This window comes from Haliotis rufescens, unplaced genomic scaffold (assembly GCF_023055435.1).
Source record: "Haliotis rufescens isolate VD_foot unplaced genomic scaffold, xgHalRufe1.0.p SCAF_84, whole genome shotgun sequence".
Classification (NCBI taxonomy): domain Eukaryota; kingdom Metazoa; phylum Mollusca; class Gastropoda; order Lepetellida; family Haliotidae; genus Haliotis; species Haliotis rufescens.
In genome coordinates this window covers 1,252,911-1,324,999 of record NW_025964377.1, presented here as the reverse complement: position 1 = coordinate 1,324,999, position 72,089 = coordinate 1,252,911, and the positions used below count along the sequence as shown (strand labels likewise).

At 39.3% G+C, this 72,089-nt stretch overlaps 1 protein-coding gene across 1 annotated transcript; it reads right to left on the bottom strand.

Annotated features, from left to right (window-relative positions):
* Positions 1-45,015: 45,015 nt before the first annotated feature.
* LOC124128415 (perlucin-like) lies at positions 45,016-62,381 on the bottom strand. The gene is made up of 4 exons (XM_048390152.1): positions 62,296-62,381; positions 46,545-46,630; positions 45,728-45,821; positions 45,016-45,303 (listed from the first exon to the last, which is right to left on the bottom strand). Exons 1-4 carry the CDS (start codon positions 62,357-62,359, stop codon positions 45,077-45,079), a joined length of 471 nt encoding a protein of 156 aa, XP_048246109.1. The 5' UTR covers positions 62,360-62,381; the 3' UTR covers positions 45,016-45,076.
* Positions 62,382-72,089: the final 9,708 nt, after the last annotated feature.

The following is a 72,089-nucleotide window of genomic DNA, read 5'->3' as shown; positions in this document are numbered from 1 at the left end:
ACAGATTGTATGTTAGAAGTATTCCACCATACACCGTAGAGTCAGTTGTAGTGATGTGTATATTACCAAGTTTACAATGACAGTTATATCCCTTGCGTTTTGCTTTGGTGAACACAATTATTGCACTTTTTGATGGATTATATGTTAGGCGCCACCTTGAGGCATATGTATGTACAATATCAAGGGATGTTTGTAAGCCTCTCGGTGATGCGCTAATAAGTGTAGTATCGTCGGCAAGCAAGACTGCAGGAATATCCATACCATATGCACGGATGCCACATTGTGCTTGTCTAAGGGCTGTAATGATGTCATTTATAAAAACAAGAAAAAACCAAGCAGAGATTACTCTGCCTTGGCCAACACCTTGCTGAACCATATATGTGTCTGATTGTTCACCTTGGAAGGAAATATAAGCATAACTATTTGTATAACAATGATGTAGTAATTTCCATGTATTACCTCTAATGCCCAGTTTATGTAGTTTGTAAAATAATCCATCGTGCCATATCCTATCGAATGCTTTTTCATTATCTAAGAAAGCTGCATAGACTGCAGAGTCCCTTTGTATGTAATACTGAATGCCTTCGATCAAAGTAAATACTGACATAATAGCTCCATGTTCTTTTCTAAAACCAAACTGTAGCATATCAGGAAAGTCTGGGTTAAGTCTACATAGTTTGTCTTCTATACGTTTGAGCAGTATTTTTTCAAAGAGTTTACAGAGACATGATGTGAGAGTAATACCTCTATAATTTCGAGGGTCAGATTTTTCATTCTTCCCCTTATATATTGGTATGACCATACCAAGTCTATAATCATAGGGTACATATTGTAGTTGCATCATATGATTAAAAAGTATACGTAAGGAATAAATAAGATGTTCTCCTGCATAGATAATATGTTCATTTGTAATCTTATCCGGACCTGGGGATTTATTCCTGCTGAGGGATTTGACGGCCTCTCTTATCTCTTGACATGTAAATTCTTTTTCCAATTCCTCATCAGGCCTCTCTCGTACTTGTTTAAATATCTGTACCTTACTAGTTATATCTTCTTTAAATACATCATCAAATCCTTCGGAATGGTAGGGTTTGGCTAAATCTGAAAAATATTTACCCCATAATCTGCAAATAGCTGAGGGTGTAGAACCACATTCATCCTTATAGTTAAGTATAGGTATCTCGGCCACCCTCCCTCGTTGTTTTCTAACAGTTTTATAAAAAGAATTTATATCAAGTTCAGCTGACCTCTCAATTTCCCTTAGGGTATTTTTTTTGTTGGACCTTTTCGATTTTCGATAGAGGCGCCTGAAGTGTCTCTTTTCAGTTTTATAAGAGATGCGCGAATCTGAGTTTTCGTCCCTGGGTTTACCGTTATTTAGCCATGCACGTCGAGCAACCCTCATACGGTAATGTGCATCATTTAGTCCGTCAGGTTTCCAGAATGGTTTAAGATAAGGTTTATATTCACATTTAGGGATACATTTGGAACTTGCAAGTAAAAGGCATTTACTTATATGGTCGCTATATGTGTCAACATTTTCAGGCTGACAAGACAGATTACAGTCGTGAAAGGAGTTAAGATATGTACCAAATTCACACTGGTACATGAGTATATCATCTTGACTTGCTTTGTTCCATTTTGGAACAGGGGGGTTAATATTGAGATTATTTCGACCAAAGGCTCTCAATGACATAGATAATAAACATGGGAGATGATCTGACACCGTATAAGGGCATGTATCTATAACATGGAGATCGGTAACATGGTCTTTTATCCACGAGGGTACCAGGATATAGTCAATCATACTCTTTAAGGTGTTATCCTTGGATCTACATGTATAACGTGGGGAATGGGTTGCGAACTCACTAATGGTGTGTAGGAGGTGTCTATCAGATATAGCAGTGCTAACTAGCTTATCCCGGGCAGAGAGATTGTGCTTACAAATATCTGCATTAAGATCACCAAGGATAAAAGTAACACCCTGTTCACAGAGATCATCATACATATCTATGAGTTCGTTAAGGGCGTCACAATACACAGAATGTAGTACATTAGTTGAAGGTAGGCGACATGCTATTACATGCTGTGTCAAATATCCACAATTCACCCAATAGAATAATATTAAATGGTGAATGTATATAATGCTAAATGTGCAGACGACATGGAAATGAACATTCCAGAAAATAATATTATGCTGTTTGGAATAAATATAAGCAAACATGTCGGAGGTATAAATTTCAAGTTCGACAACATAAAGAAGATACATCATGCAAATCTCTCGGTAACCCAACAAAATTTTAGAAAGAGATTCGAAATATTAACTCAAAGACATATACCATTTGCAGAATTAATCCCACCGAATGGTTAACTCATTTCAAAGATGTCTTCCAAACTGCTGATATGTTGAAGAACTTAACCAGTTCTGATACAGACACAGATATATGTTATCATGAGCATTATACTGATATTGCAATGTATTCTCTGAAGAATGGAAAGTCCTCTGGACTAGATAATCTTCTTGTTGAAATGCTTAAATGTTCTAAGGAAATAATACTGCCGAAATATTTTAATAAGATATTGGCAACGACGTGACTGGCAGAGGGTTGTCTTCACTGACGAAAGTCGATTCTGTATGTTTAGGGCTGATGCTTGACCGGTGATTTGGTTCCTTGACAATAAGACAGAATTGTGTTTATTTCCAGGTCATCCTGATCGTCGTTTACTACTATTAGGTGTATGGTTTGAGGCAAGTTCAAAAGCATTTATTACACAACAGACGGGGTCGTCAGTTTCGCTTTGAACAACCACCCCACCCTGTCGATAGGAGTTATATAATCGGTGCGTAAATAACTGTGTCAAGTCCACTGTGATAGTTATGAAAAGACATTCGTTATATATCGTATATCTTTTGTTACTAACTATCCTCCTATTTGCTAAAAGAAAACGGATTTTACCACCAATAAGTCAGCTGACTTGAAGATCCACTGACTGCTACATTCCTTATAAAGGCTAAACGGTCCTGTTTGTGTGTACCATACGTACCATTCGAAGACTAATAAAGTCAAGGTTAAGCCAGCACAGGCTATGGAACTGAAAGACAATATGTTAAGAGCCAATCTTTTGTATGTAAGAGGATGGCTATGCCCTGAAATGTTAGAACGTTAGATCGAGAGGGCGAAACATTAAAGTAGATACACGAGAGTTGGGACACTGGCTGTGTAACACCAAGACATGCGGGGTAAAATTAGATAAATTAGATTCTAAATAATCTGAACACATGTATATCAACAATACGTAAATGTAACAAGTCCGTGGAAAATCTTTGGTGTACGGGTTTTTTTCCACTTTGACATAAGATATGTCATAACAGAGTACGAAAAGGTTTGGGATTGATTCATCTTGACAAGTACTAAAATAAACTGTTGTACTGAACACAATTTTTTTATAATAAAATACATTGACTATTAATTTCTTCTCTCATTTTCCAATGTAGTTCACTTCAAATTTCGGCTGTTCTTCTGGACTGTTAAGAAAGAGTTAATGAAGTTATGAGCCTGTTGAATGTTACCCTGTGAGAACTGTCACATCCATCACGGATTTGATTCTTTTTACAGGTTCAGCTATTTCCGATTTCCTCAACCAGTTATGAGAAACTGCTATGAAAATATTTCCCTTAATCCCATCTTTCACGCACGCGAAATGTAACACATATACTTAGTGAGATCTATATGTAATTCATACAATAGATTATCTCCTTTCATTAAGATATTGATTGGTGTAGGGAGTAGTCCCTTTGAATATTTATGATTTAAAACCCAATTTTATGTACAATTTAACAGATTAGAATAATATGAATATTAAAATTCATGGCCACTTGCCAAGTTCACTTAAATGTCACCAGTTGGAAGTTGTCACAGATAAATACGGATTCTAACCAAGTCTTATCTTCGTTTACATAGTATACATGAACTGGTTGAGTGACTTGTTTTATTCAGAATTATCCACAGAGATGGAAAGAGCTAATAAGCCAGGAGGTCCTATATACATGGTATTAATTATTCACAACTAATTTCCTCCAATAATATAATATTACCTTTGGGATCACCTAGCACCAATACTCAGCAGGATCATTTGGGCAATTGTGAAAATCACAACCCCCTAATGAGAACCTCTCCACATGGTCACACCCAGTGATTGTTTACATAGCAAATCCTATCTGCAGTCAGACAACATGGCCGTCTATGTTCATTTCTAATATCCTCCAACAAATAGTGGGTAATGTCAGAATAACTGCCCTCTGAAAAGATACCCAGAGTCTCCCACCAAACTTCCTCTTATTAACTTTTACAAGAACGAAAACATCTTTCATCCTAACTTCGACTACTGCTGCCATATTTGGGACAATTACAAACGAACAATCATTGTAACTCGAAATGTTACATCTGGACACATGTAGAACTGTTTGTTAGGCAGTCCGTGGAACCAGTCATGGTACAATTTATAACGAAACAACTTTTAATATTAAAAGAACGAAGACACGGATTCAAAATGATCTACAATTTACAAATTAAGGTGTATATCTCAACGATCGCACTGCAAGTCACGTCTCTTGACAATAGCGTTACAACCTTAGAAATAGATCTAACATACAAACAATCAAATGTAGAACCCAGACCTATGCCAAATCATTTATTCCAGATACGATCAACCTGTGGAATACTCTGCCTAAAAGAATTTAAATCCTTAATTAGTCTTTCTGATAAAATTATTGATAACTTCGACTTAAAATATAATCATGTCATTCCAACAAAGTATCCACTGTCGCCTCACGTTCGGCGGCAATGACGTTAACGATGATAAGTTTTTTTCGACATGTATCAGACATACTAGACTGCAGTTGTGGATATCATTTTCAAGAAGCAAATCACTTTTACTATACCTGTCAAACATACAATCTTAGAAAAACTATGTATTTGGGTATGATTTAGAAACAATATTACATGGCAATAGTTCAGTCAGCAGTTCAACAAACATTGAAATTCTTCAGTCAGTTCATGACATCATTGTCAAAAGCAAAATATTTGAGTAGCTATTATTTATGCATATAACCTGTATTTTAGGCATTTAGTAATGAAAAACTGCATTGTTTTATGTCACAGACGCCACTGACTATTTTGTCTTCATGTATTTGATGTGTGCATTTTGTATATTTATGTTTAGCAATATCTTATATATTACCTGCATCTCCTGTTGTTAAGTTATTACGGAGAGGTATTTACATTAGCAAGTTTTGCTTGTTTAACGATCCAGAATTATTTTGAAACAGAAATATGTTTAAACCACGTATACTTAACCTATCCTGCCAAGTAGATCTATTTTTTTTATAAAAGAAGATGTATGACTGAAGTATGGACACCACACTAATTGCTGCTTACTTAAGTACGCTATATTACAATTACTTACTTAAATCAGGAACTTAACTACACTATATTACACAAAAACGGGTCAGACTGAAATCAAAACACTACAGACAACCCCTGTGTAACACTTTGTGACCCGATAATTTTCATTTGCTCAGATATCTAATTGTCATTGTCCACCTCATGTGAACATGTCTTATTTGTCAAAACACATAAGGGGCATTTGTCTGCCCTGAAAAGTGTATATTCAATTCTCTAATAAAAGCAAATATAACCTTAGAAATAGATCTAACATCCAAACAATCAAATGCAGAACACAGACCTATGCTAAATAATTTCTTCTGGATATGATCAACCTGCGGAAACCTCTATCCGATTAAGTAACTAATGCTCGCTCATTAAAAGAAATCAAATCCTTAATTAATCGTTCTGATGCAATTATTAATAATTTTGACTTACAATACAGTCATAGATCATGCCAAATTGTCCACTGTCGCCTTAGGCTCGGCTGCAGTGACTTAAACGCTGATAAGTTTAGACGACATGTATCAGACATACCAGACTGCACTTGTGGATATCACCTTGAAGATGCAATTCACTTTTTCTATACTTGTCAAAAATACGATAATATCAGAAACACTGTGTATTTCTACACACATGGGTATGATCTAAAAATGATATTACATGGCAGTTGTTAAGCAGTTCTACAAACATGACTATTCTTAAATCAGTTCACGACATCATTGTCAAAAGCAAAAGGTTTGAGTAGCTTAAGTTTATGCATGTAGTAAAGGAAAACTGCATTACCTTATTTCACAGACACCACTTGCTTCAGTGTATTGGCTTCGTGTATTTCATTTGTGCATTTTGTATGTTTATGTTCAGCACTCTCTTATATATAACCCGCTGTTGTTAAGTTGTTACCTGGAGAGGTATTTACATAAGCAAGTTTTGCTTGTTAACCGATCCAGATTTCTTTTGAAATAAAAATGTTTAAACCAACACAGCTAACAAATACCCTAAAACACATGAGTGTAAACTATTCAAAAAGGGGCTCTAATCTCTGGCTTCTTCTCGGCTGTCGGACTCAAACTCAAACTCATTTATTCTTAGAAAAACATGACATTCATTTATGTACAATTTTCATTATGTACAAAAAGACAATATTTAACAAAAATAATAAAAATAGGATACGTGGATACTAATACAATTTACCAATTGCATTGTACACATTGTTAAGGAATGTAGATCTCTTACACTGTTAGTGGTCATAATTTTCTTAAATGTTTGGAAACTTAAAATATTGCTTATGTATATCGCCGTTGGTTAAAAGCTTCACATCGGAATAAATAATGCAATTCATCTCACACAGCGATAGGATCACAGAGTTGACACTGGCTGTCTTCCCTGGGAATGTTCAGCCATCGACCAGTTTCAACGGGTAATATCTGGTTAGAGTTTCTGGTTTTTATTATTGGGAGAAATTTTGATTTTGAGAGCAGTAGATATTTCTCAAATGAAGGTTGATTCTTCAGGTAATACGACTATTGGATTTCCGCTTGGGCTCACTAGCTGCCGTGAGTCAATTTGCTCGCTAACGCAACCGAGCGTGACAAGGGACTGGGCTGCCAGTCTGCAAGGACAGCTAAATAAACTTACGCATTTTTGAAAAATGATTGGTTAACCGTGATCTATGAAGATTTCTACAAAAGGGCGCGTGGTAATTAATTTCTTCAGGCACAAAATATACCTACATTTCCAAAACCGTATTTCATTTTTGTTGATCAATGTGACCATACGTCCTTCTACTATAAATAAAAATGCGTTTACGAATGGCGAGCACAGGTCGCGAACAAGTTCAGATTTCTGCTATATCATCCGGGTACTCACTGGGAAAATACAGTAATGTAAAGGGAACAACCACTCCCGCGGCATTGCTTTAGATCAGTGATTCTTTGTACATTGAAATACTATATATTGTGAATTCCAAAATGATGTATCAAGGATCAAGTAGAAGATTCATTGACAGTAGCGCTGGGAGTTTATTCAATAGCCCCCATGAAAATAACACTGCTGTATGTTATTATTTATTTTAGATGACGCAGTCGAAGCTCACTGTTTACTTCTCCTGGCGGCCATTATCGAACGGCCAGCTCAAACACAACCCCGCGCTTTACGTCTACAGATCTCTTCCTGTAGAACGGTAATTAGTATTTCCATCAAGTGTATCCTCAATGATATAACCCACTCTCATTAATTATATGCTGCTCTTTTCCAGTCTCACGGCTATGGAGCTGAGACAAAGAGTCCCAGTCATCATAAAGTAATTATGGTCTAATAAAAACAATGCGCCGCCAAACCTCATACATATAATCACTGAAAGCCGTACTACAGACGGTTAATGTCAAATCACAATAAAAGCATTTCAATGGCAATAACATGTTCCAGGACCATGTATTCTCTTAACACCATCGCATTTAGAAGCAACGGTCGTATAAAACAAGACAGATCTATTTAATCACAACAGTACTCATGTTATTCCCACAAAATCACATCTAAAAAGGAGACATTAGCAAATACATGTGTATTATCATTTTTCGTCAGGATAACAAAATTTTCTCTCCTTGTTACCACCTCCAAGTGGGTCCTCCTTTGATCGAAAGTTTGCCCCCCCTCTAATGAGAGTGTCACGCGTTGCACACGAGTGGCGAACGGGGTGCACACCCGTGTTCAACGCGTTGCACACGGGTATCACACGCGTGGCGGACGGGTTCCACACGAGTGACCAACCCGGTGCACACGGGTTGCGTAACGCGTTGCCCATGCGTGTAAGGGGAATGAACTTCTAGGCAGTAGTGTATTCAATTAGCCATTTCCCTAATACGTGGTCGAAAGCTATAATTGTACCTCTCCACAAAAAGGGTGATCCTAATAATCCAGATAACTATAAAGGAATATTCCTGAATAGAACACTTAGTAAAGTCTTTACATATATTTTAAACAAGAGACTTACGCTTTGGGCAAATGTGAGACAAAATTCCGGAAACGCAAGCTGGTTTTCGAAAACATTATTCTACTTCTGACCACAAGTTTACCCTTGATTCCATTGTTCATAAGGCGTAAGAAGAAGCTTTATGAAGCATTCGTTGACTTTAAGAAAGCGTTTGATTCTGTTAATCGACATAAATTATGGCTTTGTTTGAAAAATACAGGCATGAATGGTAAAATGCTACATATGTTAAAAAGTATGTACACAAATGTGAGAGCATGTGTACGGTTTGATGGTCAGTTAAGGGTCTTTTTCGATTGTCCTCTTGGTTTGAAACAAGGTTGCTTATTAGGTCCTATGCTGTTCTCATTTTTCATTAACAAGCGAACATACCATATTGTCAGACATACGATATTGTCAAACACGGTGTTCAGCTGTACCCAGATATTTGAGAGTTATTCATGCTATTGTTTGCTGATGATGTTATACTTGTATCAGATACTGTGGTAGGGCTTGAAAACCAGCTGAATATCTTAGAAACGTTAACAGACGAATGGAAACTTACAGTAACCCTAGATAAAACAAATGTACTTGTGTTTAGGAGAGATGGTCAAGTCCGAAAACGTGTTTTACAAAAACACCCCAGTTAGTCTTGAATATAATGATATATAATATAGATGAATATAAATACCTGGGTATTTTATTTACTAAGGAAGGATACTGTGAAGCTGAGGTATTAAAGATCAACCAATCTTCAAAGCCAATATACTGTCCAGGAGTTGATCCTGTCCCTACCAAATTCGTTTTGGATTACATGCATATCTTGCTTCCCATAATAACTAGGATTGTGAACCTCAGTCTGGAGTCTGGAGTCTGGAGAGGTACCCGAACGACATAGAAGGGCCCTAGTTCGCCCACTCTTGAAGAAGAAGACTTTGGACCCTAAACTTCTCTTGAACTATAGACCTGTGAGTAATTTGTCGTTCATGTCCAAAATCCTGGAAAAAGCTGTGAAAGTCAGGCTTACAGATTATATGGAACTGTATGGCTTATATGATAAGTTCCAATCGGCTTACAGGCCAGCACACTCAACAGAAACTTGTCTTCTGAGAGTCATGGCAGCTGCTGATAAGGGCAAGGTAGGACTTCTTGTCCTTGACTTATCAGCGGCATTTGACACAATAGACCATAGCAGGCTACTACGTCGTATTGAGTGTAATCTTGGTATAACAGATGTTGCACTTGCTTGGTTTACATCATACTTGTGTAAAAGAAAGCAGGCTGTTTCGATTGATGGCTTGTCATCTGAAGATTCAGTGCAGGGTTCTGTATTGGGACCTCTGTTGTTTGTGATTTATATTTGTCAGTTAGGCAAAGTTACAGACACTTTTGACACTAGTCGTCATGGTTATGCTGATGATAATCAGCTCATGAAAGTCTTTACACATGGTGACTCAGCACAGGTGATAGCAGAATTGCGAATGTGCACATCTGCGATCCAGACATGGATGACACAGAATCGTCTGAAGCTCAACCCTGATAAGACCGAGGTCATACTCACTGGGAGTAGCCGATCTGTTGCATCAATATCCGAATCATTCTTGACTGTTAATGGAGTTGATATCCCCTTTTCTTTGACTGTTAAAGACCTCGGAGGCATCATTGACCAATACCATCAAGTAAACAATATCTGCAAAAGTTGCTACTTCCACATTCGAAATATCAGTCAGATAAGACCCATGTTGACATACGATGCGGCACATCAGCTCGTGAGATCACTTATCCTATCCAGGTTGGACTATGCTAACAGTCTGCTTATTAATATCAAACAGGATCTGTGTAGCAAATTGCAACGTGTGCAGAATGCTGCTGCCAGATTGATATGTAGACGAAATAATCGTGCACATGTCACTCCTTTATTAAAATCATTACACTGGCTTCCAATAAGATCTAGGATTGAACACATAGTCGTGTGCATTGCATACCAGTGCTACTATAGTACAGCACCTTCCTATCTGAGTGAACGTCTTACCCTACACCAGCCAGCACGAGATCTCAGATCAGCACATAAACTCCAGTTTAGTGTCCCTATGGTCTCACGCAAAGCATTCGGCAACAGAACTTTTGCTCACACTGCATCTGTGCTCTGGAATTCCCTTCCAGTGGAAACTAGGCAATCTCCAACTCTGGACACTTTCAAGACAAAACTAAAGACTTATCTCTTTAGATGTGTCTATGACCCTGTGTGAGGCGTTATGAGCGACTACGTAGACGGACATGGCGCTGAAGAAATGGACTTTATTATTATTATTAAGACTTTGAATTTAGGAAAAACTGTCCACAATTCAGCTGTAAGGGCCAAGAAAGCAATGGTCATGGTTACCACTGTATCTAAATTAGAACCTGTTCCACTTAGACTTTATTTTAAGCTATTTGATGCCCAAATACAGTCTATCCTTTTATACGGCTCAGAACTTTGGGTTTTAAAAATTATGGACCATAGCGAAAATACATTTATATGCATGTAAAAAGTTTTTGAAGACAGGAATAAACACTCCAAACTGTATGGTTTATGGCGAATGTGGAAGATATCCGATGTACATTAATGCATATATTCGTTGTTTAAAATACTTGTTTAAAATTTTAGAAATGCACGAAGACCGCCTGCCTAGAAAAGCATACAAAATGCTACTTAATCTGGACAATCATGGGTACACAACATGGGCATCAAATATTCATTATATGCTATTATATCACGGTTTCGGTTATGTGTGGTTGTATCAAGGTGTCGGTAATAAACATGATTTTTTAAAGATTATTTCATAGAAAGTGACTAGATATGTTACAGCATGATTGGAGATCGACACGTGAAAACACTTCAAGATATGTCATATATAGATCTTTTGAATCGTTGATTGAACTTGAATTGTATTTAAATGTTATTACATGCAAATCTCTGCGCATAACATATTCAAGATTTCGTCTCGGATTGTCTGAAATAATGGTTAACACTTGATGACATCGTTCTATCATGCAGCTGGAATATTGCTGAATCCAGACAATCCAGTGACTGACATCATGAACATCGATCGACGCAATTGGAAAACGATGACATGCATCAACCAAGTCAGCGAGTCTGACCACCCGATCCCGTTAGTCGCCTCTTAGGACCATTTTCGAGACAAGTGACACTTGGTTTTGAATAGAAGTGAACCTGTGTATACATACCTGAACTGTACATGTGTTAAGGTATTCGCCACAAGGGAGCTTGTTCAGTTCCTTAGTGCATTAACATGTCTGCATTGCGCTTGAATATAGCCAAACTATGTGTATGCTTATGATCAAATAGTTAATAGATTATCAGTTGGAAGTGGGAGTAGGTTTGAAGCAGTGTGAGAGATATGACGAGTGTTTGAGCGAGTTGTGTGGGCAGAGTAGGAGTTGCGAAAACATGAGAGTGGAATATTCAGGAAATTGTTTGAAATTTATTTTATTGTTATGTCTATAAATCTTTAAAAGCCCCCTTTGGCTTCTGTTGACATTTGATGTGTAACAATGTCTGCTATTGTAAGGCCGATATGTGAGAGATGTCTCACTTCAGGAAAACAACCTTCAGTGCGAAACCCTTTGACAAAAGCTTGAAAAGAAGCGAAGATAGACGTACCATGTACTCAGCAATACTCAAACTATATGACGGCGGTTTGTAAATAATCGAGTCTGGACAAGACAATCCAGCGATTAATATCATGAGCATCGATCCGCGCAATTGGGATCGATGACATGCATCAACCAAGTCAGCGAGCCTGACCACCCGATCCCGTTAGACGCCTCTTACGACAAGCATAACATTACTCCGGAATTCGGTGATATGGCCTATGAAAGCTAAATCCTTCAATGTATCACATAATTTATTATTACCGTATTTGACGTAATAAGCGCCCTGGGCGCTCTCAAAATCAGAAATATAAAACATTAGTTTGGTGAAAAAAAACCAGTTGAAAGATTGTAAATTTCGTGGTTTACGTTTATAGCCTGAAATGTTTATATACGACAGATACACCTTTTGCCAGAATTTAATTGCCCATAATTAAGGGTGCATATAACACACGAGTGCGTATTATACGCGCATGAATAAATCTTGTGTGCATTTATCAATCGGAAGGGCTGCTAATTAGGATCGTTTAATAGCCAATATATTAGCAAATATTGCTGTGGGCGCTTATTAGAGCGGGGTGCTAATTACGGCGAATACGGTAAATAAATAACTTGCAGACTATCTTTGGGTTCTTTTTACAGACGTAGTTTCTTTCGATGTGGGTTTGGTTTGGACCAGCACAGTCAGACTTGTTTTCACGTGGAGTTCAGAGCTTTTAGATACAGCATTATGTTGTATATGGTAGGTTAGGATTATTATGATAAATATACAGGATCCCTCATGAACGACACTAAAAATAGCCGTCCAGTCAGAAAACCCTGAACGTGTAAAACTCTGTCCATTATGCAGTCGGAGAAGTCAATTCCGAAATCTATTTATGTTGTCCTTTCCGCAACATGACCTATTCTTGTCGTAAAAGGCGACTAACGGGATCGGGTGGTCATGCCTGCTGACTGGGTTGATGCATGTCATCGATCCCAATTGCGTGGATTGATGCTCATGATGTCAATCACTGGACTGTCTGGTCCAGACTCGATTATATACATACCGCCGTCATATAGCTGTAATATTGCTGAGTGCGGCGTAAAACAACCAACCAACCAACCAACCAACGCAATATGAAATACTGACGCGGAAGTTTGTTGTGCATATGGTTTTGAAGTTTCTTTCCAGCTTTTCGCCCCGATTATGTTTCTAGGTTTGTCAGCACCATACCTGTGTTCGTGGTTTTCACCGAAGTGGTAAACGTCTGAGGCCTGCATCACTTCGGGCTTTCCTCCCACATTAAGCTGACACGCCGCGATATAACTGGAATACTGTTAAAAGCGGCGTTAAACCCAACTCACTCACTCACTCACTCTTTCCAGCTTACTTGTATACATTACTTTTTTCAAAGGAGATACATTTTTTGCATGATTTTACCTCATGATTTATCCATTATAATTGTGATTAAACATATTTAATGACGCAGGACACACAAATAGAATTGATATTTCACAGTGATTATATTTACAAAAATGAGATCTTTCTACTCAAAACTACTGTTAATTCATTTAAGGAATATACAATTTCAAGTACTTTACTTTAATGCTCTATTTTAGCGATGTTTTTGCTTTATCGTTGTATTGACTGAACACTAATGATCTACTTGCTCTTTCAGTGATGTGATAGAGTCTTGAACAGAACTGATAATACTCACGACGACTACTTTCATTGTGAGCAAATAACACCTTAATATAGTTCAATGGCACATTGAGGTTTTTATTGATATGAATTATGAAGAATATGAAGAAAATCTACACATACAATAAAGATGCTTGACTGCTCAACAAACTTGAATACAGAGTGACAAAGGCAAAACCCCTTTCCATTGATCGGGGACAGTCGAGAAGAGTGTTTCTTCTTAACGTTGTTTAGCAGTATGGTTCGTAAAAGCCCGTGATAACATTCCTGAATTGTACATCCAATACACAGACGTGTATTTTCGAGAAGGTTAAGGAAGCAAAACATTTTACATTGTACTAGTAGCAGTGTTGGTATAAAAAAATCCAAGCTGTTAAGAATGATATACCACGTGTTTTGGACTTGTCTTACCTTGCCGTGGGCCGTCATGTACATGGCAGATGCGCTCAAGGATATGACTGTATTCAGGAAATGTGCACAAGAAGAGCTATGTGACGCCCCCCTTGCTGAACTGGCGCCATACGGTAGTTCACTGTGCTTCGCTAAATGTTTGCAGCTTGCTAGTTGTAGTCATGTAGGATTCAATTCCAAGACGCTGGTTTGCAGGATCTGCATGGCATCAAGTAATGTGCCAGCTGGTAAACCAAAGACGTCAGAGAGTGATGAAGACTGGATGTGTCGGAAGAAAGTAACATTAGTAAGTCCAAACATTTGTCACTTTTAAACTTAGACAAACTGGATGTTTTAGATATTATTATCTGAACCCCAAACTGGAGGGCTTCTGTCCGACCTGGTTGTAGCCGTGCCCCAAAACTGTGATCGCTGATTAGAACCCCCCGATTATGTTTCCGGGGTTTGTCAGCATCACAGCCATGCTCGTGGGTCTATGTCCTTGGATTGAGTGTTACTTCGGTTTTAGTAAAAGCAATGTTACGATGGTAGACCCCGGAAATAAGCTTTCAACAAGGCCTTCAGGGTTTCCAGGGTTTGTCAGCATCACAGCCATGCTCGTGGGTCTATGTCTTTGGATTGAGTGTTACTTCGGTTTTAGTAAAAGCAATGTTACGATGGTAGACCCCAGAAATAAGCTTTAGACAAGGCCTCCAGGGTTTTCCAGGGTTTGTCAGCACCACAGCCATGCTCGTAGGTCTATGTCTTTGGATTGAGTGTTACTTCGGTTTTAGTAAAAGCAATGTTACGATGGTAGACCCCGGAAATAAGCTTTAGACAAGGCCTTCAGGGTTTCCAGGGTTTCCAGGGTTTGTCAGATCCACAGCCATGCTCATGGGTTTATGTCCTTGGATTGAGTTTAAACACGCTCTTCCTACTGGTGGCAACCTCAAGTCATACAACACCCGTGTAGATCCGGGTTAGAATAGGTCTTCAGCAACCCATGCTTGCCGTGAAAGGCGACTATGCTTGTCGTAAGAGGCGACTAACGGGATCGGGTGGTCAGGAACGCTGACTTGGTTGATGCATGTCATCAATCACAATTTCGTGGATCGATATTAATCGCTGGATTGTCTGGTCCAGACTCGATTATTTACAGACAGACAGTTTGTCTTTAGAACCCAAATGAAGCTGTTTCGTCGAATAGTCAAGAAAGTTGGGTTTATTTTAGCGTTGAAGTTTTGTATTAACGTCACAAATGTAGGAGGCGCCCCCTGCTTGAGCTTCTTTCAGCACTGCCCCCACATGTATCTGACACTGGATTTAATATCTATGTTGCTACAAGCGGAGTATGGTTGTTACATCCAATACAATGGTCAATGCAAGTAAATAACAAGTCAGGGTTATCCATTGAAACATATTATTCTTTCTTTGACAGGCTCCTTTTTCCGAGTGTCAGCCAGGAAGCACATGTGTAAAGTCTCGAAGTGGTGAATCAAAGTGTGTCCCTTATGGTGAGTGCATAATATGATTTTATCTGCACATAACGGTCGTCTACATATGTTTCGTGCTATTGTTTTACAAAAGGTATACTTTAACATACATGAATATTTCCTGACAGGGTACACCATCAGAAGATACACACAATTAAATATGTTATGGATAATTCGATGGCTTGACTTAAAATGAGATTATTGACTTGGTGTGTTTCCGCGTCAGAAAAATACTACTCAAAAGAAGTTAAAGAACACCCAATTCTTTCATATTACTATAGTTAATCTCACATGCCAAGACAGATTAACTATAGTAATATGAAAGAATCGGGTGTTCTTTAACTTCTATTGAGTAGTATATAATATTTTAGGAATAATCAATGTATTATACGAGCTTTTGGCGAGCATAATTTCATGTTATGTTTTCCTAACAAACGGTATTTACTGTGCTGATACAAACGAGGGTAACATTCCCATTATTCTGTTCTGTCATTCTTGAAATAATCGATGTTTATGATAGTTTATTACTCAATGCAGTTACTTTAGAAACCGCTATCAATAAACGGTTTGTGTGAACCGCCTCTTTATCATATTCCGCCATATTATTTGCAGCCATTTCCGGGATTCCTGGTTAAATCATAGTGGCTATGTGGGTTGAAAGAGACATTGGGATCGTTGTTCCCAACATCAATCACTGGATTGCCTGATCGTTACTCGATTATTTCTAGGCCGTTGTCATGGAGCGGAACATTGCAGAATGTAGTGATGAACATGAAACCTGCCTCGGTGTTCCTTACCTGTAAGCTGTCTGTATCAAATAGTGAGTGAGTGAGTGAGTTTGGGTTTAACACCGCTTTTAACATTATTCAAGTTATATCACAGCGTGTCAGCTTAATGTGGGGGTAAAGCCCGAAGTGATGCAGGTCTCAGACGTTTACCATTTCGGTGAAACCCACGAGCATGGGTATGGTGCTAACAAACCTAGAAACATCATCGGGGCGTAAGCGGGATTCGAACCCACAATCATAGGTTTCTGGCGTGCCAAAGGGACGGAACTCTGCACAGCGAATCGCGGCGGCTTAGACGACTGTGCCTACCGTGCCCCCCTCTGTAATAAAAAAATTACCTAACACTGATGATTAATGTTAAAATGATAAAACTATACTATGTACTCCGCAATATTGTTTTAAATCGGTACTCGAATTTTCTTTGCAGACCTACAAGAACACTTACAGGGGAAAGGTAGAATGTCGACGCAACAAGGAAATGCTAAATTATTGAAGATGACAAAACAAGGTAATTTGTTTCACTTTTTCGAGAGCAGATGGTTTTCGAGAGCATAAAACAAGAGTGAAAATACTCTGGTGACTAAGGACATTTAGGTGTTGAATGCTGCAAACTCCAAAGATAAGTAAGTCCTTAAAGTAATTAGGATGCACCTGTCCCTCTTAGTAAGAATTTGGAAGCAATGCTAGGTACAAAGTTAACGTCCAAAAAGACTCTGACACTGCCAACACGGAACTGTCATTTTTTTGTCTGTACATTCGCATTGGAGAGAAAAAGAATGAAAATTAATGAAAATTGATTAATTGGTGGACACTAAGAAATTATCCAAAATATGTTCGATGTTTTGAAGAATAAAATTTTTCTCAACCTTTTATAAATGTTAATGATTAATCACATGGCCTTGCTCCCCCGATGCACATAATACCCTCAGCTTCATTTAGGATACTATTGATCTTTAACTGTAGTAGTTGTATTTCTGGCTGTGGGACATGCCTTACTCTTATATCTCTGTGATCCGCCCTGCGATGTGCTGCTAGATTTGCTACAAGGGCGTTGTGGGATATGTCACAAGTCAGTTGAATTTATAAACGCGCCAAGAAGTCTCTAGAAACCTTGTTACCAAGTTCATTGATATTAATGAAAGATAATTTATTCTTCAGTAACAAGGTATGGATGTGTACCCAAATTATGTTCCAATTTCAATTCCTTCGGGTAATGCATGACACACATTTGGCAAACTGTATGGACTCGGATCATTATTATAAGTTAGAACATTTCAGACTCTTACCTCGGCATGTATGTGAACACCTTATCCCTTCCCCACACTTCTAAAATGTATGAAAGCAAAACCTGTAGCTGTGTGTTTTAACCTAATATCTTCTGAAGGAAATGTATGCTTTTTTTTCATTTCGATTTTATAAGAAGGACCTAAATGATAAATGTCTTTGAGGTTTACCACTTCCTTGAATCCCACGAATGCAGGTATGGTGCTGATAAACCTAGAAATAGAATCATAAGGAATCTGTGATTCGAACCAACGGTCACAGGTTTCTAGCATACTAAACAGAAACAGTTAAGCACAGAAAATTACAGTAACTTATGCGACTTTGCAAATTTTCCGTTTTCCTTGAGAAACATGTAGCGTTAATAATTTGGTTCCCTCTGCGGGGGACCCGAGAAGATCCGGGGTAGAATAGGTCTTCAGCAACCAATGCTTGCCGTAAAAGGCGACTATGCTTGTCGGGAGAGGCACCTGACGGGATCGGGTGGTCAGGCTCGCTGACTTGGTTGATGCATGTCATCGATCCCAATTGCGTAGATCGATGCTCATGATATTAATCACTGGATTGTCTGGTCCAGACTCAGGTTATTTTCAGACCGCCGTCATATAGCTGGAACATTGCTGAGTGCGGCGTAAAACAACCAACCAACCAAACCTCTGCAGGGCGTTCGTAATGTAAAAAAACAGAGAACCAACAGAACGGTAGGATGATGTTGATGCGAAACATACAATATTGGTCCGGATCGCGCAAACGTAGTCTCACAAAGAAAAATGACGTCCGATGATATGTCATTCTGTATTCTGCTTTCCCTGGGATACACTAAACTGACCGTACGATTCCTACTATATCATAAGCATGCGTTTGTGAATCAAATAGTGATAATAACAGGTGTTCGCAATAAGGTGAGTCTATCCTGCCCAACCGGTGAACCCGTCACAAACACATGCAAAGACAAGTCGATTGTTCACCTGAAAAAAAACCACGGCAACATATGGTACAGTCAAATTAGGGAATTGCATTGGACATCATTTTGTCACTCATGCGTCAAATTTTTAAATGACTTCCACATGTCAACCCAAAAAACTGTTTGAAATCTTACTGAGGCCTTGAATCTTGCAACCTTTATTGTAATTGTTCATATATTAGCGACTCATTGAAAAAGTTGAATTCACAAAATTAAATGTTAAAAGTAGTACTTCTATAGCTGAACTTAAAAAAAAAAATGTTTCAAAATGTTATTATATCTCAATATTATTTCAGTTATGGAAAGCGTGAAATTAATATTATTCACAGTAGACGTAGATATAGATGTAGCAATCTGAATAATTATTTATTCAGGTTAATTTGTCGGTATTATGAACAAAGGGGCTCAGCACCAAATTAGAAACCGTTCTAAGTGGTAACAATAATATTTTCGACGAATAAAATAATTCAAATATGTGTGCATGTATGTACATGTGTGTAATACTTGTGCCTAATCTATTTGATTTATTCGCAATAAAATTTGTTTAAATCAAATCAAACTATAACTGGCAGCAAGAGCCGAACCTATAACGTTCACTTAATATCAGCGTGAGAATGACCGTAGGTATATTCTTCAAAAAATGGGTCTGTTTATACTTATTACGGACCAGTTTTTAAATTTAAGCATTACAGACGATCCTTGCACCTCCCTGTTAAGCGGTATATAGTGTAAGTATCAGTTTTATTCACTGAAAAACCACCAACGGTGGTACAAGAGTATATATATATATATATATATATATATATATATATATATATATATATATAATAAAATAATAAAGTCCACGTTAGTCCATCATCTTCTTTATATCAGTTTCATACATAGTACTTTCGCTGTCTCATGACAGCTCTTCAGTGTAACTGACATATACATATAATGACGTCATACTTATGATGACGTCATAAATTACAACTGTGACGTCACAATGTATTTACACACTCCAGCGACGACACCAAGTAATTTAACAGTTGTAGGGAGACATTTGAATTAAATATACAGTATTTGTAAAGTAACAGTGCAACATTTACGATTGAAATGACAAATCTATTAATACATTCTAGAGTTCAACTTTGGTTTCATCAATTGGCTAAACATTTGTTCTTTTTCCAGTCTCAGCTGCTTGTTACTTGTATACAATTTATAAACGGAAAAATAGTAAATTTCCCGTTTCCGCAATCATCAATGTGTTTGCTGACACCTAAGCATCGAACATCAGGGTCTCTAATCTGCTGTTTGTGTACAGTGACTCTATCTTTTAATTCCATGCCGGTTTCACCGATGTAGTTTTCGCCGCATCCCGAACATCTCATAACATACACCACATCTTTGCTGCGGCAGTTCATGTCGGCTTTCACATTGAAACCCTTGCCATTTGCAAAAAGGAAAGTAGTACCTTCACTTATGATGTTACACGTGCCGCATCTTGGTGTGTTACATCTACTTACACATGGTACACTCTCTGTACAAGAGGTGAGGTGAGGTGAAATTGAGTTTAACGTCGCGTCCAAGATTATTGCACTTATATAGCGACGTGCATGCACGTGTATGTGTGTGTGTGGCTGCTTGTACTAGTCCGGACTGATGCCGATTTATAGTGCTAGCTCACTGAGATACCATGCCGCAGTTTAACATGAATACCCCACTCAGACACAGTATACTGACTCCGAGCCGACCAGTCCTTGTTTTAGCCCCTTAATGCCGAGCGCCAGACAGGGTAACAACAAGTACAATCTTTTAACGTCTTTTTGTATGACGCGGCCCGGGATCGAACCCTGGACCTTCCGCTCTCCGGGCGGACGCTCTACCACAAGACCACGGAGGCGGTCCTCTGTACAAGAATATTTGGATGGACAAAGAATCTGCTTGAGATTTTTTGGTTGCCTGGTACTTTTTATAATTTTAAATTTATTCAGACCTTGTTTCATTTTATCGCTTTGCTTTGCCACCTTTGATGTGAAGAGTTTATTTACCAACATACCCCATGATCTGGGATTGGAAGCAGTTCAGTTTTGGCTGAGAAAACATCCTGAGGCTATCGACACTGAATTTTCGGAAAGTTTCATTATGGAATCTTTAAGATTAGTCTTAGAAAATAATACCTTCTGTTTCAACGGAAACTTCTATCATCAAAGAAAGGGAACGGCCATGGGAACGAAAGTCGCCCCAACATACGCTACACTTGTGATGGGTTACATAGAGGATATTCTTTACAGGAAGGTACACGATTCCATGTCAGAATCCATTGCCAAACATGTGCGCGAAACTTGGAAGCGATTCTTTGACGACTGCTTTTTAGTTTGGCTCTCAACCCATGAAAATTTAGACATTTTTCTGGATATTATTAATAAGCTCCATCCTTCCATCAGTTTTACTATGGAGTCTAGCGAGAGCAAAATTCCATTTCTGGACGTCCTTGTAGTTAAGGAAGACACTAAATTGAAAACTGACATCTACTACAAACCAACGGACACCCATCAATACCTACAATTCGGTTCATGTAACCCCAGGCATACACGAACTAACATTCCTTATTCACTTGCGCGGAGAGTATGTACCATCGTGTCGGAAACGGATACAAGAGATTTAAGATTGAAAGAATTAATGGGGTATCTCAGGAAGCTAGGATATCCGCTTCGCGTCATAAATGACGCAATAGAAAAGTCTTTAAAAATTCCAAGACATACTCTCTTGAAACCTAATGAAAAATCTGTGGGCGATCAAATTATACCGTTTGTGTCCACCTTCAATCCTAATAATTGTGATATCATGCCAGTCATAAGGGACAACCTCCCAATTTTACAGCAAAGCGATAAAATGAAACAAGGACTGAATAAATTTAAAATTATAAAAAGTACCAGGCAACCAAAAAATCTTAAGCAGATTCTTTGTCCATCCAAATATTCTTGTACAGAGAGTGTACCATGTGTAAGTAGATGTAACACACCAAGATGCGGCACTTGTAACATCATAAGTGAAGGTACTACTTTCCTTTTTGCAAATGGCAAGGGTTTCAATGTGAAAGCCGACATGAACTGCCGCAGCAAAGATGTGGTGTATGTTATGAGATGTTCGGGATGCGGCGAAAACTACATCGGTGAAACCGGCATGGAATTAAAAGATAGAGTCACTGTACACAAACAGCAGATTAGAGACCCTAATGTTCGATGCTTAGGTGTCAGCAAACACACTGATGATTGCGGAAACGGGAAATTTACTATTTTTCCGTTTTATAAATTGTATACAAGTAACAAGCAGCTGAGACTGGAAAAAGAACAAGTGTTTATCCAATTGATGAAACCAAAGTTGAACTCTAGAATGTATTAATAGATTTGTCATTTCAATCGTAAATGTTGCACTGTTACTTTACAAATACTGTATATTTAATTCAAATGTCTCCCTAGAATTGTTAAATTACTTGGTGTCGTCGCTGGAGTGTGTAAATACATTGTGACGTCACAGTTGTAATTTATGACGTCATCATAAGTATGACGTCATTATATGTATATGTCAGTTACACTGAAGAGCTGTCATGAGACAGCGAAAGTACTATGTATGAAACTGATATAAAGAAGATGATGGACTAACGTGGACTTTATTATTTTATTATATATTACATGTACACCGAGTGAACATTTACCTCATTTTTGTATATATATATATATATATATATATATATACACACAACGTATAATATTCAATTCAGATCAAGATGGTAACATGCCTTAATAATTTATTTAGACACTTTAACTTAATAATGTGTTCAAATGTACAATTATTCTGGACAGCTGTTTCAAAAAGGATATAGTTTAGGTGATAACGTCTTGCGCAGTTTACACATAGTTGGCCAGGTATAACAATTCTTTGGAATATAAAGAAGTCGTTGTTGGAGAAGGGCTTTACACCCAAAAAGATTGTGAAACTCGTCTCCAACAGCCGATGAATTTCACAGTGTACAGACACGGTCTTCTCTCAGTAACCCCCGCCATCGGCCGTTTTCAAATGGGCAATTGATGATTCGATGTAAGTAATTGTGAAATTGGCAAGTAGATAGTGTTGGGAAGTAAAAGAAAAGTTCAGAATTTTGGTAATTCCTCAGATTTCAAATTTCAATTGCATGCTCTCATTTTCAAAACTCCATATATCGGAAGAGTAAATAAGGATTGGCACTACCATCACGGCAAACGCCTTCAATAAACAATCTTATGGTAGGTTATCATTTCGTGCTCTTTTTATTAGGCAGTACATTCCTTTTGTCGCGTTTGCTGTCAGTGATTTCATAAAAAACACAAATTTTCTATTTCTGTGAAGATTTATACATAAATATGTATAATTATCAACAATTTCCAGTGTCTTTCCTTCAAACTAAATATTGATTTGTTTGATTTGGCTGGGCCCCCCTCCAAAGATTTTTATTTTTGTTTTTCAGATATTTACATTTAGCTTCCATTTTAAGCAATATCGATTAAGGAATCTCATGATTTGTGCAATCCAATCCAGATGGGGCATCCCTCAAAAGGGACTGTGTCGACTGCTTAGAGTAATACTTAAACTTGAAGCCACACTGTGGTGTCATTCCCTGATATACAATCAAATAAAATCCATTCGCACCCTTGTTTTGTTACATACGGTTCAAGATCATTTAAAAATATTGAAAACAGGAGTGGCAATAGATTTTCGCCCTGTCTGACACCCGATTGACAAGAGAAATACTCCTATTCTGCATTATTTGATTGTACCATTGATTTAAAATTACAGGTACACATTTTCAACTTAAGTCTGAAATTGGTCCTGAATACCAATCTTTTGCATTTTAGACCACAGTCCTACTCTCCAGACAGTATCTAATGCTTTTGTAAAATCTTTGCACACACAAGTTTTTTTGGGGGTAGTTTCCCGACTGTGCTGGAGTTAGGATATTATCAGCATCTAGAAATTTGTTAATCGTTCGTTTAGGATACAGGTTAAAAGTTTTCCGAAACAGCTTTATATCGTAATAGGTCGATACGAGTTTTGGTCAAATTGATCGCCCTAACGGGATCGGGTGGTCAGGCTTGCTGACCTGGATGATGCACGTAATCGATCCCAATTGTGTGAATTGATGCTCGTGTTGTCAATCACTGGATTGTTCGGTCCAGACTCCATCATTTACAGACCGCCGTCATATAGCTGGATTATTGCTGAGTGTGGCGTTAAACAACAAACAAACAAACAAACAAAACATTTCAGAGGATAAGATTGAAATTCGGAAGATAGTGGGGCAAGTACCCCAATGACATCTATAATATGATCATTCTCGATAACATCTTGCCTGGAACCCTCATTTCTTATAAGGTTCTTTGCAGCTTTTATAATTGCTTCAGTTGTTACGTCATCGTTTAAGATTTTACAATCATATAGTAATGTTGCAGTTGCACATTCTTCTAATTCTGAATCATCGAATTTGTTTTCATTTATTTTTTTATACAAAAATAAAGAAGGAATTAATATCAGGAGCTTTCGGATTTGTTTCTTTCTTACAATTAGTTAGGATCTTCCAAAATTCTTTTGGTGAGTGGTAAATGTTTTGACGAAAAGTCCTATTTAAACTGTAATATACGTAATTTCTTTTCCATACATCTCTTGTAAGCCTTTGTTTCTTGGTGATATGCCAATTTATTAAATTCTGTTTTTGAATTTTTAAGAAGCCGTTTTGCTTTATTAAATATCTTACGGGATCGTCTATTCCGAATCAAGGTTTATCTTTTTCAAGTCTGTATTTAACACTTGAGTCTCTGTTGCTCGTGCAGCGTTAACAAGCACTCGACGAGTCGCGTATGACTTGTCATAACACAAAACGGGGCTGTTGCCATCAAGGGCGGCGATACCTGCCCCGATTGGCAGAAAGGCTAATCTAATGCTCAAGTATCTTGTAATCCGACACACATACACTGCTCATTCCACGTGTCTATTTGTACATGTAATAGTTCCGTTAAATGTATGTGGGGACATGGGGTTTATGGGTAAATGTACTGGTAATTTATCATTTTGTCTACAAGGGTCTGTGACAATTCATTTTTGGTAAATGTGCTTTACACATTCGCGTTATGCTGTTAGTTGTTCGGTTGTATTTTTAAGGAAACCCCTAAATTCATAAAAAGTGTCTACTGCGCTTTACATGAGACGTTTTACATTTACATGTTACCAAAGTGAGTGAGTGAGTTGGGGTTAACGCCACTTTTAACAGTATTCCAGTTATATCACGGCGTGTTAGCTTCATGTGGGAGGAAAGCCCGAAGTCATGCAGGTCTCAGACGTTTACCATTTCGGTGAAACACACGAGCATGGGTATGGTGCTGACAAACTTAGAAACATAATCGGGGCGAACCGGGATTCGTGCCAAAGGGACGCAACTCTGCACCGCGAATCGCGGCGCCTTAGACGACTTGGACACCCGCGCCCCCCTTTATACAAGACTCAATAAGAAGAGGGATGACTTCTACTTCCCAATAGTCAATTTTCCCTTAAGATAGAGCAATATTCCAGCACCTTCAGCCTTTGGCGTCTACATCTCACAATTTTTGATGTACTAACAAACATGCTCTGTCCACGAAGGAAAAAAGTCATACAACTCTGACACAAAATTTGTAATGTTTTAATTTGATTGCTCGAAAATTTGTTTTGAAGTTGACTTAGCATATTTGATAAATGCTGCTGAGCTTATCATGAATTCGGGGACTTTGTCTAAGTAAATATAAAATGTCCATGCCAGGGACCCCTCTCATTTATCTGCCTAAACAGAAACCAATAGGTGTAAACGGCCAAATAGTTGTTCAAATGATGTGAATGGATAAATGAAAGTCAATGAGGAAACAAGAACTTGGCGAAGAGAGCAGCATTGCTTCTTACCACAAATGTTGTTATCTTCGAAACAGACACATTCGATCTAATCAATCTGATTCTAGATTTAACACTGTTGATATAGTCGGCAATATAGGCTCGATTATTAGCTAACGTTCATTTCATGATACTCCAGACGACGGTTTTTTATGTGCCTGGTTAAAAGGCATAGAAGCTTAAACGTCAGGACGTCAGCTAAATTCGAGTCTTTAAAAGTAAAATAATACAAGAAATATATTTCAAACATGATAGAAGCAAGTAGTTGGTGTGACTTAGCTAAATACATCTAGATTTGCTTTACTATGTCATAGTGTTGAATACAGGTTTTCTTTTATCGTTTTGTTTCAGGATCTGAATGACAGAGTGTTCAGGTCGGGTCAGCTGATATTGCTTTATGTCAACACAGGGTTATTAACATAAAGGGTATTTTTGATGAGTGTTACCAATAACCGTGTATAAGTGATATTTCTTTACTGAAGAGGTCATGACTATTTTGAATATATTCATGTGCTTGACTTCAGTGTGTACACTCGAACAAGTGGCATTTGTGACTGCCACATTGTCTACTTTCTCCCAGTGTTTAAGCGTAACTATATCAGTACATCTGCAATACACCGTGCGGAATACAATGCAGTATACTGTTACACTACCATATGACCATACAGCATGCATGTGCAGTTAGCTTTAACCTCCTTTGACACACAGAAGCGCAGAAGAAGTTTGATAACATCCTTTTTGCGCAATACATCTTAATATCAAATGTCGACGGTTATTCGGAGTTCAACCGTCGCTTAGAAAGCATCCAATGCACATATACGTTCGAAAGCAACGGCGCCGTGTTTGCAGTATGAGTCAGGTTAATAAGAAATCAGCTAAGAACTGCATTTAATTTTGTCCACGATGTGTCAGCTCAATCTTGAAGGGAACATCAAAGCAATACAGGTCCAGGTATTTACCACTTTGGTAAAACGCATGAACACAGGTGTGGCGCTGACAAACCTGGAAAACTGGGACGTTAACAGCCGTAGGTTTCTGGCATACGTCAGGGACGCAACTCTGCATAGCGAAATTGGAATTCGCAACATCCCGTGCAGCTATTCCCTACCCTTAGGCTAACCCTACCCCACCCACACCCTCATATTCCCGCCTGTTCCAAGCACGTTACATTCCGTAATATGTTACATTTCAGATTTTAAAGACAACTGGACCACAACTAAGATTCTAGGATCCGACAAAGTAATAGCGTTGACTTATAGCCCTTCATTTGCTAATGAGCTGTACAGTTTGAATAAGAAGGGGTCTCACTTCATCATTGCGCTTTTCATGCTCAAAGGAAATTCCCTGGAGAAAAAGGTCAGATGGGATAATGTCCGTCTTCCCCTTAAAAACATAGCTGATTTATGGAAATCAATAGACACAGGACCTTGTCTGACAAGTGATAATATGTCCTGCATATATGCATTCAGAAAAAGGAACTCGTTTCGTGAACTTGTGATGCATTTGCGTTCTTACCGGGAAGTCAAGAGTCCACGTAACCTGGAGTTGGAAAAGGAAGGGGACATAACACAGTATGTATAACTATCTTCTTGTTTATTGTAGCTGTTGTCGACTCAAGTACACAAGTATACACCCGTGTCTGTTAATGTTCCATTATCAGGTGATGGGGTCGGTGTTGAAGCCTGTGGTTAAGCGTTCGCTCATCACGCTGAAGACCTAGGTTCGAATCCCCACATGGGAATAATGTGTGAAGCCCAATTCCGTGACTCCCGCCATGATATAGCTGGAGTATTGCTGAAAGCGGTGTAAAACCATACTCACTCACTCATCAGATGATGCCACTTATTTCCCCGTCGTCAGGTGATGTTTTCCAATGTTTCGGCAGATATTCTAAACTTGCTTTTCTCTTACATTGACAATTTTTATTCCCTTATTGCTTCTTCATCGTGTGATATTACTTACTGCCCCTTTCATGACTCGTGCTTGCAAACTGCACGGTAATCTGTATAGAAACGTCGCATCATAAGAGAAAAGAGAAGATATAATCTATAAAATATCTCGTCTTTACAGTCGTAAGACAACCCTGGTACAGACCGCACCCTCCCTTTTCATTGGAGCGTAAATGTCGTATATATCCTCTAGTGTAGGATCATGGTCATGTGAAATATTAGATTACCAATAAGTACAAATAACGATGTTGAGACCCGTGAAGATCCGGGTTAGAATCGTTCTTCAGCAACTCATGCTTGCCGTAAAAGGCGACAATGCTTGTCGTAAGAGACGACTAACGGGATCGGGTGGTCAGTTTCGGTGACTTGGTTTGATGCATATCATCGATCCCAATTAATCACTGAATTGTCTCGTCAAGACTCGATTATTTACAGATCGACGTCATATAGCTGGAATATTGCTGAGTGCGGCGTTAATTAACATACCAACCAACCAACGATGTTAAGAGGGTAGCAACTACAAATGAACATAACATGTATTGGACAGTAGGCACTACATATAAGATCAAGGGAACATTTCCATGGACACTACAATTGTAGCGCTAAAACGTGTACAGTACATCTGGAGTGTTTAAAAAGCAGATATTGACAGTGAAGATCACATCCTGAGTACGTCAAGAAAGCAGCAAGTGCCAGTGGAATTACTATCTCGATTGCATAAGAAATACAGTTAGTTACCGCCAGTGGACATCAGATCCCGGATGCTTAGGAAAGCCACAACTTGAAGTGTTCATGACATTCCCATCAGTGTTCCGAAACATTTAGTAACACTTTTATCACTATAAAAAAAATACACTTTGAGATGAACTCATACAGGTTGCAACATCAACTACGATTATCTTTATTGATGACATATTTACAGACTGTGTTTCTACCTAGAAACTTTACACTGAATTATCATTTATTGTGCGCTCTCTTGACTCTAGAAGACAAAGATACAAACAAAATCAACAACTGGCAGTTAAGTTGGGAGGTGTAAAAGGCTGTGCTTGAGAGAAAGTTATTGTTCTCATGTACTCCAAAACATTCTTACCATTATAGAAATCACTTATCTACATAAGGCATGTATGTCTAATTTGAATACTACACACAGACCACTCATCCAGTCGCTCACTAACTCACTCACATGCTTATAAAATATATATATATATATATACACTTTTTTATTACAGAAGTCTTCCCACCTCTTTGGTTCAATATATGTTTGCCAGCCGTGGGAAGTTCGGAATGGCGATATACTGCCATCATGGTATGAGTACAACAGTAGAAAAGTACCTCATTCAGACCGGAGAAGGGGAATTTACGTTGAAGGAATCTGGAACTGTAAGCCAACTGTGGATTGCTCGGCACATTAAATGGAATAATGATGCTTCATTTGCCATTGCCACGGACAGTAGTAGTACAATATATTTTATCAGGCGTTTTGATGATAAGGAGCAAGTAGAATTCTCAGTCCAGGTGAAATGGTATGGGAATCTATTACCTGTATGGACCAAGACATCAATTTTGGTTCTTGAAACAGATAGGTTCAATCGGTTGCACATTCGTAAATTTTAATGAATTTGGTAGAACGACTGTAGCTGACATCTTTTGCAGTTCTTTCTTTGAAATAAAGTAAGTGTGTGAGTGAAAACGTAACGTCTCATCGGCAATATTTCGGCAATATCGTGAAGAGAACAATTTATACATGAATAATAAATACATTCAAACAATATAGAAACCTGTAAGGAAAGGACATGAAAACAACTATAGTATCACAGATTATTATCTAGCATATAACCATAAAAAAATATACATGACAATACATAACCAAGACATACAACACTATGGACCATGGGGACTTACACTACCTCTGCTTCCTGCATGGTACCCAAGCAGGATTTAAACCATCCCTTGAGTCACTGGTGATTATTAATAAGTTTCAGCCAGAGATGAAAAGAAACAAATATTCGCAGATCAAAACACTGGAAGACATAAAATCACTTTGAATGATGTGGCTTTCAAATCCTCCTTGAAGGACAATAATTGACGCTACTTCAACCCCAATCAAGGGCATAGCCACTACCAATCTCAGTTAATAATCATGTACTACCATTTGATAAAATCCACATGTATCAATTTAATTCAATTTCTTTATAAAATAAAAATCTGAAGTAGCACCTACTTGATTTAAATCCTTGATGGATGAAACTTTGAAAATGTATCCCTTGTGATGGAAAATCAATACGTTCAAGCAGTACATGCTTGACCATGATTCTTTCTTCAACAGGGATACAAAATGGAGGATCCTCACCTTTAAAACAACACCCATGAGTATATATGTTATGGCAAATACAACATAGTCAGAAAATGACCTCTTCTAAGAAGATATAGCAGGTATTTCGTTTAATTGTTTTATCCTATATTGTGTAAAATGTCGAATGTAGCATTAATTCATAGGTTTGTAATCACTGTATGGGGTAACAAGTGGTGTCACAGTGGAGAGCTGCAGCACAAGCTATTGTGTTACCTTTTCTGCCCACAGGACTAGGCAACCAACAAAACACAATGTTGGACCAGTTAAAATATCATGTAAAGTTCTAAACTATCTGAAATAATTAGATGAGACGAAGATAAAATTTTCAGTGCCTGGGGACAAGATAGAGTATCAGAAATGATGAGAAAATGTTCAGACGCAGACTGTCGTTGAAGGTATACAAAGGTTGTGAGGACAGTGTTAGCTATAATATTTCATTTGCGTCAGCTTTTTTTTAACTCAGTGAGAGAAAGGTTTACTTCAGGCCTGACTAATTGCCAAGGAGTAGACAGAGGCCAGAATGGAGACATTACATCAAAGTCAATATCAGCATCGGCAACATTAGGCTTGATCCAAATCCCTCGCTGATGATACAAGCTTTGGATTGTTTTGAATCAGGCTGATCAGCCTCATACAAACTATCAACAGAAGATGTTCTAAAAGTTCCAAGACAGAGCCTCAATCCTTGATGGTCTATGCTATCTAATGTCTCTAAATTACTTGAAGAAGTCTTTGAAAGGCATTTAAGAGTAGTGCACATAAGGAAGAGAATTTATGGATGTCAACAATTTATTATGAGGAACATTACGTTTCGGAGAATATGCTTACACCTTCATCAGGTGAATAAATGTTATGAGGCAGAGAACATGTATATGTACCTGAAAGAACAACAAAAGTAATAAGATAACAAAGGTTGAAACTTAACATGGGAAGCAAACAGATAATAGGCAGCTGATAAGTGATCAGCAATAGACAAATGGAAGCCACCACTTAACAGTAAATTGTGCTGAAAGTTGATTCAAATGGACAATTGGAAGGCAGGCCTAATTGGTAATAGACAATGGGCAAACGGGAGGCCGGGGGTAATTAGCTATGATTGGTAATAGAGTGGAGACAGCGATGGACAAATGGAAGCCAGCTAGATAATTGGCACTGATCATGAACAAAGCAATAAATCCCAAATTGACATTTTAAAACTCTCTTCTTTACTATAGAAGCTCCGCATTATACAATTAAACCATAGTCTAGTTAAATTTGTCTGAATAACTCCCCACTGAGAATTAGCAACAACTTTTTAGTAGATCAAGAGCATTCAAACAGTCCGTTTTAATGTATTTAATCAGAGGTAAAAAGGACCGTGCAATCCAAAATCACAAAGATCTCTTAAAATGCCATGCTTCCAAGCTGATCATAAGCTTTTCCGGAATACGATGATACGATTAAATACACTTTATTGCCTGTTTGCAATTATCGCTAAATCATTGTATTTGGGCTTTGAATGTTAAACTTTGTATGAACACGTTTACCTAGAGTCCTATGCCAGAAGGTGGTGGCTGATGGGCCAATCTGGTAATGTTGACCTCTGAGTTCTAAATGTCTCCAATTTCGTGTTATTTGGGAGACATATATAACTACACAGGCCGTATTGACTGGAGTATATAAACCCTGTATCCTTTGTGTTTGCATACTAGAGAACCTGAAGGAGTTGCTGAACTTCAAGATCAACATGTTTCTTCTGTAAAGCAATTTACTGTCAAGAAACAGGATGGTACGATTAAACCCAACAATACCTACCTGTTTACTTTTGCATTATCATCTGTGCCAACCTAATTAAAAGCTGGTTATTTTAATACCGAAGTGGAGGTGTACATCCCCTCTCCACTTCAATGATATACATGTCAATATTTTGGACATGGTTTCGAATCCTCCCGTTACTCTTCTCGCTGCCATCGCAGTTTTTCAACCAGCTGTTGATGTTGATGTACATGTTGACTTGCCAAAGCAACAGCAAAAAATGAAATCGCAAACAAACATCCAAGATCTCCTCACCTGTAGAAGTACCCTTAACTGCTGAGGTTCATAACTCCTTTAAACCTCTTGAGATGGAGATGACTCAATCATCAGAACTCAAGAATAGGAGTCCATCCTCCTCTCATACACGTGAAAGGTCCAACAAAGAGCCTCCATGAGGCAATCTCCAAATTTAATTCAGTGGAATTACAGAGGACTTAGGAACAATTTTAATTAAGTACAGTTATTAGCACAAGATTATAAACCATCAGAATTTAGTTTGCAAGAAACGTACTGATAAATTTGAAATGCGTCAGAACAATTCTTATCATTCTTTTTCACCACCAGGTGATAAAGCCACTGGCGGTGCTTCAATTATGGTGAGGCAGGGCATTACTCAAAGCCCTGTTCCTCTTAACTGCCATCTTCAGTCTGTTGCTCTCCGTCTTACTCTACAAATAACCTTCAAAATGTTTTCCTTATACATTTCTCCATCTTCAAATCGTCAGCAGTCCGATCTTCAGGATTGTTTTGACCAGCTCTCTAAGCCCTGTATCATCATGGGCGATCTTTATTGACATAACCCTCTTTGGGGAAGTTCCGATACTAATAATATAGGGAAATTTCTTGAAGATTTTATTTCAAATAAAAATTTATGCATATTCAACGATGGCTCGAACACATATTTGCACCCTGCACCTGGAACGTACTCTGCTTTAGATCTGTCAATCACAGATTCAAACATATATAATGAATTTGAATGGTCGGTCCATTTTCCAAAAGTACTTACAGCTGTAAATCCAATTGGCCTTTATTTCAGACAATGTACTGACAAATTGAAACCAAACCTTTTTATGGATGTTCCGGACCCAATTCAAATTTTCTGACAAACTGAAGCACATAGCTGATAAAACTATTCCTAAGTCCTCTGTGAAAGCACTTATTTCGGAAACCGTGGTTTAATAACGAATGCAAACAGGCTAGGAAGCGCAGAAGGCAGCTAATTTTTCTAATTAATTAATTCTGCAAAGCCTCGACGAACTTTTAAACACAATAAACGTCAGTCTTGGAAGAATTATGTTTCCAAAATAAATTCACGCACGCCTATGTCAAACATATGGAACATGATTAAAAAAATCAAAGGGAAAGATCCAGAACTAGTATTCATCATCTCAAAGATGACAATAATTTATTGACAGAAAAATCTGATATAGTAAATATTTTGGGCAAAAGTTTAGCTAAACATACTTCTTCGTCAGCTCTTCTTCCGTTATAAAGATAATTAATCCGCCGCACTGAATTGGACTCTGGTTCCATTGTGTATGCTGGTGCTTGAAGGAGTACTTTAAAAAGACTAGATTCAATCCACCATCAGTGACTAAGACTGTTCCTTGGTGTTTTTAGAACTTCTCCTGTTGACAGCCTCTATGTTCATGCTGGTGAACCTTCTTTGAAACAACGCCGTATTAAATTGTCTCTTTAGTATAGCACTCAATTATGCTCCGATCCTTCTCATCCTGCCTATGACTCCGTTTTTCATCTCATATATGAAGAACTGTTTCAGAGGAAACAAAAGCAAGTTCCCCCACTTGGAATTCGGGTCAAATCAAATATTATTGCTTCTAATATAAATCTGACACAAATCAACTAGTATTTCAACAGGAATATGTAAAATTAAGAAATAAATACGACACTCACCGTTCAATCTATACAGATGAATCCAAGGACAGTGGCAAAATAGCTTGTGCCATTGGATCAAAGCATTTATCATTTAGAATACCAGACAATAACTCTATTTTTACTGCTAAAGCCAATGCTATCCTTACAGCTTTGGTATACATTCGACTGTCTACACGTAAAAAAATTATCATCTTTTCTGATTCTCTATCTTGTTTTCGGGCACTGAAAAATGTATATTCTAATCATCTAATTATCTTAAATATTTTAGAACTTTATAATGATCTTTCTAGTGGCCAATACGACATCGTCTTTTGTTGATTGCCTAGTCATGTGGGCTTAAAAGGTAACACAATGGCTGATGCTTCAGCAAATTCTGAACTCAACAAATCTGGGACACCACTTCTCATCCCAAACAGTGATTACAACACTGTGATCAGATATAACATCCGAGATCTGATCCAAAAAAGTGGGACATCCAAGTAGGTATTACAAAATAAACAAAACACAAGCTACATCCTCGTCGGCTGTCAGTCCAGATCAGAAGAGGTCATTTTCTGACTATGTCGTTTTGGCCATAGCAGATATACTCATGGGTATTATTTTAAAGGTGTGGATCCTCCATTTTGTATCCCTTGTGCAGAAAGAATCACGGTCAAGCATGTCCTGCTTGACTGTGTTGATGTTTCCATCACAAGGGGTAAATATTTCAATGTTTCATCACTAAAGGATCTTTTTAACAATATTAGCTCTCATTTAATTAGGGGGCGCGGGGGCCCAGTCATCAAAGGCACCCCAATTCGCTGTGCAGAGTTGCGTCCCTTGTACATACCAGAAAGCTGTGATTGTGGGTTCGAATCCCGGTTCACCCCGATTATGTTTCTAGGTTTGTCAGCACCATACTCGTTGGTTTCATCAAAGTGGTAAAAGTTTAAGACCTGCATCAGTTCCGGCTTTCCTCCCACATAAAGCTGACACGCCCTGTTATAACTGGAATACTATTAAAGCGGTGTTAAACCCAACACACTCACTTACTCATTTAATTATTTATTCTTTTTAAGAGATATAAGTTATTAATAAATGTTTATGTAAATAAGTGTTTCTTATAAATTGGTAGTGAATAAATATTAACTGAGATTGTTTATGGCTGTGCCCTGAGAGGGTATTGTAAGACCATGTCTTTCAAAGTATGTTATTCCTACCTTAATTTTAATTGCAGCATATTTGTAATTTTAATTGATGGCTAGAATTGCATATCATAGCCAGCAGCTGAAGGGATGGTGTAAATCCTGCTGGGGAACCGTGCATGAAGCAGAAGTATTGAAAGTCTCCACGGTTCCTAGCAGGGTGTAACTTTGGTTATCTGTAGCTTTTATTATTGTGTTGTTTAATGATAGCTTATTCTTTTACATGTTGCATGTTACATGTTTTACAAACTTGTTTTTCCTCAAAAATAGGCAAATATGTCTAGTTATTGTACTGTCCTTCGGAGACAGTTTTTGTTTATTCTAAATATATTTGTTGTCAATGTTTAGCTTAATCTCGACACCGATCTGACGTTAAATCCTAATTCACTCACTCACTCACAGAGTACTTTAAAAAAAATATTAAAACCTATGTGTTTCCGTTGTTCTGATAACACCTTAATAGGGTCTGAAATATAGCAAAAAGTATCAGGTTTCATGGTCGGACCAGTCAAATGCTTTTAATAGTGGCATCTTTAAGTGACAGATCCAATGCTGAATAGGTTCCTGGTGCAGGATGTAAATACGTGTTTGAGACATAATATATTGTCAGTTATAACCTTCGATGACCGTGTCTTTAGCTTTAGTATCAACACTTCCCCGTAGAGGTTAATGTCCGTTTAGGTCACCTATGATGACACGGGTTTTATGGAGTTGGTTAAATATAGACTGAAGATCAGATTGCTGAAGAGGAGAAGATGGTGGAATATACACACACTGTAAAGTGTGAAGGCAATATGAAATATCAGTTGGACTGCAAGGGCTTGAAGATTGGTGGTAAGAGGTATAAACACTGAATTGTGTCCTGTCTCACAAGACAGAAGAACCTCCAGCGGCTTTTGCTTCTGGAGGTGAGAAGAGCCTATACAAATTATATTTTCTGATGTCTCATTTGTCTTGAGTTTTTCACATATGTTTCCTGCAAACACATTGCTGATGGTTGAAAATCTTGAACTAAAGTTGTAAATCGTTAATATTATTCCTAGGTTCGAAGTCCACAATTCCATTGAATTATGTTTGACAATTGAGTCATAGAGGCTCACCAGGTGATCGCTCACGTACATGTGAGGACTCCTGGTCGATGGGTGACATCCATGTCCAGACTATCAAAGGATTAGTGGATAAGTACCTCTGAAGATGAGGATTTCCTGGTTGTCTGTTTGCCAAACAGTTTTTTTCCGTTCTTTTCTGGTCAGAGAATCAATGACAGATTCAATAGTTGCTGGCTCTACAGCCTCTGGCTCTTTAGTAACAGACAGGCTCTACAGCATCACGTTCACCACTCATAGGTTCAGAGTGGCTTATAGTTTGATTTTGAAGACTTTTTTGGATTATGCTGACAGGTTGATCTGATGTGACCCACGTCAATTCTGTCTAAATGGAAATGAATGGTGGTGGTGGGTTGAAGTAGCTGAGACAACGGCAGCATAGGTTCTGGTTAGTGGAGTTGGTGGAGATGGAGTTTCAATTAGCTTCTTAGCCTCGTTAAACGAGATATTGTTTTCATGTTTGAGCTTCAGGAGTCTGTATTGTTTTTGCCACACTGGACATAACCCACGTGAAGCCAATGTTGCTCTATGCAGTTTGAACATTTGATTTCGGTTGTGCATTCGGTGTTGTCATGGCCGTCACCAAAGATCACAGACTAATCACATAATTTAGAGACATGTCCAACCTTTGGCACTTCAAACACCAGAGTGGATTGGGGACATACAACTCCACTCCTATGTTAAGATAACCAGGTTTTATTGACTTAGGAATGGACGAAAGTGTAATGCTGAGCAGATAAGTGTGTGACGGGATGATGTCACCATCTCAAGTTTTCATAGTAAAATGTTTAACTGCTGGTACTCCTTCAATTTTCATTCAACTTTAAGTTGTTGCTCTGACATGTCGGACAGGCAACAATGACTCAAGGTAAAAAGTTCAAGGTTTTGTGCATGACACTGGAACCTCAATATTTTCAACTGTAGTTCATGACTAAAGAGTGAGAGATTGTCGTCTCACTATGACGACATGTCACATTTTCGCTTCTCCAATAATTCCAGAAATGCTTTGGAGATGGCGATTGGATTAAGCTTTATATTTTGTTTATCAGCTGCCTCGATCTCAATAAATCGGGCTCAGGAATTCAATCCACGAGAATTGTTCATTTTGATCCGTTTCAACCACGTCAAGATGTCTTCGTTTTGAACCAGATTATTGTTGGGTCATGGTGAACAAAAGTGATTTATCACCCCTGGGCTCACTTGCACAAAGCGATCTTAGTGCTAAGATGATTGTAACTCCCATACTTTAACATGGGCTTACAATAGTCTTAGCGCTAAGATCGCTTTGTGCAAGTGGGCCCAGGTCCCTACCAACCACGTCAAGAAGTCTTTTTTTTAAACCAGAGTATTGTTTGGTCATGGTGAACAAAAGTGATTTATCACCCCTGGTCCCTACCAACCACGTCAAGATGTCTTCGTTTTGAACCAGAGTATTGTTGAGTCATGGTGAACAAAAGTTATTCATCACCCCTGGTCCCTACAAACCATGGAATACAACAAAGAACGGTGTTTTGGTGCACCGGATATCCAAGATGCAAACACTGGACATACAGGGGTGTTATACTCCAGCAAATAGGACACAAATATAAATATTTGTATGATAAATAAAATGCAAGGATGGCAGGGGCTATAACAAGAAATTGGATAAACACTGACCTTTGGAGGTCAGCTTCACCAGACTGGCACATGAGCAACCGCCTTCTGGCATACGACTCGAGGCAGTTGTTACACAAATAATTTGAGAATTCAAACATGTTATACATGGCCAAGACCAAGCAATAAATGCATGTAAATTACGAGTGTAGTGTGGTAAGCAAAGGAACCAGTGCCCTCAACAACCAGACTCCCGTCCTCCACCGACAAAGGGACGCAACCCACTGCAAACAGGTTTCCCAATTTGGTCGCCTCTTATCACCAGCAATGGGGTGATGGGGACACTTTCTACCCCGGGTCCAAACGGGAAGCTCCACTGTCAACATCCGGATCTTCAGCAACTCAAACATGTGGTAAGAGGTGGTATCTAGATCTGGGACTACTCTTATAGTCACTGCAAACTAGAGGCATGTGCAATTGTAGAAAGTGGTCTGCTCATAAAATACTATTAGTTGGTTGGTTTGTTGTTTAACGCCACACTCCGCAATATTCCAGCTATATGACGGCGGTCTGTAAATAATCGAGTCTGGACCGACAATCCAGTGATTAATATCATGAGCATCGATCCACGCAATTGGGATGCATTAACCAAGTCAGCGGGCCTGACCACCCGATCCCGTTAGTCGCCTCTTACGACAAGCATAGTCGCCTTTTACGGCAAGCATGAGTTGCTAAAGACCTATTCTTCCCCGGATCTTCACGGGTATTAAGACCAGCAGACCTGGCAGTATTATTGTCACCAAGAATATATATACATGTAAACCTGTGAGAACTGTGCAGTTGGAGATGAGATTTGAGAGTTGAAGATCTTGTTGTGAAACGTCCTGCACCTGCGTTGACTTTATCCAAATATTCGGTAGAGTACCAACTTCCACTCGGGATATAATGGCCCAAGCAAGAACAGAAAGCGGTAGTTCAGTTCAACGCGAGTTTCTTTTTCATCTTGGTCAATGTTCAGTCGTGTCAAATTCTTTTTTAGACTAATGACAGTGTTAACAGTGCCGTTTCAAGATACTGTCCCAATTTTAGCCTTTGACATTCGTTCCTGCTGTGCATATTTGCGGTAGAAACAATCATTAGTGTAGCGATATGTTTTATTATAAAAGACCACTTTGTCATTTAACGCATTATAATTACAACAGTGTTTGATAATAACTATGATCTTTTCCCATTTGTGTATCGAACAAATATGTGAATAAATGTTCTTTGCGATTCGTTGGGCATTCAATTGAACCTGGTCGTATATCTTTCTCCTTGTCATCTCCTCCTCTTCAGCACTAACCTCCAATATCTCAACTGACATTATTTACCCACGGTTTCACTGTCATATTCACCTTGCCTTGTATATTGTATATATTCCTTCTTCACAGTATCCACACGCAATTAAACAACCCATGCATTGACGTACCATACACCACACCCGCACATCCACCATAAATTACCCCGTGTCAGTCCCCACGGTTGAAAGTGCATCATTACCTCAATCAGATTCAAAGTATACAGCCAGCATGATATAAAATACATGTCTAGTAGTTGTAGTTGTGGGTTCTAGACACAGCCTCAATCTTATCCAAGGTATACCCCTTAAATGTTCATTCAACCTAGATAAGCAATGTTTGGATCACATCTGTCTTGAGGATGTGTATAAGTTTTGTGAATGAGAACGAAATGTTCACATGAATGTAAGATATGTTGTCGTATGTTTTGTAAAGTTTTCATGTCAAACATTCATGATATCGATATGGCCATGCTCTTTTACTATAATACTATAGGCCATGCTATAATGGTATTGCGTGTAATGCATGGCAAAGATATGTATTGTATTTATGATGGCGATGGAAGTTATGATTAAACTGTACCGATATAAGTTAGGTTTGAAGTATACCAGAAGAGGAGAGTGAGGGGATGTAAGCTAGAAGAATGAAGTTTGGGAACAAAGGAGATACATTTAGCTGTTATCAAATTACACATTTTGTCTTTATAATGTTTTCCTGATTGTGACACTGTTCCACATTGATCTGCGGCACTTTTTGCTTAATCTAAATATATATCTAATGTGTTTGTAATATTTTTAGATGCAACATGCACAACGTTATATGTAACCACTAGTTATTGTGTGATTCCTTATTTCTAATGTTTGCGGTATAAAAATCTTAATTTCCCTTGTATTTTGAGTTACATTTTCTGCCGTAACAATAAAACCACTCGGGCCTTGGGTGCATGTAACACTTCTTCTTAAAGGATCAACGCTGCACATTATTAAAGAGTTTTAAGAAATATGCTTGATAACTGCAGAGGTAAGAGAATCACTCGGATATAAGAGCGGAATCTAACATACACTCTGAGAGACACCCGACCGTCGGTGCCCCGACTTAAACTTCAAAGACCAGAGTTGCTGTCCGGCTATGCCTACAAAGAACAAGTTACACACCAGGTGGTTTGATCTAAAGCCTGTTTTAACTACATAGATTGGCGTCTTTGCAATTTATATCCCGGTAGAATATAATACCCTCTGTATTTAGATCTGGTGTATCTGTGTATTAGAACTGAGAATTGTTCTTTATTGCTGCTTGATTATTCATATTGACATGTTGGACTGACTCAGGCTGTGTGAATCTAGCCGATGATTGCTTACACTCATCCTTAAGACTTGTTATAGGATTTGTCTCTGGGTATTTTCAGTTGTATGATCTAAGTCACCTTAAGTGTGCATTGCCCAAATACAATCTGAGGACGTTATACCCAAACACCTTAACCTTCATATAAACAAATCGCATGGTATTTGAAACACTGTCAACATATATGTATAGTAGTCCTATATATTTTTAAAATGATTAAACATGTATAATAATGCATGCCAACTACCAACTACCATCTGAGATGAAATTGAATCTTCTACACGAAAATTGCTTTTAGTTAGGTCATCAACGTTGTATGTCAAATATATGCATGCATTAAAGGCTCGAAGTGTGGAAGGTCTCGACAATGTGTATCTTGTATATATGACTATTTAAACATGTAAGTACTGGACAACCAACAGACAAAAGAACCATCTCGTTACTGTCAGAGGCCAGTCGAAGACATAGCCGTGCAGTGATTGAGAGAAAGACAGGTGTCAATTGTAGATGAACAAGTACAGGTCAACCAACAGACAAATGAACCACCTCGTTACTGTCAGAGGCCAGTCGAAGACATAGCCGTGCAGTGATTGAGAGAAAGACAGGTGTCAATTGTAGATGAACAAGTATAAGACAACCAACAGAAAAAAGGACCATCTCGTTACTGTCAGAGGCCAGTCGAAGACATAGCCGTGCAGTGATTGAGAGAAAGACAGGTGTCAATTGTAGATGAACACGTACAGGACAACCAGCAGGCTCCCTGGAGGTGGATGATGGATTCCACCTGTATCTGTCCCTTGATCACGGATAGATACATTGGCATGTTGGCGATGCAATATCATCCTCTGTCCTACGAGTTCAGGTAGTTGTGGAAGGGCCAGCCATCCTGAGTGGAATGTGTGTTCATAGTTATTGCCATGGGAAATGTTAATGTTCCGTTATTGTATGTGTTAATAAGGAATCGCAGGAGACAGGAGAGTGGCAGCTAATGTTTATTTTTACACCAGTTCGTTTTATACTTCAATTTACATGCATAATCACAGTGATAATCTTGGGTAAGTGGACACAAGGGTGAACGACTAATTGTACAGGATTATTTTAGAAATTGTGCTTTATGTATTTGCTTGTCTCCCACAGCTGTATAACGATATGTGAATTCTCTCTGTGAATGGTATTGTACGTAATTTCTGAAAAAAGAAAGGTCCACATTTAGTTAGTATGGAACAAACAAATTCTAAACAAACGCCCATCCATAAAATATATTTCTCTGCGATCAGACAATGTTTTCTAAACAATTTATTTATTGATGTACTTATACTGATTGTCCATTGTACTTCATACACAATCCTTGTTAAAGACGAGAAGACACGTCTATTGTCAAAACCGGGTGGTATATTACATGAAGTATACAGTATGTCGCGTGAGGTTTGCGACTGGGTTTTCGACCCTGGGTAGAGGCTCGCATGACCCTCCCCTGTGTCCACTTCATCATTCACTGATTGGATTTTTGGCCGTTGCCTTTTAGGGGCATGCTGGAGTCGCATATTACGTCATGCAGTAGCCTTTTAAGGTGAAGGTTAAGACTGGCCACTGCACTAGATGCATAGGGGTTGTGGACGAGGTACTAAGTGGTCTGGTCATATAAGCATGTTAAGAATATGGTCAGGAAGCTTAGGATGTTTATGCATGTACATTTAAGCCCACCAGAGTTGGCAGATGGAGTTGAGATGTTGAGAGCTGAACGTCTTCTTGCGACGAATAAATGTTGTGGACCTTTATGCGGACTTGTGTTGTTGCTATCGAAGTGTCCTGTAGAATGCCAACTACTACTCCCGACATGTTCTTGTGTGTTTCATCAAAGAGGTACACATTATCACATAACTGCATCTTTTTTAGCTTTCCTCACAAAGTAAGATGACACGCAATGATGCAACTGAAATACTGTTAAAAATAGTGTTAAACCCAACTCAATCGAGTTCTGTCATATAATAGGGGGCACAGGTGGCCCAGTCGTCTATGGCGCCGCAATTCGCTGTGCAGAGCTGCGTTCCTTGGGCACGCCAGAAACCTATGATTGTGTGTACGAATCCCGGTTCGCCCCGATAACGTTTCTAGGTTTGTCAGCACCATACCCGTGCTCGTGGGTTTCACCAAAGTGGTAAACGTCTGAGACCTGCATCACTCCAGTTTTCCTCCCACATTAAGCTGTCACGCCATGATATAATTGGAATAATGTTAAACGCTGCGTTAAACCCAACCCAACTAAATCAAAAGCGTTTCATAAGCTTTCAACGCTAGCACTAGTGTCATATTTGTGTATAATTATATGCTATTCCATCACAACCAAGAAACTATTTCGAAATTGCTGTGACCTTAACAAAACACGAACACTAATGTAAAACAAGGCGGTTGCTAAAGAACCAGCCGCACATGATCACAGGCGTAACGGGTGCCATGGACTGGCAGCACATGTACAAATACTTCACGCACGGTGGGTGCTAAGGGAAAGGGTTACAGGGAATACGTTTTCATAATACAACTATTGATTATTGGCATGGCAACGGAAGTAACCATAGTGCACAAACAATCCATGTTTATATAAAACTTTTCTATTATTCTGCCCTACAAATACTTACTTTTCGGTGGGGCAGGATACGCTCACCTTTTCGCGAACTCTATTTTATAGTGATTCATAAACACATGCTCACGATATAGTCGGAATTGTACAGTCGACTCTGCTTTATGCAGAGATTAGTGATTCACAAACACATGCTTATGACATGTAGTTGGGATCGGTGTCGACTTTGCTTTATGCAGAGATTTCTATTGGCTATAGAAAGGGTTTTGTCGCTTTATTGAAACCGCTCTATTATTATGCTCAACCAGTCTTTGTATTTATGTGGACATTCACATGTATTCTAATTTTCACACCCTACACTTTATATTACATAACCTACAGAGTGTATGTAAACTGTTCATTACTTTCTGTTTATATATCTCGAAATCATTATGGCAAACGTTTGTTGGATTTCACGACCATCATATCACAACCTGTCAAGACTTAACTGTCTAACGTAGAATCCCACATTAGAACAAAAATACTGTAGCTATTTATCATAGAGGCGTGGAATTCATCCCTGATATTAGCAGGCTAACAACTACATTATACACATTGTGTGTTGTCCACAGCATGTATAAAATCATTGACATAAATACTGTATTATTGACGGTGTTAGATGAACATCCATACGTATATGTTGTTGCACCTTCTGTTTCATGAACACCCATACGAATATGTTGTTGCACCTTCTGTTTCATGAACACCCATACGAATATGTTGTTGCACCTTCTGTTTCATGAACACCCATACGAATATGTTGTTGCACCTTCTGTTTAATGAAGACCAATGCGTATATGTTGCTTCACCTTCTGTTTCATGAACGTTATGGATCGATGCTCATGATATCAATCAAGTGATTGTCTGGTCTGATTATTTACAGACCGCCGTCATATAGCTGGAAGATTGCTGAGTGCGGCGTAAATCAACAAACAAAACCAACATAAAATGTGTTCCCTAAAAGCTACTTTCTGAAAACTGTTCCTCATCTAAAATGCTAAAAGAAACAGAACTTATTTTTCTATTAGTTTTACTTCATCTTCCTGTTCTTCTTTCACTTTTACATGCGACATTTTTAATGATTTACAGAACTATTGTTTGTTATATCCACTCAGAATGTCAAATTTTTGTTGTTGTGATGACACCAGGTGTTCGCGAAAAGGTGAGAGTAGCCTGCTCCACCAGTGGCACCCATCACAAGCATGTGCAAGGACAAACCAAATGTTCTCCTGAATAAATATGGCAACATATGATACAAGCTGAGATACGGAATTGCATGGAGTATGATTTTTGTCACTGATGCGTCCGACTGAATTTGGAAATGTCGCTTTACTGAGGGACCGCCTTCGTGGTCTCTTGATACAGCGTCCGCCCGGAGCATCCAGGGTTTGTGTTTTATCAATTATTTTCATGTATCAGCTCGGCGATAAGCTTATTAGTGGTCATGTTTCAACAAAACAAATCGCGAGTTATGTCGCGCCCACACGTGTCATCTACGCTCATCAACAGCTGGTCAACGCGGTCTTGAGGTAGAGCGTCCGCCTCGAGAGTGGAAGGTCCGGCGTTCGATCCTCGGCCGCGTCATACCAAAAGACGTTAAAAGATGGTACTTGTTGTTACCCTGTCTACCGCCTCCTTGGTCTAGTGGTAGAACGTCCGCCCGGAGAGCGGAAGGTCCGTCGTGCGGTGCCTGGTCGCATCATACTAAAATATGGTACTTGTTACACTGTCTGGCACTCGGCAATAATGGGCTAGAAATAGGACTGGTCGGCTCAGAATACTGCTTATTACTACTGAAACTGCGGCATGGTATCTGAGTTTGCTAGCACTATAAATCGGTAACAGTCCGAACCAGTACAAGCATCCAAACACATTTACACACATACGCACCGTCCATGCACGTCGCTATATATAGGCATTGCATTTGTTTCCCCGATCAAACAATTGTTGATTATTTGAAAGTTGTAGTCATCCCTTTACACATACAGTCTTGTGGATAGTTTTTATTTCACTCTGCATGCAGTATGCAGATATCTAAATTTTAAACAGATGACGCGGTCATACGACTCTTGCTGAAAAGTTATTTTTGTATCAGAGTAACAGCATTCAAGGCCTTTGTAAAGCTTTCAAAACGTTTATGATGGAGGATGGATATTTATAAATATGATGCATCTGACGGTGTTCCCTGTAACCTGTATTTGTTTATCAGGTTATCTGTAATATATGTATAACGGGTACGCTTATTTCTTAATCACACATGTGAAATTGTTGCTGTCAGAGACAGACTGCAACAACCAGTTTTATTTATCCTCTCAGTGGCGACATCTGACAAATGAAATTTGCTTTCATGTCACAATGAACATCATTCCATCCGTATCCATAACCTTTGTTAGCTTCGAGACAGTGTTCATTATTTCTTAAGTTAGATGGTTGCCCTGGTGCCCAGTTGGTGTAAGTGAAGGGCTTGTTCCCCGTCCATATCCAGCGTCCCTCCAGGCCGAGGTCGGTGCCCCCCAGGTAGTATCTTTCAGCTTCATTACGGAATAAGAAAACAAAGAATGTGTTTAGTATGAGACAACGGGCCTATTTCAACATATATGACATAAAATGGGTATTCATTATTATCGGAAATAACTTTTGTACATGTATCTTTTATAACGTATCACAAACCATGCAAATATCTATTTACATACCAATACGTATGAAAGTGAACCACTGAAACCTCGTTTTACGCTACAATTACGCTATTGGGATGAATACAATTTTCCTATATACATTGCTATTTGTATATGTATCATGTTTGGGAGAGGCATTCAGATAAGCAAAATTTGCTTGTTTGCCAATCACTCCACTTTATGGAAATAAATATATTTATATCATACAATTTTCCAATGAAGTGTGTACCATTGAATTTGGGGTAAAGCAATGATACTTGGCAGTGCTGAGTGTACCCACCTTTTCCCCGCTGGGTCGCATACCCTCTGACAAAGGCATCCTCGGTGTGACTGGTGATGGTGACCAGATCACTGCCCAGGAAGCGACAGATTGACTGTGAAGAATAAAGAACAATTCTAACTTATGTCACACATTCTTCATAGGACGTATGAACAATGGAACACATGTATAAGAGTTTACACCATCTCTTTAGCTGTTCAGGAATAAAACTTTGATGGTTTACACTCTTAGGGGAACAAATACTCTTTTTCAATCCACTGCAAGGAAACAACCATCAACAATCTCAGTTACTCATTTTATGCTACAATATTAAGAAGATCTCTGACTTCCTACAAAACACATTGTTAATCAATCTTATCACTTCGTGCAGTTCCTGTTTAGAAGATCAATCAATAAACGAACGTAAGCAATACCAAAAACAACAACTTTAGAGGTAAAACTTTTTATCCTTGCAGTGAAGGTAATGTGTCACACATACACAGGTTTTGTTGCATCAGAGATCACCCTTAAAATAATTCGTCCTATCAAGATCTTATGGTGGTATTGATTGTTTATGTGGACATTTGACCAAACACATGATACATATTTTCTCCAATACAGAAACGTCTTAATCATGCGAAAGAAAGCTTGAAAATTAGTTTTTCCATTTTCCAAATGTTGTCTCGACTAAATAAAATTCATACACCCTAACATATGTTTTTTACCAATTGCGTCAAGTTGGATACAATAACGTAACTGATTTGTAGATGTGTGTCAAGAAATAACCGCCCACAAATCTGATGACGTTTCAGACTTCTGGATTGTATAAATCACTCACCCTCGCTTCTGCAAATGTTCCTTTTATGTTCGAGAGCCAATAACAAGAAGCTCCATGCTTGTGGAATCCGCCTGTGCACTTCGTGCCTGTATATAACAGTGAGAGCCACTACAGAGTTCATTCTTACTGTAGTAATTATAGGAAAGAATATAGCTTGTCAGGATCAGGTCGGATTCCTTGTCATATGATAAGAAACTAAATATGGTTTTATGATAAACATGTGTTGTTGAAGATCATTTCCTTTTAATCTGCCTATTTCCTTGTGTATGGAATGTAGACTTTCGAAGTAAACTTCCCCCTTTAGTTACAGCAGCTGAAGATGAAATGGAAGCCGTCACCATCATCATTCTGATCACAGCATCTCAAAGTTGCTATGGTGACCCATTTCATGACATGAAACTAAGCTTTTACGATGCCGAATATGGAAAATGTGGGGGGACTTTGAAATGTCTGTGTTCTCACCTTTCAATTGACATTGTACATGGGATGTGTTTCTGGAGAGGCTGAGGAAACAGAGCATTGGAGCACGTACAAAAAACACTCCAACAGTCGAAGACTGTAGAGACAATATGTCTTTACCACCCACCTTCAACATTGAGAGGCTTGCAACAGCCTAACAGTGGAAGACTGTATAGACAATATGTCTTTACCACCCACCTTCAACATTGAGAGGCTTGCAACAGCCTAACAGTAGACGAATGTATAGACAATATGTCTTTACCACCCACCTTCAACATTGAGAGGCTTGCAACAGCCAAACAGTGGAAGACTGTAGAGACAATATGTCTTTACTACCAACCTTCAACATAGAGAGACTTGCCACAGCCTAACAGTGGAAGACTGTATAGACAATATGTCTTTACCACCCACCTTCAACATTGAGAGGCTTGCAACAGCCTAACAGTAGACGAATGTATAGACAATATGTCTTTACCACCCACCTTCAACATTGAGAGGCTTGCAACAGCCAAACAGTGGAAGACTGTATAGACAATATGTCTCCTCCAACATGGAGGGGCATGAATCAGCCTAGCAGTAGAACTATTCTGCTATCTGACAAAATACCTATTTATCATATCATGTCCCTTTTGCTATATTGTTGTGTGTCACGAGAAGAGTCTCAATTAAAAGATATATAATTATAAATTATAAAAAATATAATTATACGTAGGGTGTAATCGGACATCTCTCGTCTTTCTGAGAACAGTGAATAACTAGTCGTCCTTTTACGTCTTAACTTCACCACCGTTCAGCAAGCCAGAAGGACACTCAGTGAACAGTGGTCGAACATGGGCAAAGGTCATACTATTCTGAAACTGACGACTTTGACAGATCGATCAGCCAAAGTGTAAGTGTTAGTTTTCAGTTCATGGTATTCCTTGGTGGTCAGTTAGTTCCTACCTTCAACACCACGGGGAAGGGACCAGCACGCAAGACACAGCAAGCTTAAGATGCAGGTTAACGTTTCCATCTTGGAGCGGCACATATCAACCAAACTGCATGTCCAATCCTTTATACACGTCCGTTCAGGAACTGTCCAATGTCCATCTACACGTTGATGGATGGCTCCATTATAATTACGCTTTCTACGCGTATTACCATGACACAGATGCGTATGTTCCCATAACTTGAACTACCAAACTGCTTCAGTTTAAGTGGTTCTCAGTGTCACAGTTGCATGTGACCGCCTCCGTGGTCTAGTGGTAGAGCGTCCGCCCGGAGAGCGGCAGGTCCGGGGTTCGATCCCCGGCCGCGGCATACCAAAAGACGTTAAAAGATGGTACTTGTTGTTACCCTGTAGGCGCTCGACATTAAGGGGAAAAAACAAGGACTGGTCGGCTCGGAGTCAGTATACTGTGTCTGAGTGTGGTATTCATGTTAAACTGCGGCATGGTATCTCAGTGAGCTAGCACTATAAATCGGCATCAGTCCGTACTAGTACAAGCAGCCACACAAACACACACACGTACATGCACGTCGCTATATAAGTGCAATAATCTTGGACGCGACGTTAAACCCCATTTCACCTCACCTTACCTCACCCAACTCGACTGGGGAATTTTCCAAAGTATGATTTCATGGAAACAGAACGTATGTAGATTAGAAGTTCTCATCACGTGCATGTACGTTTGTGTGTGTGTGGCTGCTTGTACTAGTCTGGACTTATGCCGAGTTTATAGTGCTAGCCCACTGAGATACTATGCCACAGTTTAACATGAATACCCCACTCAGACACAGTATACACTGAGCCGAGCACGGACGCTGTTTGCTAAATCGACGTCCAGTAATATCACATGTTTAAAACATATCTGAACTCTTGGTTATTTAGATGAGAAATATCGGTCTACACCAGGCACCTTGGCATCGTAATACATTGACATCTAGTACAGGACGTCAAAATGTCAGAGAAAATAAACTCGACTGGGGAATTTTCAAAAGTATGATTTCATGGAGTTCGTATCATTGCTGAACAGGCTGATAATCTCTTTCAGCAGAGATTTCTTATAGGGAGGTTTTGTCGTATGTCTATACATGTTCTTCTAAAATAGCCAGTGTGAGTACTAAATGAATGAGTGGGAATTTACGCGGCGTTGAGAAATTCCGCAATATGATCCCGAGAACACCATTACTGGGCTAATGGTGGGCCTGAAAATGCTACCATTTTCGTGAGCACCTGGTGCCATCACTGGTTTTCCATGGCCCGTTCATGTGCTGTTCGACGCTTCTTTTGCTGTTTGCGCCCACTGGAGTCTGTTTCCGTTGATGATCGAGCTAATTACTCTACTGCGTTGACGTTTTAAATTTACACAGTGTACCATATGAGAAATCGAAACTAGGTCCATCACCCTTTATCACAACGAAGAGGATATAGTATTCAACATCGTAAGTGAGTGAATATCGCTTTACGCAGCTTTTTTTAGCAATATTCCTGCAATATCAAGATGGGGGACACTGGAAATGGGCGTCACACATTGTATCCATGTCGGGAATCGAACCCGGCATTTCGGCGTGTCGAGCGAATGCTATGACCACAAGGCTACTGGTGGGGTGGTAAAGGCTAAAATTGTGCACTTTGGGTTTAAAGCACCAAACTTGGCACACTTTTACGTTGTACCGTGGTAGAAAATTCAAGATGGCTGCCAACATGGCTGAACTCTCTGATGGTATCAATATATACTCAATATATCATACTTATCTGATCTATTTATACATATATCCGTACTAATGCATGCGGACAAATTGCAGCAGAGCTGTATATAATTCAAATATAGTTTGCAGCGCCCCCTGGTGGTAGAAAATCCAAGATGGCCACCAGCACGGCTGAAATCTCTAATGATATCAAACTATACTCAATATATCATAGTTATCTGGCCAATTTATACAAATTATCTTTGTAATGTATTTAGGAGTAATCACAACAATCCTGTATATAATTCAAACCTAGTATGCAGCACCCCCTGGTGTTGATAAAAGTCCAAGATAGCCGCCTACATGGTTGAAATCTCTAATGACTTAAGTCTATACTCATTTATCAAAATTATCTGGTCAATTCATTCAATTTATGACAGTATCTTTTTCAGAATCAATTGCAACAATGCTTTATATAATTCAAATCTGGTAGACAGCGTCCCCTGGTGATGACGAAAATCCAAGATGGCCTCCAATATGTTTTAGTTTTCAGAAATTGTCTATTTCTACAGCAGATATAGATATCATTTGATATCTTTGGACTAAGATAAGTTGATAAGTTTTTATATGATGAAACATTTTGAATGACATTGTATCAATTAATATGTATTGTCTATGATCTATTCTCGGCATATTATTTTATAAATGGTCTACTGAGAAATGTTCCACTTAGTTGATATTAGATCACCCAAAAATCACTCATCTGGGAATGGATTCATATCTTAAAAACAGGAATGTATGTAAACATATTATTGACATTATTGCGATGAACCTATGATATTAACTTACTTCCTACTTAAGTAGGACCAGGAATATCGGTTCGATGTATGTGTTTACAGTTCTATAATTAACTTACAGTGAACACTTTCCTTCAAAGTATCACATAGCACTGTACTCAAGACAGGCAGTGTAAAGTTTACAAAGGTTTGCAAGACTTATTTGCAGGTGTAGTGTTAGTTTATAACACTTATATGTGCCTGACCAAGTGTTGTCCACTTGGGTATCTGTATATTATCGCAAGTCCTCTCCCATCCCCTGACTACAAGATTCTGTAGTGTAGGACGTTTGTCAAGCACCTGTCCCCAAATATGCATTGGTGCTGTCTCAGAGCTGCCTCTTTGGGTTGAAATGTCAATTGTCTGACATCTTCATGAACAGAGATTTTGCCTTTCATTGACCTTCCAAATAAACCAGTGAGAACGACAAACCGCTCAAGAATCTGCAGCCTTAACCGCCCCACTATACCCGACCGCCCCTATTTTACATCGAAGGCATTAAAGTTACATTTTACATTGAGCATAATTCTAATGTTATAATTATTTAATATTCCCTAGTTTTAAGGGATATTCTGTAAATAATATGAAGAGATTTAAGCTTAGCTCATTTCAGTGTATATGCTGATGTCGAAACAAGGACAATCGACACTGTCAGTAAGGACAGCAAACATCCGCTTATCGGCAAGCTGGTCACAGGGGCCAGTGTGAACAGTAATTGCAAAATGTCACTTGATATTCTATGTAGTTCCATCCACGTGCGAAGTGTTTTGTAACATATGGTTCTTATCTGTCAGGATGTGTTTGTGTAACGGGTCCTAAAAGAGAAGTGAATTGCATGACTGAATAACACATTATGAAGCCAACATCACTAATCGACATGTTTTGTTCGTTGTTCATCTTTTCAGATATGGTATAGCTCAATGTCAATGCCATCTTCGAGTGTTAAGCGTGAACTTATTGTACTTGGTATGGGTTTTCAGACATGTTATGTCTTATGTACAAGTTATTAAATATACATGGATCTGTTACCCCACGGTGAATGACATCTGTGTATTCATTTCAAGTTCGTTTCCCACTATTTGCGGAACATTTAAGTCCCTTAAAGATGGTAGATTATCCAATAACCCAATTATCCAATGTTCCTTTACCATGACAAACAATACAGATAACTGCCAACTTTGGTGTACTGTATTGATTTCTCTGCACGATCGGTGCTGAATTCTTGGCCGCGGAAATTGGGCATATTGAAAAGAAGCAAAATGGATAAAAGATTACTTTGTAGTTTGGACTCATATATCCAGAAATAATCATGCCATCTTGTAACATTGCTAGTAATCAAGAGTGTGACAGGACGGGTACTACGTTACGAGACAATTTCCCTTTCTATGCTAAAGCATTCCAAACGTGCGGTGTGAAAAACAAAAACCTTTATTATAGCTGATGGAAAACATGATGGACACACGGAGCCTTATTGTAGAATGCTATTAGTCCCATATGGTACTAAGTGTGGACAGGACGCTTACTCACTATACACATGACCGGCACTAAGGTTTGGACAGGACATGCTTACTGACTTCACACATGACGGCTACTTAGTGTTGGACAGGACATGCTTATTCATTTCACACATGACGGATACTAAGGGAGGACAGGACATGCTTACTCACTTCACACATGACGGGTACTAAGGGTTGGACAGGACATGCTTACTCACTTCACACTTGACGGGTATTAAAGGTGGACATGACATGCTTACTCACTTCACACATGACGGGTGCTAAGGGTTGGACAGGACATGCTTACTCACTTCACACATGACGGGTACTAAGGGTGGACAGGATATGCTTACTCACTTCACACATGACGGGTACTAAGGGTGGACATGCTTACTCACTTCACACATGACGGGTACTAAGGGTGGACAGGACATGCTTACTCACTTCACACATGACGGGTACTAAGGTTGGACATGCTTACTCACTTCACACATGACGGGTACTAAGGGTGGACATGCTTACTCACTTCACACATGACGGGTATTAAGGGTGGACATGCTTACTCACTTCACACATGACGCGTACTAAGGGTGGACAGGACATGCTTGCTTACTTCACACATGACGGGTACTAAGGGTTGACAGGACATGCTTACTCATTTCACACATAACGGGTACTAAGGGTGGACATGCTTACTTACTTCACACATGGCGGGTACTAAAGGTGGACATGCTAACTCACTTCACACATGACGGGTATTAAGGGTGGACATGCTTACTTACTTCACACATGACGGGTACTAAAGGTGGACATGCTTACTCACTTCACACATGACGGGTTTTAAGGGTGGACATACTTACTCACTTCACACAGGATGGGTACTAAGGGTGGACATACTTACTTACTTCAGACATGACGGGCACTAAAGGTGGACATGCTTACTCACTTCACACATGACGGGTACTAAGGGTGGACAGGACATGCTTACTCACTTCACACATGACGGGTACTAAGGGAGGACAGGACATGCTTACTCACTTCACACATGACGGGTACTAAGGGTGGACATGCTTACTCACTTCACACATGACGGGTACTAAGGGTGGACAGGGCATGCTTACTCACTTCACACATGACGGGTACTAAGGGTGGACATGCTTGCTTACTCACTTCACACATGACGGGTATTAAGGGTGGACATGCTTATTCACTTCACACATGACGGGTACTATGGGTGGACAGGGCATGCTTGCTTACTTCACACATGACGGGTACTAAGGGTGGACAGGACATGCTTACTTACTTCACACATGACGGGTACTAAGGGTGGACAGGACATGCTTACTCACTTCACACATGACGGGTACTAAGGGTGGACATGCTTACTCACTTCACACATGGCGGGTACTAAGGGTGGACAGGACATGATTACTCACTTCAAACATGACGGGTACTAAGGGTGGACAGGACATGCGTACTTACTTCACACATGACAGGTACTAAGGGTGGACAGGACATGCTTACTCACTTCACACATCACGGGTACTAAGGGTGGACAGGACATGCTTACTCACTTCACACATGACGGGTACTAAGGGGGAAAGGACATGCGTACTTACTTCACACATGACGGGTACTAAGGGTGGACAGGACATGCTAACTCACTTCACACATGACGGGTACTAAGGGTGGACAGGACATGCTTACTTACTTCACACATGACGGGTACTAAGGGTGGACAGGACATGCTTACTCACTTCACACATGACGGGTACTAAGGGTGGACATGCTTACTCACTTCACACATGACGGGTACTAAGGGTGGACAGGAAATGCTTACTCACTTCACACATGACGGGTACTAAGGAAGGAGATGACATCCTTACTCACGAAACAGATGACGGGTACGTTAATACTATTTTCATTATGGCAACTATATTTGGAGTGTTATGAAATAATTTTTATCATATAATGGGTAGGTTTCTCGGCAGGATAAAGTCAACGGATAAAAACGATATCCGTTGGGGTCATATGCGGATAGAGATGCAGATATCAAAGGTCAAGTAGGGACTACTTTCCCTGTTTATAAACAAACATGGCGTCGCCCTCGTCATTCCGCGATCGAGTCAGATTTAACCATCGTGAATCTGGATAAACTACAGAGATAATTGCTATCATTATCAAAAGAACAGTCTAATATACTGAAAATCAGTGTCTTACTGTGACGTAGCTAAGGCATTTTATAAGTTTTGGCAACTTTGGAGATATAAATTTCGAAACAATTTTGCGAGGGCACGAGGCCTAGCCAAGCGGGATCAGTAGCCATGACTGGTAGACCTCTGCGGCTTGAAACCTTCTCCACAAATTGAAATGGTTGGATTTGGCCGAAATTTGTTTGAATTGTTACCTTGTTTCGTTTTGTCGCTCTGTGTACATCTGACTACACTTCTTAACGTTATGACAGGACAGACCGACTGTCAACAACGTCTGACCGTGGCCGTGACGTCTCATAGACTAGGGTTAGAGTAGCTTCCCTTTGACAAAGGGCAGTTACTCTAGCGGACAGACCGATGGATTGCCGTGAAAGGCAATTAAAAAGAATTGTTGTTTTGCGTATATTTTGCTTCGCCACTGTATAAGAAACAGATTTCAGTTGGAACTATATTGGTTTCTGTCACTGTCCGACTGACACATCACTTACCCTGTGACGTAATAAATATTAATGCGCGCATTCCAGGGAAACTCGCACTGTTTCGGTAATGTTTGTGAGAGGGAAAGCGATTTTGAAGCGCAGAATTAAAGAATGACATTATATGATAAAGAGGTTATCACGCTTGTGTGTTTGGGGATGGTAAATATCCTGTATTAGGAATAAACACTATGTATTTAGCTCGCCAAGGCTCGCTAAATACAATGTTTATTCCTAATGCAGGATATTTACCATCCCCAAACACACTCGCGTGATAACCTCTATGTATTTGTTTATGTTGACTTCGTTTTACATAAGAAATAAAACATTTGTGCAGATTTTAGTAACAGATCAATAATATAAATTATACCGCTGTCTTAACTAGATCGCGGTTAGAAAAAAGCACTGTTTGTATAACGAAAGGCTGCCGCTGTCTTAACTGGGTCGGGGTTAGAAAAGCACTGTTTGTATAACGAAAGGCTGCCGCTGTCTTAACTAAATCGGGGTTAGAAAAACCACTGATTGTATAGCGAAAGACTGACGCTGGTTTAACTAGATCGGGGTTACAAACTTTATTTGGAGTGTTATGAAATAATTTGTATATGTTTATGTTGACAGCGTTTTACATCAGAAATAAAACACTTCTGCAGATTTTAGTAACAGATCAATAATATAAATTATACCGCTGTCTTAACTAGATCGCGGTTAGAAAAAGCACTGTTTGTATAACGAAAGGCTGCCGCTGTCTTAACTGGGTCGGGGTTAGAAAAGCACTGTTTGTATAGCGAAAGGCTGCCGCTGGTTTAACTAGATCGCGGTTAGAAAAGCACTGTTTGTATAGCGAAAGACTGACGATGTCTTAAATAAATCGGGGTTAGAAAAGTACTGTTTGTATAACGAGAGGCTGTCGCTGTCTAAACTAGAATAACCAATAAACGTAATAGCAAGAGAGTAGCCTTTTCGCGATTGTCACGATCATGGCAAAATAATAGATAAAAAATCCATTAATTTAAAATTGTACAAGGAAACATATATATGGGAAACACTTTGTTGGAATAAATTCCTATTATATTACGTTCACGACATTAGTTCTGGAGTTTTCAAAGTAAAAGTTAATATATATGTTTCTGTGATATCATGTAATGGTGATTCTAAATATAAGAAATTGGTTGATATTGTTTGACAAACAGTTGTATACACCGTCCATTGTGATACTTCTACTTAAGGATGTTTGTTAAGTCAATTGACATGCGTTCATTGTAAACAAGGATCATTAGTGTGAAAGGATTACTAAGTTTGACTTTAACCATACTCACTCACTCAGTTAAATAACTCCTTTCACATGAATAGTTAGAAGTTATGAACAAGCATATAATGCCAATATTTTGGATAATTGTACCAAGAACAAGAATTGATCCTAGAATGTTTACACTAAGATTCATTCCGGACGCTGAAATAATGCCGATGAGACGTTAAATGTTAACTCACTCACTCAATACGGACTATACGGACTATTTGTAGGGCGATAAGGGGTACAGGCCACGAGAATATTTATAGAGATACTAACACAGCCATTACACCTTATTACAAGATGGAAAACATCTTTGCTGTTAGTAATTACATTTATAGAAATCGAACCAATATACAGGCTATATGTTGTAGAACAGAATGCTATGCCAAGTCATTCCTACCTGATACCATTAATAATTGCAATAGTCGTCTGATATAGAGGATTATAAAACTTGGACAGTGTTACTTATATACAGTTAAGAATAAGTCCATGTACGTCCTACGTTCGGGTGAATTTGCACTAATGTAATAACTTAACAATTAATTCATATTTTAAGACACGTATTAAGTATTAAACAGTTAAATAGCTTTTCTTAGTAACTGAACACCTTTCCATCGACCGCACCAAACTGTTGACCAATCGTTTTTGTTCTGTTTTAATGTATATATGTATTATTTAATACAATTTGTATATAGGAAGCTTGGTGGGGACTTTTGGGATATAAGAAATGAATACAGACTGCCATATTGTCTGAATGTCTTAACAATCACCGAGTGTGACCATGTAGACAGGATATTATTCGGGTTTCTGATAATTACTCCATGAGCATACTGGGTATTGGTGCTTGGGGATATTAAATGTAACAGTTTGTTATCAGAGGAGATTGATAGTGAACTTTTAGTACCAGTTAGATATGATATCTATATGACTTCTTTCTGTTTGACAAATGATTTAGGGTTTATGTGTGTGAAATCCTTTCACACTGATGGAAGAAAGTCACTCAACCAGTTCATGTATTCTACGTCAAATAAGATCAGAACACGTGTATAATTACAACATCCTCAGGATACCAATAACATCGAAATGTACAAATTAACAAACATGACCAACATTATTATTTCATGATAATGTAGGTGTCATGCATGTAATTATAGCTATATAAACATATGTTTAATTATTCAGTTTGTGTGAAGTCGGTCATAAATACAAGAAACAGTTGATTCTGAAATTCTGTAATCATGTACTTTTAAGTATATTTTCCCAATATTATATTATCCCCAAAAGGGCAATTAAATTCATGTTATGTTTTTTCAGTCAATTTTTGAATACGAATTACGTAACATTTATGTTACTTTGATTTTATAAGACCAATGTTGTTGTTACAGACCAAGGGACCGACTAGGTTCATTACATGTCATAAAAGTGCCGGGACATAATGTGGTGGCAGTATATTCTCTAATTAACACCTGTACTAAGGGACAGGCCATTTGGGTTTGTCCTCAGGGAATGTGTCATACAATTTGTGTATTCACCAAATAACATTCAACAAACTATGTACTTAGTCCGGTGATTTAGGATTGATGCATTTGTACTTCGTTTAAATAAATGAATTACATTTTTTTCTTAATCGTGTGCGAAATACGCATAATGTCGGAAAGCGCAAGTTAAATCCCTAAATACTGACTTCGTTCCTAAATAAATCACAACCCTCACTTATAATTGTATCACTGTATCACTTTAAATTTTAATGATGTAAATCACGTACCTGTCACTTTTAATGTAGAATACGTCAGTCACTCAACCAGTTCCACTATTATTTTCCCAAAAGATCAAAGATTAAAAAAAGTTAGCAAGTTATTAATTTCCATATCTTTAGAAATACTTAATCTTAACATTGAAACTGCCATCTTGATTATTATTCTGTATTGAATGACATTAGATATATGCTCCTATACCGCCGCTGGTTTCTTAATTTGCGAAAATTAAACATTTGGTTTGCATCCAACCATGCTCGTGCCAAATTATACAGCGTCAAGCTTTCAGAGCACCAACTTAGTTTTCCAAAGTAGATTAAAGCAAAATGAATATTTATCAAGTTTCCTTTTGCTAGAACATATGCATGCTGTTGTGGTTTTTCAAAAAAATCTTCGTTCTCTCTGTTGTTAACAATATTAAAACAACAAGTACTATAAAATATAATACGGAAATATATTACATATTATTTACGCATCCGGCTGCTCACAATACAATGCTAGTAAACAATACTTGTGTCCCAGGGACTGAATACCAATTAGACCAAGCCAGCTCTACAGACACTGACTCTCTCAAAAACAGCAAGATACATTATACAGTTAATTGAAAACTGTAATCTCAAACATATCTAATGCTACTTCAACACTTGATCATATACTTAGCAGTTGAATATTCTGTAAAATTGAAATTAATCCTCTATTAGTTTACAGTGACGATTCTTGCAGGCTATATAATGCAGGCGCGGCCCGTTATGTTTCATTCAATCTTTATCTTTCTCACTTTCTTATAAAGGCATAATGATCAATAATCTCTTGTGTTGCAGTATGAAATGTTAATTTATTGTGAGTAAGGCTAATCCCTTTCTCCAGACATTAATTGATCACTCACCAACAACAACTGACAAGGGATTAATCCTCGTTAAGGCAGTACTAAGTGATACAGTATACTGCAGGTTAACTAGATTAATTAACTAATTAAGGGTTAAATGAGATTGTTTACTCAGAGTGTGATGTAATTGTGTTGTGGTGTGTTGTGGTGTGGTGTGTTGTGTTGTGTTGTGTTGTGTTGTGTTGTGTTGTGTTGTGTTGTGTTGTGTTGTGGTGTGATGTGGTGTGGTGTGGTATGGTGTGGTGTGGTGTGGTGTGGTGTGGTGTGGTGTGGTTGTTTAAATAGTGACACTTTAATAAACTACTCTTCTTCTTCTTCTTTTTGTTCATTGTCAAGATGCCGTGTATAACTTCCTAGACTGCTGACATGTGTTAACATGTTCTATCTTCAAATACCACGATGTGCCCACTGATACCGTCTTTATGTTGATTGCCTGATTGTTAAGAACTATCAGTTGCGATATATTATATGATTGCTTTGTATAACATCGGCATGCTGTTCACTTTCATTGGGACTGGATTCTTTGCACAATAGCCAGAGTATCTCACTGTTAATTATTTTTCTTATCATTTGCATTTACATAAGTAAAGAACATATCAATTTAATCTGAATACGTCAATGTGTCAATTTCTTGTTCTAAAAAATACAGGTATAAGTATTCATATTCGACTTCTTATCATTTGTATTTGTAAGAATTTTTTTGAATTTTCTTGCGCCTGTTGTACATTACATTTATGGTCGTAGTTTGTTGACTTTGCTAACGATATTAGGCTGAGCCCCCAGAAATGTTTTAACATTTGATTGCATTTTAAGCAATTTTGTGCCGTTTGAACAATATTCATACAAACAAATGTAACAGTGGCAAAAGTCAAATAAATAAAGATGGCGGATGCAGTAACATTTCGGAGTTAAATCAGTACTTTTAAAAATTCGGGAATAGCTTCCGCCACTAATGCCTACGTCCACTTTTGCCTACAGTTACTATTGCCTACAAAAAAAATAAAGCAGTGTGGAATAATGCCTACACAATGAAAACAACATACCCATGCTAGGAATGAACTCTTTGAAATTTCTTTGAAATCAGCAAATATCTGCTGTTGTATACTATAAGAACTAATGCAATGATGCAGAAATAAATTATTACTGTTAGTGATATGGCAAAGTGAAATAAAAAGTGACTTCATACAATTTCTGTCTTTTCTCGCCTATAGGCATTATTCCACTAAAGTGGACTTGTCCAGTTAGAGGTTGGGTAGCACTGATAGCAGGTGTCGCTGAAAATCACTGGTGCATGACTTTGTTTATTGTAGACTGTAGGCAGACAGTTAGACAGACAGATTGTTTATTTGGCATTAGTGGATGTAGGCATTAGTGGACGCCGCCGCCACCTGGGAGCAATACTGCCACAAACGTGCAATGTCCCTTTTCCCATGTTGAAGCATATTGAGAAAAGCTTACCTTTGTACTTACTTATCTTTTGTAAAACATAAGAAATTAATACAACATATATCCCCGTGTTATGGGTTTTCGGACGCTGAATACACATTCATAGTTTTTTCACATGAACAACTGTAAAACATCTCATTCACTTAAAAAAGACAACTTTATCATAAAAAAGTCATTATTGGAGTATTAACAATTTCTGTGTGAGACCCCCTCCGGCAACACGATATTTTCGGAGTATTTAACAAAAATAATTTGATTATTTTTTTAAGAGGATTTTTCCAAGGACTGCCGTTTTTAAAAAAACGCGATTTCCCGCGTTCCGCCGAGATTTGACATTATAACAATGTATACCCTACAATTAAACCGACAGCTCAGAACAAACCAAATTCAACACTTTAAATTAATAATAAAATAGTTTCATCCTCTGTGCAATCCACTCTGTTGGCTAATCTGCCATGTGCACGAGAGCATGTTACAAATCACATCGCGGCCTCCCCGTACAAACGAATCCAAGCTCAGCACAAATCGATTTCAACACTTTCAATACGGAAGTCACGACCAATGCAATCACCCCTGACAGCTTATCCTCCCTGTGCATTTGACCATAAAGTCTACTCATATACCAAGCACCGCGCCAGGAAAAGTACCAGACGCCTCAATCGCTTACCCGTCAATATCATTGCAAGGAGAGTATGTACTCCCGCTAACAGTGTGGAGTACTAATTAAACATTTCAGTAATGTTACACGCCACTATATCAGTTTTTTGTAACTTGCTGATACTGTTTTGCACATACAAAACAATTATAGAACAATACATAGCAATTATCCTCCTTTACCAACATATACAAAGAAACACAGCGCTCAACTTAAAACACTTCAATTTGCACATATATAATAATTATACACAAATACATAACAATTATCTCCCTTTACCAATATATACGAAGAAAACAAATTTTGATCCACCATATATATAAATTTGTATATTTTTGTATATGTCGTATATATAAACTTGTATATTTTTGTATATATCATCATTCCAATCTTGTATATGCTTTGGAAATATCATCATTCCAAACCATATACAAGCTTGTATAGATGGATTTTTTTTGCAGTGATTACTTCACACATGATGGGTACTAAGGGTGGACAGGTCATGCTTACTCACTTCACACATGACGGGTACTAAGGGTGGACATGCTTGCTTACTCACTTCACACATGACGGGTATTAAGGGTGGACATGCTTACTCACTTCACACATGACGGGTACTATGGGTGGACAGGACATTCTTACTCATTTCACACATGACGGGTACTAAGGGTGGACAGGACATGCTTACTTACTTCACACATGACGGGTACTAAGGGTGGACAGGTCATACTTACTCACTTGACACATGACGGGTACTAAGGGTGGACAGGTCATGCTAACTCACTTCACACATGACGGGTATTAAGGGTGGACAGGTCATGCTTACTCACTTCACACATGACGGGTACTAAGGGTGGACAGGTCATGCTTACTCACTTCACACATGACGGGTATTAAGGGTGGACATGCTTACTCACTTCACACATGACGGGTACTATGGGTGGACAGGACATGCTTACTCATTTCACACATGACGGGTACTAAGGGAAGACAGGACATGCTTACTCACTTCACACATGACGGGTACTAAGGGTGGACAGGTCATGCTTACTCACTTCACACATGACGGGTATTAAGGGTGGACATGCTTGCTTACTTCACACATGACGGGTACTATGGGTGGACAGGACATGCTTACTCACTTCACACATGACGGGTACTACGTTACGAGACAATTTCCCTTTCGATGCTATGGCATTCCAAACGTGCGGTGTGTAAAACAAAAACCTTTATTATAGATGATGGAAAACATGATGGACACACGGAACCTTATTGTAGAATGCTAATAGTCCCATATGGTAACACATGCAACATTATGGGTCTGCGGATTCTTACGTGCATTTTATAGAAGGCAGTTTCCTGGAGTATACACTAGTTTCTTCATGTTTGCTTTCAAAGACATATAAATGAGTGGTATAAACACATTTCTTTAAGGATGACAGTAAGCTAAAAAAGCAATGTTGTGTTTTCTTTCTGTTCGCACAGAGTATCAAGAAATGTTAGGAAAACATTATTTACTATTTATGCCATTAGGACATGTTAAACCTTTTGGGGAAATGAGTGACTTACCCTCTGCGTACAGGAGCATGGAAGAGCCCAACAGTAGAAGCGAAACACCAGAGAACACATGCATGATGCAGTTGAGATGCTGGCGGTTAGCGTGTCAAAAAGTGCACTGGCGGCTAAACGGATGTATATATGATATAAAGCGTTTTCATGGTTTGGAGCAGCTGTGAAAAGATGAGCATTGATTAAGCTATCGGGACACAAGCAACTGGGAACTAATGATGCGTATTGGGAGGGACATAGGGCTAAACAATATTATAAACAAAAAAAATATACCTTTCACGATTTCTACTTTTATGAAACTGAATACATTTTATATGTTTTGATATCCGAGTATATAGAGGTTATCACGCGAGTGTGTTTGGGGATGGTAAATATCCTGCATTAGGAATAAACATTGTATTTAGCGAGCCTTGGCGAGCTAAATACATAGTGTTTATTCCTAATACAGGATATTTACCATCCCCAAACACACAAGCGTGATAACCTCTTTATCATATAATGTCATTCTTTAATTTTGTGCTTGAAAATCGCTTTCCCTCTCTCACAAACATTACCGAAACATTGCGAGTTTTCCTGGAATGCGCGCATTAATATTTATTACGTCACAGGGTAAGTGATGTGTCAGTCGGACAGTGACAGAAACCAATATAGTTCCAACTGAAATCTATTTCTTATACAGTGGCGAAGCAACATATACGCAAAACAACAATTGTTTTTAATTGCCTTTCACGGCAATCCATCGGTCTGTCCGCTAGAGTAACTGCCCTTTGTCAAAGGGAAGCTACTCTAACCCTAGTCAATGAGACGTCACGGCCACGGTCAGACGTTGTTGACAGTCGGTCTGTCCTGTCATAACGTTAAGAAGTGTAGTCAGATGTACACACAGCGACAAAACGAAACAAGGTAACAATTCAAACATATTTCGGCCAAATCCAATCTTTTTAATTTGTGGAGAAGGTTTCAAGCTGCAGATATGGTTACTGATCCCGCTTGGCTAGGCCTCGTGCCCTCGCAAAATTGTTTCGAAATTTATATCGCCAAAGTTGCCAAAACTTATAAAATGCCTTAGCTACGTCACAGTTAGACACTGATTTTCAGTTTATATGACTGTTCTTTTGATAATGATAGCAATTATCCCTGTAGTTTATCCATATTCCCGATGGTTAATTCTGACTCGATCGCCGAATGACAAGGGCGACGCCATGTTTGTTTATAAACAGTAAAAATAGTCCCTACTTGACCTTTGATATTTGCATCTTTATCCGCATATGACCCCAACGGATATCGTTTTTATCCGTTGGCTTTATCCTGCCGAGAAACCTACCCCTTATATGATAAAAATAAATTATTTGAATTAAGTCGTCAAGATACAGATGTCATGTTTGTCGATTTAATTAATATATACTAACGTAGGTTCATAAAACATGTATCTCAAATACACTTACCGTATTCGACGTAATAAGCGCCCAGGGTGCTCTCAAAATTAGAAATTGGGGGCCCTTATTTGAATATTACTTTGGTGGAAAAAAAAAGAATTGAAAGATAAATTTCGTGGTTTATGCTGACAGCCTGAAATGTTTATATACTACAGATATATTTTTCCAGAATTTAATTGCCAATAATTAAGGATGCATATAGCACACGAGTAAGTCTTGTGTACATTGATCAATCGGAAAGGGTGCTAATTGGGATTTTAAATATCGCCGTTGGCGCCTATTACGTCGAATATGGTACATACATGAAAAAGTCAGTGGCTAGTGCGCAGAATACATTAATACAGGCCTGAGACCTTCTCCACATTTTGGCGACAAAAGGCCCGATAAGTAGTAATCCATATCTGAGGAATATATATATAAATAATTTTTCTCCCAAAAGGAACAAGATGGGTAAACGGAGAAGGGAATTCGAAAAAACAGCCATCGAGGAGCAATAATTAATCGGGATATAAAACACGACTGATTTGTCTTGTTATGTCTCTACTGTTACATAAGAGTTAGGACAGGGCAGATAACAGGACAGATACAAAGGTAACAGCGTTTGTGTTGTCATGTTTAACTCATGATGTTTATAATGATGTGTTCGTTGTGGTAAACGTTCAAAATGGGGAAATTATTTCACATAATGATCAAAATGTTTATAGTTTGACTTAGATATTAATAAGAAGATGTGTGTAACGGTAGGGACGTTAGTTTGTAGTTTCTTTAACGAATTTATCTTGCAAATAATTTTGTAACAAATTAAACTATTGAGCTGTATATATGTACTGAAAATGTACATGTATTGTTGCCCGACTCCCCATTGTTCTCGGTGCCTTAGGTATGTTGGCTGACATTGGGAGAGTGTCAGGGGGAACGCCCCTGAGCTGATGATGAGCCTAACGAGACTGACTGTGCCAGGATCACACCAACCCTCATTTGCTGCATTTTTTATATTTAAATAATAATAATAATAATAATGTATTGACTTCCCCAAGCGATTACTTGTTTTACTCAAGTCATTAATGAATTGCTGGTCAACTCAACTTGATATGGGGCAGGTGGTGACTTCGGAACCCATTTGTATCAGCAGAGGAATATTTCAGGGCGATTCTTGTAGCCCTTTGCTTTTCTGTTTGTCACTAAAACCTTTAAACTTTTTGCTCAGCAAAGAGGAAAGTTATCACCCGGGACCTCTAAACACAGATCCCCAACACGCCTTACTCACCTCCTTTACATGGATGACCTTGAACTTATTGCCAATGGAGGATCTACACTCAAAAAACATATTCTGCTTGTCGAGTACTTTTCTAATGATATCGGCATGTCCTTTGGACTCGACAAATGCAACATTCGTCATTTGAAACGTGGCAAGGTAGAAGAGAGAGGATCCGTCTGTTTACTTGGAGGAGGAATTATTGACCATCTTGTGGAAGGTCAGGCCTATACGTACTTAGGGATGCAGATTAGCGACAAACTCCAGAATGCCCATATCAAGGGCAAACTTCGGGCAGAGTACAAATGTTGACTTAAGAAAATCCGGAGTTCAGAACTCTCGCAATTAAGTCAAAGCCACAAATACTTATGCTGTGCCCGTCCTTTCGTATTCTTTTTGGTGTTGTTGATTGGACATAACAAGAATTTCAGGGTATTGACATCCTCACACGAAGAATCATGTAAGACAATAGATCCCACCACCCTCGATCTTCCCTCAATCGCTTATATTTACTAATCATGATGGGAGGGCGTGGTTTGATGAATGTGGAGGCTCTTCATGATAGAATTGTCTTGTGCACTTTTGCACACATTTATTTGTCTGACGATCCTCTTGTGAAGCATGTCAAGATTCATGATGAAAACAAGGCATTCCACAGTTTTCTAAAACGAGCCTTATGTCAGCTGAAAACGAACAAATTATAAAAAGGTAAATTTCTCTTCCAAGTCATGAACATTCGAACGGAAACACAGTGTTGAACGGTAAATCATGATTAAATCAGCATGCAAATATATATACAGTATATTTCCATTGTATTATGGGCCGGTGGCCTGAAGTACCGAATACATTTGTCTGTCTGTCGGTACTAAGGGTTGGACAGGACATGGTTACTCACTTCACACATGACGGGCACTAAGAGTGTGACAGGACATGCTTACTCACTTCACACGTCACGGGTACTTAGGGTGGACGTGACATGCTTACTCACTTCACACATGGCGGGTACTTAGGGTGAAAATGACATGCTTACTCACTTCACACATGCCGGGTACTAATGGAGGACAGGACATGCTTACTCACTTCACACATGCCGGGTACTAAGGGTGGACAGGACATGCTTACTCACTTCACACATGACGGGTACTAATGGAGGACAGGACATGCTTACTCACTTCACACATGCCGGGTACTAAGGGTGGACAGGACATGCTTACTCACTTCACACATGACGGGTACTAAGGGTGGACAGGACATGCTTACTCACTTCACACATGACGGGTACTAAGGGTGGACAGGACATGCTTACTCCACACATGACGGGTACTAAGGGTGGACAGGACATGCTTACTCACTTCACACATGACGGGTACTAAGGGTGGACAGGACATGCTTACTCACTTCACACATGACGGGTACTAAGGGTGGACAGGACATGCTTACTCACTTCACACATCACGGGTACTAAGGGTGGACAGGACATGCTTACTCACTTCACACATGACGGGTACTAAGGGTGGACAGGACATGCTTACTCACTTCACACATGACGGGTACTAAGGGTGGACAGGACATGCTTACTCACTTCGTATTAATGGTTTAACGACCGCTTCAGCCAAGGGCTATTTCGCAGTCGGGGAAGGTGGGGAGAGAAAAAATGAATAATATAATAATAAGGATAATCACCATTCCCAAAAAACTGTAAAGGAAGGGTATAAACCTAGTGAGAGAGGGGGAAAGAGATAGAGTTAATCTTAGCAGCTATAGTAATCCTAGTTAATGTAAAGCATATGGTGATAAAAGTTACAGTTAAGCTGTAATTTAGAAATGACCCAGAGATCTGAGGTGAGCTGATGTTCTGTGTAATAGCTATGTTGAACCGGGTCTGTCTGGGTGGGGGTTTCGGTAAGAGCTGGGGGCCCCCTAGGGGAGGTGTGGGCGGGGGGGGATGATGGATTTTCCAGGGTTTGGGTTGCGTTGTCTAAACTGGGGATTGGGATAGGAGGACTTTGGAGAGTTTGAGTGGCATGATCCATGAGGGGGGGTGTGGTAGGGGTGTTTACTCTTTTCCTTTTTTTCTCCTGGGTGGGAGCCGCAGAGAGGGTGGGGGGGGGGGGGGGGGGGGGGGGGGGGGGCGAGTGGGTAAAGGGGGAATGGTGTGGGAAGGTGGGTTTGGGATAGTGACATGGTTGTTATGAGGAGGTGTCGAGGGGATAGGTACTGTTTCCATGCTAGCATGGTGCTGATTGAGCGCTTGGGGTTGAGGGCTGAGTGACTGAGCAGGGACTGGAGCTGGTTGTGGGTAGGGTGTAGTTGACGGGGGTTGAGGTCTGGGTCTGGGTCTTTTGGGGTCATTTAGATTGAAGGTTATGGTGATGGTTTTGGTGGCGGCCGCCATGTCGGCGTGAAGGGCAAAATAGGAGACCCTAAAATTAAGGAGTGGTGTAATAACGCCGACTATGTCCCTGGGGAGAGACTTGTTTATGGATCGGTCCATTTTAAACATAGTTGGACAAACCAAGAGCAGGTAATCCGGTGATGATAATGTGAATCCAGGTGGGTGAGTAATCCAGAAGAACAGGGGTAATCTCCGTGAGTGGAATAGGGAACAACGAGGAGAAGGGTAAACACAGGTGGCCACGTGAGCCAGTGAACAGTGGTGCCTGGTAGTGATCCGTAAGTGGAATCCAGTAGGTAATCCGTAGATTTCGTAAATGGATGGATATAGCTCCGTGGGGGAGCAGGCGTAAGATAGATCCGTATAGGGTCTGACAACGACGACGACGACGACGGGACCACCAGTGAGTAAGCATGTCATGTCTAACCTTTAGTACCCGTCACGTGTGAAGTAAGTAAGCATGTCATGTCTAACCTTTAGTACCCGTCATGTGTGAAGTAAGTAAGCATATCCTGTCCTCCATTAGTACCCGTCATGTGTGAAGTGAGTAAGCATGTCCTGTCCACCCTTAGTACCCATCCACGGGTACTAAGGATGTGACAGGACATGCTTACTCACTTCACCCATGACGGGTACTTAGGGTTAGACAGGAGATGCTTACTCATTTCACACATGACGGTACTAAGGGTGTGACAGGACATGCTTACTCACTTACACGTGACGGTACTAAGGGTGTGACAGGACATGCTTACTCACTTTACACGTGACGGTACTAAGGGAGGACAGGACATGCTTACTCACTTCACACATGACGGTACTAAGGTTGTGACAGGACATGCTTACTCACTTTACACGTGACGGGAACTAAGGGTTGGACAGGACATGATTACCGACTTCACACATGACGGGTACTTAGGGTGGACAGGACATGATTACTCACTTTACACGTGACGGGAACTAAGGGTTAGACAGGACATGATTACTCACTTCACACATGACGGGTACTAAGGGTGGACAGGACATGCTGACTCACTTCACACATGACGGGTACTAAGGGTGGACAAGGCATGCTTACTCACTTCACACGTGACGGGTACTAAGGGTGTGACAGGACATGCTTACTCACTTCACACGTGACGGGAACTAAAGGTTGGACAGGATATGCTTACTATCTTCACACATGACGGGTACTAAGGGTGGACAGGACATGCTTACTCACTTCACACATGACGGGAACTAAGGGTCTGACAGGATATGCTTACTATCTTCACACATGACGGGTACTAAGGGTGTCACAGGACATGCTCACTATCTTCACACATGACGGGTACTAAGAGTTCTACTCATATCCCTGATGTATTTGCTCTGTTATTTGCTGATGATGTGTCAACCGTTTCTGACACTGCGTTACAGCTTCAAAAGAAAAAAACGACCATGGAAAAAATCTGTGATGATACTGGCATGAAAGTCTATCTGAATAAGACTAAAATAATAGAATCTCGGAATGGAGGTCCTCTGGTTTTTGAATGGTCAACAGATAGAAGCTGTCAACATGTACAGATATTTAGGAATTATTTTCTCACCAAAGTTATCTTGGACCAAGGCCCAAGCATGTCTAGCAGCCCAGGAAAGGAAAGCACTTCTATCAATATAAAATTATCAAAAACAATTTGATAAATTAATCACCATGATCTTTTTAATATTTTTCATGCTATGATTTCACCAATCCTATGTTATGGATCAGAGATCTGGGGAACCAGCTACTGTAACATTATTGAGAGTGTCCATAACAGATTCTGCAAATCCTTTTTGAAAGTAAATAAGTTCACCAATAACAACATGGTTCTAGGAGACTGTGGTAGGATCCCCCTACAAAATAACTACATGTCAAGAGCAGTCAAGTACTAGTGCAGACTAATTCAGATGGAACAACACAGGCTACCCATCCAAGCTTATTATATACTAAAATCTCTTGTTGATAATGGTAAATTTACATGGGCATCACATATTAGAATGATTTTATTCCAATTTGGATTTGGTTTTGTTTGGCTAAGCCAAGACATTGGTAATATTCAACATTTCATGACAGATTTTAAACGAAGATTTTACGACTGCCTCACTCAATTTGGCACTTTTCCCTGAAATCATCAACGAAATGCAATTACTACTCACAGTTCAAGTCATTACGAAATTTGGAATCATATATTACTTGTGATATGTCTTCTTACCAACGTAGACTTAAGCCATGTTCCGGTGTAATAATTTCAGACTTGCTGTGGAATTGGGGCGTCACAACAACATCCCATATAATGAACGTGTCTGCACTTTCTGTTTTTCGAAGGGACATAACCATGTTGAAGATGAATTCCATTTTCTTATGATTTGTGACCAGTATTCTAGAGCAAGAAGAAACTCTTTTTCCCAAGCGTCTCGTTATCCCTCCCTCCATTGAGAATTTGATAAAACTTATGTCAGCTGAAAACGAACAAATTATAAAAAGGTTAGGTAAATTTCTCTTCCAAGTCATGAACATTCGAACGGAAACACAGTGTTGAACGGTAAATCATGATTAAATCAGCATGCAAATATATATACAGTATATTTCCATTGTATTATGGGCCGGTGGCCTGAAGTACCGAATACATTTGTCTGTCTGTCTGTCGGTACTAAGAGTGTGACAGGATATGCTTACTTACTTCACACATGATGGGTACTAAGGGAGGACAGGACATGCTTACTTACTTCACACATGACGGGTACTAAGGGTGGACAGGACATGCTTACTTACTTCACACATGACGGGTATTAAGGTGGACAAGACATGCTTACTCACTTCACACGTCAAGGGTATTTAGGGTGGAAATGACATGCTTACTTACTTCACATATGATGGGTACTAAGGGTGGACAAGACATGCTTACTCACTTCACACGTCACGGGTATTTAGGATGGACAAGACATGCTTACTCACTTCACACATGACGGGTATTAAGGTGGACAAGACATGCTTACTCACTTCACACATGACGGGTACGTAGGGTGGACAAGACATGCTTACTCACTTCACACATGATGGGTACTAAAGGTAGACAGGACATGCTTACTCATTTCACACATGACGGGTACTAAGGGAGGACATGACATGCTTACTCACTTCACACATGATGGGTACTAAGGGTAGACAGGATATGCTTACTTACTTCACACATGACGGGTACTTAGTGTGGACAAGACATGCTTACTCACTTTACACATGATGGGTACTAAGGGTGGACAGGACATGCTTACTCACTTCACACATGACGGGTACTAAGGGAGGACATGACATGCTTACTCACTTCACACATGATGGGTACTAAGGGTGGACAGGATATGCTTACTCACTTCACACATGACGATTACTAAGGGTGGACAGGACATTCTTACTCACTTAACACTTGACGGGTAGTAAGGCGAGGTCAGGAGATGTTTACTCACTTCACAGATGACGGGTACTAAGGGTAGACAGGACATGAATTCTCGCTTCACACATGACGGGTACTAAGGGTGGACAGGGCATGCTTACTCACTTCACACACGATGGGTACTAAGTGTGGACAAGACATGTTTACTCACTTCACACATGACGGCTACTAAGGGTAGACAGGACATGAATTCTCGCTTCACACATGACGGGTACTAAGGGTGGACAGGGCATCCTTACTCACTTCACACATGATGGGTACTAAGGGTGGACAAGACATGCTTACTCACTTCACACATGACGGGTACAAAGGGAGGACATCACATGCTTACTCACTTCGCACATGACAGGCACTAAGGGTGGACAGGAAATGCTTACTCACTTCACAAATGACGGGTACTAAGGGTGGACAAGACATGCTTACTCACTTCACACGTCACGAGTATTTAGGGTGGACATGAGATGCTTACTCATTTCACATATGATGGGTACTAAGGTGGACAGGATATGCTTACTCACTTCACACATGACGGGCACTAAGGGTGGACATCACATGCTTACTCACTTCACACGTCACGGGTATTTAGGGTGGACATGACATGCTTACTTACTTCACACATGATGGGTACTAAGGTTGGACAAGACATGCTTACTCACTTCACACGTTACGAGTATTAAGGGTGGACAGGATGTGCTTACTCACTTCACACATGACGGGCACTAAGGGTGGACATCACATGCTTACTCACTTCACACATGACGGCACTAAGGGTGGACAGGATATGCTTATTCACTTCACACATGACGGGTACTAAGGGTGGACAGGAAATGCTTACTCACTTCACACATGACGGGTACAAAGGGAGGACATCACATGCTTACTCACTTCACACATGACGGGCACTAAGGGTGGACAGGAAATGCTTACTCACTTCACACATGACGGGTACAAAGGGAGGACATCACATGCTTACTCACTTCGGACATGACGGGTACTAAGGGTGGACAGGAAATGCTTACTCACTTCACACATGACGGGTACTAAGGGAGGACAGGACATTCTCACTGACTTCACACGTGACGGGTACTAAGGGAGGACAGGACATTCTCACTGACTTCACACGTGACGGGTACTAAGGGGAGGACAGGAAATGCTTACTCACTTCACACATGACGGGTACTAATGGAGGACAGGGAATGCTTACTCACTTCACACACGACGGGTACTTAGGGAGGACAGGACAT

Coding starts and splice junctions, on each gene's coding strand:
- LOC124128415 (XM_048390152.1), bottom strand. CDS start 62,359: ATGCATGTGTTCTCTGGTGTTTCGCTTCTACTGTTGGGCTCTTCCATG. Junction 46,631..62,295: donor CATGCTCCTGTACGCAGAGG/GTAAGTCACTCA, acceptor TGTTATATACAG/GCACGAAGTGCACAGGCGGA. Junction 45,304..45,727: donor TGCGACCCAGCGGGGAAAAG/GTGGGTACACTC, acceptor TCCGTAATGAAG/CTGAAAGATACTACCTGGGG.